Source organism: Silene latifolia, chromosome 6 (genome assembly GCF_048544455.1).
Source record: "Silene latifolia isolate original U9 population chromosome 6, ASM4854445v1, whole genome shotgun sequence".
Classification (NCBI taxonomy): Eukaryota; Viridiplantae; Streptophyta; class Magnoliopsida; order Caryophyllales; family Caryophyllaceae; genus Silene; species Silene latifolia.
Window position 1 is genome coordinate 9034106 of NC_133531.1, and position 72089 is coordinate 9106194.

The 72089-nt window shown below is 34.3% G+C and overlaps 6 protein-coding genes across 6 annotated transcripts in view; 2 read left to right on the plus strand and 4 right to left on the minus strand.

The window, feature by feature from the left end:
- Positions 1-6933: 6933 nt before the first annotated feature.
- On the plus strand, positions 6934-8574 carry LOC141587485 (uncharacterized). The gene has a single exon (XM_074408967.1). The coding sequence runs from the start codon at positions 6934-6936 to the stop codon at positions 8572-8574; it is 1641 nt and encodes a 546-aa protein (XP_074265068.1).
- A 13077-nt stretch (positions 8575-21651) lies between these two features.
- Positions 21652-23566, minus strand: LOC141658550 (putative F-box protein At1g53370). The gene is made up of 2 exons (XM_074465479.1): positions 23491-23566; positions 21652-23028 (listed from the first exon to the last, which is right to left on the minus strand). The coding sequence occupies exons 1-2, from the start codon at positions 23525-23527 to the stop codon at positions 21719-21721; spliced, it is 1347 nt and encodes a 448-aa protein (XP_074321580.1). The 5' UTR covers positions 23528-23566; the 3' UTR covers positions 21652-21718.
- Positions 23567-31196: 7630 nt separating this feature from the next.
- LOC141587486 (putative F-box protein At4g38870) lies at positions 31197-33334 on the minus strand. The gene is made up of 2 exons (XM_074408968.1): positions 33265-33334; positions 31197-32548 (listed from the first exon to the last, which is right to left on the minus strand). Exons 1-2 carry the CDS (start codon positions 33332-33334, stop codon positions 31197-31199), a joined length of 1422 nt encoding a protein of 473 aa, XP_074265069.1.
- Positions 33335-40939: 7605 nt separating this feature from the next.
- Positions 40940-42178, minus strand: LOC141587487 (F-box/kelch-repeat protein At3g23880-like). The gene has a single exon (XM_074408970.1). It carries the CDS (start codon positions 42176-42178, stop codon positions 40940-40942), a length of 1239 nt encoding a protein of 412 aa, XP_074265071.1.
- Positions 42179-43501: 1323 nt separating this feature from the next.
- LOC141586248 (uncharacterized) lies at positions 43502-45943 on the minus strand. Its single transcript, XM_074407419.1, has 6 exons — positions 45843-45943; positions 45704-45745; positions 45103-45186; positions 44873-44996; positions 44548-44755; positions 43502-43812 (listed from the first exon to the last, which is right to left on the minus strand). Exons 1-6 carry the CDS (start codon positions 45866-45868, stop codon positions 43721-43723), a joined length of 576 nt encoding a protein of 191 aa, XP_074263520.1. The 5' UTR covers positions 45869-45943; the 3' UTR covers positions 43502-43720.
- A 25402-nt stretch (positions 45944-71345) lies between these two features.
- LOC141586249 (protein disulfide-isomerase 5-2-like) overlaps positions 71346-72089 on the plus strand; it is a 3358-nt gene continuing 2614 nt past the window's right edge. The window contains exon 1 of the mRNA XM_074407420.1: positions 71346-71677. Coding sequence (XP_074263521.1) covers positions 71435-71677 — 243 coding nt within the window. The 5' untranslated portion in view covers positions 71346-71434. The remainder of the gene's footprint in view (positions 71678-72089) is intronic.

The window sequence follows — 72089 nt, forward strand, 5'->3', positions numbered from 1 at the left end:
TGCATCCAAGGAGGTTTTTGTTGGGCCAACTTGTGACACCCTTGTGAATGCAAAAAGCTATTTGGCTAAGAAAATTGTACAGTATCTAATACCTGCATACAATCTTGAGATTGTTGATGCAAATTATGGAACCCGTGAATCTAAATTAGGAACTTTGTTATGTGGTCTTGAACTGGAAAGCTGCTTTGCGATAAGAGCAAGGATGAATGGGGTCCTTAATGAACCAACTTTCTCAAACCTACTTATTGAGCAAGATGAAATGTCATTTGAAAATGAAACAGGTCATATTCCTCAGATTACTCTAGCACCTGTCAAACCGGAACCTCTGCGACGTGGCTGATGCGGCTAGCCCCAAACAATGTTATTGTGTGTCAAGTGGTCGTAACCCTGTTTACTATAAAGCTCCACTACAACAAGGGTCTACCAGCAAACGCACCAGGAATGTCTAGAATATTTTCGCTCCTAGATGCACAAGTGCTATGTTATGTTTTCTAAATAAAAGGTCTGTTTTTAGGGTAGTCGTCAGTTAGCTGTAATATTGTGACCCTGCTGCGCTGCCTCGTGTATTGTGTTTGCTTGTTAGCAGCGGTCATTCTTGTTTTGTTGTGTTCTGCCTGTGTCTGGGGAAATTGTATTTTGCTTAGTATGTATCCTTTTAATTATGGGCTTTGCTTGCTTATGTTTACTTGTAATTAATGTTCTAAGCACTTGTTCTTTCTTACTCACTTTAGTAATATGTTATGTTCATGTGGACTACTATCACTATGTCATGCTTTTGTCCATGATGTGTAGTCGTTTGATAATCAGCGCTTTCAAATTTAAATGGCATTAGGTCTGATCTTTCTGCTTGTTGATTACATGTATTATTAATCGAATGTATTAATGTAGAGTACCCATGTTGCCTCTGATGGACTGTTACATATGCTTAACACTACTTTCAGAGTTACCGTGTCAATTCGTCTTCTCAGATTCACCGTTGTTTTTGTATGCTTGCTCTTTGACGACTAAACAGATCCTTAATATACGCTTTTATTTATGTCAGTCTTTACCTGTTGTCTGGAAATCTAAGCTTAAGGATTATTTTAGCAGATTACTTTTATCAGACAACGAATAAGCAAGCATCTCATCTTGTGTTTATCAGGCTTAATAGGAAAAAAAACATTATGAATGCTGAAATTTTACTTAAGATCACTACGTAAACAAGCCTATTTGTATCTAATAATACTTACAAGTCCTTATTAATATAGACTAAGATTAAACAACTTGCAAGATTGTCTAGATGAACTGATCTGTACTATGCAACCAGCTACTCATTCAGCACATGCGTCCATACTTATAATTTGATTAGACAATGGGCAATAACCAACTAACAAAGTACATATCAATCCCACCAAATCTGAAATCAACCACAAAAAAAGGCGCCAATGTAACTAACTTATTCTTATATTCATAATTTACTAACTATACTTACACCTTTGCACATATTTTCTGCAACTATGTCACCTTATCTCATCATAAGTTGAACTTTGTGGGGCTTGCAATATTATTTTACTATAAAAAAGAATTGTTTAATAACCCTACTACATGCACTACATTTTCCTGTATATAACAACAAATGTGCATTTTCAATTACACACAATCACTAATATCAGATCTTTCTCTTAACTGCTCTGATATACTTCATTCTGCTCTTCTATAACAAGCAACCACTTTTCAGAAGGTGCTTTCTTGCTTATTCACTATGCTTTATCATTGACAATTCTGTTAGTAGTTATGTGAAAAGTAGATTGAACCTGACTTTTTATTCTGGCATTTGTACTTACAGTTAAATTTGCATGCAATTATTTCTTGCAAATTCATTTAACATGCTTTGTCTTACAGTCAAATAGTTATATGTTAAGGTATATAATCTCAGTTTTTTTGTTTGTATGGAATGGAGTATAATTTAAATTAAATAGCTCAGAATTATTATGACATTTAATCACTAATTGTTTAGTGGTTCTTAAAAGAGGTCTCAGTATGCAATAATTTTAACGGCTCTTGCTAAATTGGAAATTGGGTATATGAATATGTTTGTTGTCATAGCTGTTATATTTGCTGCTCTTTTTTAGTTCATCAATTGTCGCGTCTTCTTTCGATATTGGTAGATTTTTAGAGATAATTCAAAGTTTTACTTCTTAGTGCTTTAAAACATTAAGGTGAATCTTGACAGTCTAGGCTCCAGATAACCTTAGATAGTTCTGAATTATGTAGTATAAGCTAATGGTTGAAGTTAAAGTGCTGATCTGTTGTGCTATTTGTGCAGTGCACACACAGTGCCACTGTAAGCCTGTATTTCCTGAGCATTCATAGAATCCTATTTAATGGACTGACCCTACCAGCTAATGCTGATCATTATTTGCCCTTTTATATAGGAAACATTGCTTGGAGACGATGGCTACATCGGCTATACAAATCGCAATTCCTTTTCAGCCTTTGTTAACACGAATCACTGACTGTCTTCAATTCCCAAACCCTACATATACTGTACTGGGCTTAGAACAAAACACTGTCTCAGAAGAATCACGCCCTTTGATTATGTGGTGATGAACTTATTTATATAGGAGGCCCTTGACTACTCTAGAGGAATCATATGAAAAAGTGCAAGAACTTGACTATCTCGATCTTATAGATAAGTTTGACATCTACATTGCAGACTTTACGGCTGCTAAAAAACAAGAGTATAATAGATGTGCCAATTTGTGGCGCTTGAAGCATGTAGAAATAGACCGCTTAGGAAAGGGCCTACCTAAAATATGTTTAGATGAGGAGTTTGAATTCCATGAGATATCTCATTTACATTCTGTGACCATTGACATGGTGTCTGTTCTTATGGTAATCATCAGTAAGCTTCCTATTCACAGCCCCTCTTTATATACCATAGAACATAATCCTTCAGCTTTCACTACATGGACAACTATAGATCATTATAGTGAAAGTCACCCACATGCCTCTTTCTTTAGCGATGTTGCTGCAACAGCACTCGCATCACAACAAGAAGTTGCTCACAAGGTCATAGAGTACTTAATACCTATTTACAATATTGACATCATTGATGCAAACTATGCTCCTGATGAAGTTAAGTTTGCTGCAATGGTATGCAATTACGTGAAGAAAAAATTCCATACTTTAGAAAAAAAACTTTGCGAGGTGCAGCAGGGTCTTCTTAATAGTGTTGTGCTGATTGACAATGATTGTACTACTCCTAAAGGTGAGCTGCACACAATCCATGACCTGAAATCTCCGCCTCCACCTCCTCAGAAACGAAAGATAAGTGTAGCTTCATCCATCGCTGTTGCTGAGCTACAAAACAAGAATAAGAAAGCTTTTATAATTCCTGCAGATTCTATTGATAGGCTCTTTAGAAAATCCTAAGTTCGTGTGATGACAGCATGGTTCTCCACTTATGCTCTTTTGCTTACTTGCAACCACACTTCTAGACTGATGGCGTTGCTTGTAATTTTCTTATCAAAAAACTCGGTGTAGTTGCTTTTGCTTTTTATAAGCCATGTATTATATGCGTAGTTGCTTTTGCTTTTTATTTTGTGAGAACTGGGCAGTAACATTTAGTTACTATAATAATGTCCATGTTAGCTATGTTTCTTGTCAGTAGCGCTACTTGTTCTATAGCTAGCTTGTATTTTATAAAGCAAAGTGTATTGTAAGTTCTTTAGCAGACATTAGAAGTTGTCATTATGTTTTCAATTTCTGCAATCAAAATATATGTCCATCTTTGTAATCCTCGCTACTTACTGACTATGTTAAGTAATTTGTAATGCGAGTTGAATATTTATCAAGTATTTCCTAAGATTTGTGACCCTTAATTAGTTTTAAAAGTTGCGGGTTTGTTCTAAATTAGCCTGTAAAACTACGCCTTCGGAATTGTCGTGTCTATAGTACAATTATAGATTAAATACGGTCGTTAGTAATTTACAACTTTTGATTATTTTCGGTACTACGGTGCTCTGACAATAGTTTGTTCCTCTGAATCAAAGTGACATTCCTTCAGTGGAAATTGTTCAGCGTAAGATTGGTTCTATCCACACCTAATTATTAGGTTATTGATCATTTATGCTCACAGCATATTAGATACTTTTTTTCCTGTGCGTATTCTTGCCTTGTATATTACAAGAGCAGTCCCCATTGATGTACTACTTATTAAGCAATAAAACTAACCATTTAGCATGCACAAAATTGCAGAGGACAAGGGGCTTGCATTTTTACATATGCTCTGTATATTAATTAGATGGGTAAGTTAACAAGTCAAGTTACAGTTTTCACAATTAGTTTGATAATGATGTTTATAGCTTATTTACCTTGAGTTTATATGATGTTTCATGCTTATTTGCAGATGATGACTTCCCATACTACCCAAGTACATCTGCAACTAGCCGGACAAAGAGAAAATGTAGGACACAAGGCCAATCTCTAGCTGCTGTTCCAAAGTAATGCTCTAACCACACATTAGTTTGTATTATAAGATTATATCATTAAGACATGAATTAAAGCCTTATCTCTAAACATTAGGCGCCGTCAAAGCGAGAAGTGGTCCGGAGAGATCCAACAAAAATACGCACAGCCTGACCTATAACACCAAAAAAGCAAGGTATATTTTTTATCAGTTGTAGTTTAACTATTGTCCTATATGCATATATAAGTATTTAGCTTTTTACTTCATGTTACAACTTTGCAAAGTGCATTTGCTCTTTGCTATGATTGGGCAACCGCTTCCAGTGGAAACCTCTCCAACTACGGTTGCCGGATCATGTACAAAGTGTCTAGCAAAGAGAATTGCTTCGAGTCCCGTACATTTTGTTGCGGAGATGGAACAATAGTGCTACCATCCAACAGCTATCCTGTAGCATTGTCTAGATTATACACGTCTCCAAACCCCTTTGTCTACTCATTTCGGGAAATATGCACGCCTCTACAATAACTTATTTGCTTTCGGCTCAATTGGAGGTAAAACTTACGCAGATACACAACAAGGAATCTATGTGTTTAAGCTACATGGTCAGATCTACCACAACGTTCCAGATCTTGTGCCAACAGACGGAAATCCAAAGTATTTGCAGTTATACTTTTATGATGGTCAACATGAAGCCGCTAATCGCTCCGGGTGCTTTTCGGACCTAGATCGAATGTGATTGACATGCGATGAATATAACACAATCAAACCCATATGCACGTTTCTTCCGATCATTAAAGAATGTTAACGTGAATGACAATACACAGATACGTATTCGAGAAAAAATCCTACAAGAGACCAACGTGTAAGCAATGTACCTACGTCGATGAAGTTCTTTGTCATCTGGGTGATGATACGACATTAGGTGAAACCAAGTGGACCTCATATCTTAGTAATCGGGCGATCACAAGCTTCTCATAGAATTATGCACTACTATGGTTGTTATGACCCGCTTGAGCACCCTCTTCTTTTCCCATGTGGAGAGTGTGGTTGGCACCAAGGTTTGAAAAAGCGTATTATCCAGCGGATACGACATCAACAAGTCATAGTAGTATGACCCTTGCTCCTATTACAAATACGGCGTCATCCGGCCAAGGTGAAATGCCCCTACCTTCCACATTTGAAAACGCTGAAGGATTACTAAATGCAGAAGAACAAAGTAAGCATTGATTTTTTGCTCCATTAAGTCCTGGACTCACCCCTATGCACGACCACCTAACTCAATCATAAATCCTTCTTGCGGGAAGTTCACGGAGACCGGGCTCACAAGAACGCAATGTGTCTTGCCGAGAGTACTCTTTGCTACAAGCTACGAACGAGGCCGGGGAACATCTTTGTTACGAGTGGGAGATGTTTGACAATATGTGGTTGATATGTACGTGAAATTAGAAAACACTCGCTTGGACTATTTAAAACAACCAAGATACTATAAGGTCGAATTGTATCAAGGTTTACTTGACACAATAGATGCGGGTGAGCGATCTTGTGACTAACGTTGGTAGACGAGTTATCCTTCCGGCGACTTATATTGGAGGACCTAGGGATATGAAAAGGAGGTATCTTAATGCAATGGCTCTTGTACAGCGCTATGGGAAACCAGATTTTTTCTCATCATTTCGCAATGCGGTGGCACTGAAATAAAAGAGAGCTAGCTCTGGAGAAGAAGCTCGAGAATCGTCAGGATATAGTAGCTAGGGTGTTTCGTGCAAAGTTGCTAGCATTGAAGAAAAAACTGGTTGAAGGTAAGATCTTTGGAGAAGTTCTTTGCATTTGTGTATGTAGTTGAATTTCAAAAAGGGGCCTTCCACATGCACATATCTTGCTAATAATGAAGCCTGGCGAGTAGGATGAATGTACTAGCGACTTTGATAAGTTTGTTAGTCTTTGAGATCCCCTTGATGACTAATGTAAGCTGCTGCGTCTGGTGTGTGCTAAAGCATATGATGCATGGGCCTTGTGGCCACCTAGACCCTGAGCGTCAATGCATGCAGCACAAAAGTAGCAAAGGCCGATGCAAGTATGCGTATCCGAAGCAATTTGCAGATTCAACAACTAATAGTTCAGATGGATATCCTGTTTACAGGCGGCGTAAGACAGGAGATAGTGCTAAGATAAGGGGTGAGCAACTCGACAACCGTTGGGTTATTCCATATAACCCATACCTCCTTGACCTGTTCGATTGTCACTTAAATGTCGAAGTATGCTCCACCATACAAGCGATTAAATATTTATATAAGTATGTCTACAAAGGTCACGATAAGATATCGTTCAATATAGCGACAGGAGATGCGGTCAAGTAGTTGATGAAATTCAGCGAGTGCGGTCGGACGCTGGGTTTCCTCAATAGAAGCAATGTGGCGGATTTATGGGTTTGATGCATTCGAGATCTATCCACCAGTCATGCCACTTCAATACATCTTCCAAGCATGCAGACAATACAATTAAGGCCTCATGAAAACCTAACTCGGGTAGTTTCCAATGAAAAGCGGATCAGGACACCATTAACTGAATTCTTCAAGATTAACAACAATAATGAACACAAAACAACTGAAAGGTACTTATATAGCCAATTTACTGAGCACTATAGATGGGATAAGACAGAACGGACTTGGTTCAAAAGAAGAAATAAATTACTTGTAATAGTTAGGCTTGTGTTTGTTTCGCCATCAGAAGGAGAACGGTATTTCTTGAGATTGCTACTTAATCATGTTAAATCTCCGAAATCTTTTGAAGATCTTAAGACAGTCAATGGTCATTGTTGCTCAACTTACCAAGAAGCTGCATTAGAACTCAGGTTAATTGAAGAAGATAATATGGTTGATTTGTGCCTTGCTGAAGCATGTAATGTACAGATGCCTTCTGCTCTACGGCGTCTGTTTGCAACTGTTCTCATTTTTTGCCAGCCAAAAGATCCTGTAAACCTGTGGGATAAGTACTACACTGCACTATCTGAAGACTTTAGAAGAGATCACCCAAACGATGCATACACTGTAAGAGTTCTTACAGTTCAGAAGTTTGAACAACATCTAGAAGCAATGGGCAAATCTCTACGCACATTTGGACTCTCGCACTTGAGCGAAACCCAGGATATTGTGCTCCGCAGAACCCGAGATATAATTGATGCACTTAATGCACCTATACCAAAAGAGTGTGTAAAATGTCGCAGTTCATTAAATCCAGAACAACAACAAGTTTTCGATACCATAGTTGAACATGTTAGGGAGAACAAGCCTGGTGCCTTTTTTGTGGACGGTCCTGGTGGTACTGGTAAAACGTACTTATACAATGCTTTGTACGCTGAAGTCCGGTTACTTGGTAAGATTGTATTACCTACTGCGACTTCTGGTATAGCTGCAGCAAATATACCTTCTGGGCGAACCACACATTCCAGATTTAAAATTGCTTTAGATTTGGATGTCCCATTGACCTGCGCAGTGCCAAAGCAAGGGAGCCTTGCTGCGTTAATACAAGCAACTAGCTTAATTATATGGGATGAAGCTTCAATGGCAAGGAAGGAAACAGTTGAAGCCGTGGACCACTTACTACGTGATCTATGTGACCCAGATTTGGTGTTTGGTGGAAAATTAATTGTGTTCGGAGGTGACTTTCGCCAAGTGCTTCCAGTAGTCCCTCATAGATCGTTAAGAGAAGTAGTGAACTCTAGCATGGTCTCCTCTGCAATCTGGTCTCAACTGATCAAATATCGCTTAACTGTTAATGTTCGAGCCAAAGATGATCCAGAGTTTTCCAGATTTCTTTTAGCTCTTGGTAATGGTGAGCTTCAAACTGAAGAAACTGCTCAGATTGAGCTGCCTCCTGGGATTGTAGTAGAAACACGCAGTACAGAAGAAGAGTTGATAACTACAGTTGCTGATATTGCATACCCAGAATCTGATGTTAACGCATTGGGTACTGATATATTTATCAAGCGATCAATACTGACCCCCATGAATGAAGATGTTGGTGCTATTAATACACTTCTTATAAATAGATTCCCAGGAGAAGCTGTTACATATAGAGGCTACGATTCAATCTTGATCGATAACCGCAACATTTATCCAATTTGAATTTATAAATACACTTTGTCCGGGAGGCATGAGTCCTTATGAATTAATTCGAAAGAAAATTGTCAGTCATTCTCGCTCGTAAATCTCCTTCCATCTTCTGGTCTCTGCAATGGAACTAGGTTAATTTGCAAAAGATTTACACCTAATCTAATAGAATGCATGATAGCTTGTGGACATTACAGTGGTGACCATGTGTTTATCCCACGTATTAAAATGCAACCATCAGCTTCTGATAATTTCCCATTTCAGTTCCAACGTAATCAGTTCCCTTTGAAGTTGAGTTTTGCAATGACCATCAATAAATCACAGGGGCAGACATTGGACCAAGTTGCTATCTACCTTCCAAGACCCTGTTTTTCTCATGGACAGTTGTATGTCGGTCTTTCACGAGCTAGAACATCAGACAAAGTAACAGTTGTTTCTGCATCAACAGATCATGCTTCATCACAACAATCCGTGAAAAATATTGTTTCTTACGATGTTTTGAGGCTTGCAGGCATCATCTAAGTAACCTCACAAAGGAAGTGTTCCTGCAAAGTCAGCGTACTTTTTTTAGCACCTAACTAAGACAATATATTGTCTAGATTTTGAAGACACAACTGCAAGGGTGACTCTGCTTATCAAGATGAGTCACACACTTGCGAAATCAACCTTTATTCCCATTAGTACAACCATGCTACTTAGCCCACCATTGTGCTTAACAAAGCATATGAGCCAATGGTTGGCTATATTGTATCAAGGAATGTAATGCACTTTTGGCTGCAGGAGCTTATGAATCATGTAATATAAGGACTGTTTAATAGAAATGAATTATAAAGCTTCTAGCAACCTTTTCTTGTTTTGAACACAAAAAAAAGAATACTTGATCATTAGATAATACTTTTGTACAATATAGAATATTTCTCAATTATGTTAAGTGAAACAATTTTCCATAAACCATACATACACAGACACACACACACCCTTTCCTAAAGTCAATTTTCACACAATAATTTCTAGATAAACTTCTCCAATAGCCAATAGTCAATATTAGACAAGTCATCTTATAATCAAGAAAGTAATAAAAATCTCTTGTATAAATAAATAACTATAACTATAAATACACTATACTATAGTACTCCTACAACAAACTAATAATAATATAATATTATACTTCTTCTAATACTCACAACGATCACCTAACTACCCATTACTCTAACTATAACGAAACAGTGTACTATCTTATTAGCATGTGCTAAGAAATCAGTCTAGCCTAAGAAACATAGTCTTCTACTACACTCCACCTCCTTTCTTTTCCTCTTTTACCTCACTGCCTTTCATTCACTTGCTTTTCTAATTCTATGTCAGTCATTGCTCACTTCTTCCACAAGTTTGACTAACTACTTTGCTACTTATAGTACCACCACTTTCTAATTCCTACTTCCAGTTACAGTTCTCAAAAAAATAAGAAAACAACTTTCACTATGCACTTCTAATCTCAGATACACTCATCCTTTCACTCTATATTACATTATTTCAATTTGTTGTCTTCTTGAATTATTATTTACATGATTATCATTGTCATCTACAACTGAATCAGGTCTTTATTATCATAGCTACTTTCAAGTACATACATACTATGAAGCATAAAATAGTAATGCTTCTATATTAGAAAAGTGAAGACTACAAAATCAGGAAAAAAAAATACCTTAACAATCATAACTTATTTGGTTAATTTAGTCATATGTGTTCACATAGAAAAGCTGTATTCATATGTCAATTTAGAAATAATGTGATGCGGTTTTGAATTAACCTGTTTATTCAAATTATCTAGAAAACTACATCGAATTTACAGTTCAAAAGTTTCCAATTTCAGTCTACATATTCTTCATTGAATAGTCTGCATTTCAGAACCCAGATACTAAATCTGATGTTCAAAATACATAGAAATCAATATGAAAATTATTTGATTATTCTGTGGTCTCTCTTAACAGAATGAAGCCGCAACCAGTGTACCTGGATGAACTAACAAACATCACTAAGGACTACAAGGTCAAGGTGAAAGTAATTGAAAAGAGACGCCCAAAGACATCTCCTTCAAAGGTGGTCTACCAGGGCTTCGTCGTCCAAGATGATAAGGCAAGCCCAATATTCATATAAATCTCTGTCTAAAATAAATTGTGAACGTAGATTATAATTTATCATATTTGATCTTATTTTAGGAATCTATATATAGAGTAGTTGATGAATTAGTGCATTTACTAATTAATTATCATTTAGTATATTTTATGATAATCTTCTCATATATACATATATTCGTTCATGAAACATTTCAATTTAGCTGCAACCATTAATGCATAAATGGAAAGAATGTGCTTCAATGATCATTTTCGTTATGACGTTTGGTAATCTTAGTATAACATAGTGAACTTGAAATGCTAAAAGACTTGTTTCAGATGAAACCTTTAAATACATCTCCTGTTCTTCTTGAATCAAGAATAACATTGTCTTCTACTACAAGTAGTTTTATTAAACCCTAAACTCCACCTGCCTAAGTACAGCACAACTAAGCACTGCACATTTCTTTTTAAACATTGTTCTCTTTGTACATGAACAAATCACTTGAAAGCTACTTTGCTAACAAGTGAAATATAGTCAGTACCACGCGATAAGATTTGTTGTGTGTATAATAACAATGAATATACAGCCAAATCTAAATAGTCTGTGTAATTAGGTTTCTTGATTGTGTCTTAGGATTAATCTATTTAATAAACCGTAACTAACAAACATAGTACTGTTAACAGGGATCTACGATGCGTGGGGCTCTTTTTGATGACCAAGTCGATCAATATGAAGATGCATTCAAGCACAACAGACTGTATGAGATAACCAACGCTCCAATATCTCCCTTTGAAGCCGAGTATAAGTTTAACCCCACAGATGTTGATTTCGGATGAACTTTGGAAAGCGAACTATTGTCCTACCAGTTGATATTGATGATGGCAGCAATACCATAGACTATAGACCCATTTCTCATCGCCTAGAGAACAACCGATTACACCGAGATGTTTGGTATGAATAAGTGATTAGCTATATCATCTTTTTGACTACTTTGTTGTACTACAGAAAATCGACTCGATCATAACATTACCATGTTTCTTATATATTGCGAGATATAGTTGGTGTGGTTCTCTTTGTAGAAGAACATTGTCGTAAAGTTACAACAAACAAGAACCGTGAAACAAATGTTCGTGAAATTGTGCTCATGACCACGGGTAAATCATAGTCATAGTTTCTGATTAGTTAGTGCTAAAATACTAAACAACAAATATTATATATGAAACTAATAACATCAATTTAAATGGAACAACCTATGCGGTACTCAGCCACTATCAATCTCGGTTTGGGATGACTTGGCGGAAGATGATTGCACAATCGATTCTTAACCTGGCAAATTTAGGATCGTGGGACTCACGGCTCTCGAGTATCTAATCACAAAGGTCGAGATACATTTACTTAGTTGCAATTCTAAACATACGCACTAAATGTAGTAACTGGCAATTAATAACTATACCTTACTATTTACAGGTTTCTCAATGACCACTTCTAGCTCAATGACCATCATACATTCACTGTTGGTGAGAAAGCGAAAGGCGCTTGAAAAAACTGGTACCCTCGAACTCGGTAGTCCTAATTCAAACACTACGAACACGACCTTTTCTACATGCTATTTCAGATGCTAATGTTATTCACTTTTACAGGATGGCAAGCCATCACACATCCTTGACACAACTTCAGTCTAGGCTCTTTCATGTCAAGCTACCTATGCCAAATGAAAAGACAACTAAAATTTCAGCTCTTCGTGCTAAGAAAGTAAACACAATTTACTGATGTACCTTCTAATGTACCTACTACATATGCATTTACTAATCTGCATCATACTTCCAACAGGCAAAATCAGCTTTGCAAGATGAAAAACATTGGTTAGAAGTTACTATACCAGCTGCTGAACTACATAAAGTGCATGCATACATAGGATGTTCAAAATGTGCTAAAACTTCTACCATGCCACCCGGACGTCCATACACATGCAACAATTGCTCCGCGCTTTGATTGTACCTCGGTGCCAAAGTACGTCTCTTTGCATCATTTTAGTACTACAATAACTTCAAATAAGTAAATATACATAATCCCTCTCTTACATATAGCATGGCTAATAATAGAACTCATTCAATAACCTATAATTAATAGCTAAAACACAAAGAAGGTACTAATGCTTAGACAACATCTATTTCAGAATCACATTCAACTGCGAAATATCAGATGGAACAGGAACATTGCCAATGACCGCATTTACACAGACTGCGGAAAGATTGTTCAAAATGTCAGCAGCTGATATATTCCACATGAAGCACTCTGTAAGGCTTACAACATAAAATCTCAAATAATAAACTAGCACACACATATTAATAATTATTAACCTAATTTTCAGGACCATGAGGAAGCATTCTCAGCTGTACAAGAATTACTCTGTACAACTCCTTTCAAAGTTCAAGTTGGCCCTTCTACATCCCTCTCAGTGAATAACATCTTGCAGTGGGTGGTGAAACGGGTCGTTGTTGACGACGAAGAGGACACTGTATCAAAAACTGAACCAGTGCAGGAGCCAATCCCAGAATCACAAGTTATAGACGATTCTGAAGTTCGTGCAGCTGACAAGCAAATTGTTCCTGACCAATCTGGAACCAATGTCACTACTACTCCTGCAGAAGATGCACTTGAAATATCCTCTGATCAGCCAGCATCTCCAGCACATTCTGCACAGCCAACAACGTCTAAAAAAAGGGGGACCAAAAAGAACACTGGTCCTAAATCTGCAGCTTACCCGTGAAGCTATCGAGTATGGACTACAATAGCACAGGCATAGTCGTAATAGTTAGTGGTCATGGCCTGTCATTTTGGTATTTTGTCAATCTACTGTTACTCTTGAACAATTCGCAGAAATTTGCTAAGCTTGCTGCGTGTACTCTTTTATCTTAATCTTAGCTTTTGTGTGTAATATAAACTATGGACTAGACAAATCAGCGTACTTATGAACGACTCAGTTCTGCCTTGTACTAAGGCTACTTAATCTACTATGATGATTATTAATCTTTCATAGGTTAATTAATCATTTGTTAGTTTATATATCTTCTTTGTAATTTCGTGCTTATCTTACTTCGTTCTGCAACTCTCAAATTGATATGTATTGTATATCTTATCAAGATATCAAAATAAACATTACTATCTTACATTCACAGACTTGAAGCTACTCAAAAATATGGACTAGGTTGTAGCTTGATGTACTAAGATAACATATTACTAAGCGAACTTAGAAAGATCATATGATTCTATTCTTGTCAAATTAAATGGTTATTCACTAACTATAACTGATCTGAATATTTTCAATTTAAAAACAAGGTTTAACAATGGACAGTAGCAACAATAATACAAAGTTAACATTCACAAAATTGGCGGACATTTATACATATATTAACTATGTTACGTTTACTTAAGTGTAGATTACAAATCTAGATACGGAACAATTTTTAGACTTAAAGGTTCTTATTTATCTCTTTAATATACTTATTTATTGTGTTAGGTAGATAATGTATCCAATTAAACTAATAGATTACTTAATTAAAAGTGTATCTTAGAATCATAATCTAAAAAATCATTCCCATTCATCAACATGAATCTTCAAGTGCTGAACCTAATGCCAGTTACAATTATAAGATTCATTTAAAATGTTATTATACAAATAGAACATACATTATATAATAAAAAAAAAAACAAACAAAACAAAAAAAAAAAAGGTACTGAAGTTCAAAACTAAATGGTGAAGTTAACAAATATAGTACTCCCTCTGTCCCGGTCAATTGTTGTCTTTTCGTTTTGGCACAAAGACGAAGGAAAGAGGAATAGGCGAATAACTAAATGACATGTGGAACAAATTAAATGAGAATGATCAAATTAGTCATCAAGTTCATTCTTAAAATAGAAACGACAACAAATGACTGAGACACCCCAAAATAAAAAAGGACAACAAATGACCGAGACAGAGGGAGTACGTCTTAACAGAACATATTAGTAAGCCACTTAGAGGACCATGTGATTCTATTTCCATAGAATATAATGGTTATTCACCAACTATAGCTTATCTTAATTATTACTCCCTCTGTCATGGTCATTTGTTGTCATTTGGTTCTAGCACAAAGACGAAGGAAAAAGGAGAGAGCCAATTACTAAATGACAAGTAAAATAAATTGATAGTGAATGATCAAATTGCTCATCAAGTTCATTGTTAAAATAAAAAAGACAACAAATGAGTGAGACACCCTAAAATAGAACAGACAACAAATGATCAAGACAAAGGGAGTACATTTTTTTAAAAAGGTTAATTGAATGACATGTGTGACTAATTGAATATGAATGATCAAATTATTCTTCGAATTATTTCTTAAAATAGAAAAAATAACAAATCACTAAGACACCCAAAAATAGAAAAGGACAACAAATGACCCAAATAAACAGAGTAAAAGATAACATGAATATTTGATCAGCCTAAATTACGCGCGCAGTACAATACACAAGACATACTGATATCACTTTGATGCGCCATAACTGTTCATATGAATGACTAATGAGGCTTTAAATCCCAACTAACCAAAATAAAATATAGAACTTTGCATTTTCTAGCGCATTATACAACGCAAATTCTTTGTTTCACATGCAGATTATATTGGCTTTCATCATTACTAATTAATAGCTTGTCTACCTAAACTTCTCTTGAACAAAGATCTTAAAATCACAAGTCAATCAATTCATTCTATTCCAATAAAGATAAAATAATTAGCATATTGAATTAATTTATTTTTTTTAAACATAAGAAGAATCATGCCAAAATTCAAATGCACCAGGCGTGTTTACGTAAATGAAACGGACAAGATTGAGTTTGTCAAAGATTACAAGCGATGGAAGAAGACCACGTTTGCTGCTCAAGACATCTTCACAACTAACAAAGTAGAAATGAAGATAAAGAATGGTGATGAATACGAACACGAAATCCCGAGTTTAGAGGATGTGGTCACCAATGTCTTCAACAAGCTTGACAATCCGGGAAAAAGGAACATGTCTGAGGTTTGCAAGTGTTGGGCCAAGTGGTTCATAATCGACCGACACATCAAAGGTCGGTCGTGATTATAACTCGCTTGATTGGCAAGGGAAAATGATGGGGGTATGATCTCATTTGTACGGGGAAGGCAAGTTAGTCCACAAATTCGTGGATGTAACTACCACAACAATGACAAGGAAAAGCGAGCATTTCACAAAAGATTGGAGAAAAAAGGCGGCTAATAGGAGGTACATGCTTTACATACAAGCGTCCAGGAAGTGAAGGGTATTATGACTCCGACTAAGTGCAAAGATGTTCCGTAAGGTGTCGATTTTCGGGTTTTTAATTGTCTATATAGCTTAACCTACAGTAGCCTTTTGCATGTAAGAAATATGGCGTTACGTAGGGTGATTGCAGGTACTAATGTCATGCTACGCAAATCAAACATATCGAAACCTGCTAAGGTCGCCTTTGTTTTAAACATTGGCTATTTTGTAATTAGGTTGTGATGTTTAAGAAGTGTCTATGCCTAGATTTGTATCCTAAAACAATCTTAAATAGGGGGGGTTGTATTTTCAGTGTATATAAGGCCATGAGCTGCAAACCTTTACGCAGCTGTAGTATTAGCAACTGTTCTTTGCTTTCTGCATAACATGTAGCGAGCTTTCAAGTAGACGCGAGTGATTAAATTACATTTCACAGTGTTCATTTCGTTCTAGCAATGGTGATGCACAAAATACCCACAAAAAAATGCCGTCTACTTAGCTGTAAGGCTATCAGATTATTGACCGCAGCAATCTATAACTATCAATATAGTAAGCTACAATCGGTTTTAGGTTAAATAATTGGATAATTAACTCCGCGAAAGATCAAAGCAAGCGGCTGAATCAGAATCACTTAACTGTTTCTATAGGCATGTAAACTATGATTGATTTCTAGGCAGTAATTAGATACACATAAAGAGTCAATTTATAGACAAGGTAAGGTTCATAACACAATATAAACAGGAATTTAGGACCTGAATTCAGATCACAGTTCAGTAACAGCAAAGCTGTAGTTCGACTGCAGGACATTAACTTTGCTAACTTACAACGCTTAGAATTATAAAGCTGAATTCAGAGTGTTATACTAACTAATTCAGACAAGATCATCATTACTTATCATAGTTACTTCCAGTATTCAGATCTGATAAGTTGTATGTTAACATAAAAAAAATTCTAATTATGGGATTAAGAGTTCGTCTATTTAGCTCATTTTAATTGATACTTGAAGTATAGTATGTAGACAAACAAGGCTACATTGTTCAGTAGTCTCTACTAATTTCTTGGCAGCTGGAAAAGGATGATAGTATAGTATGGTTGACGCCAAACAGTGATGTCAAAATTGATAAGTTCAGAGAGACTTACTATAAAGAAGTCTTTGTTACTCATATGAATTTAGAGACTTTAAGGTTGTATTGAGTACTTCAAATGATTGTATAACAATGTCATTCACATGCCTTCATCAGACTGCATTCTTAGAAAACTACTTTCATTGCCATTTACATTTTATTTAAGTACTATGCTTGCAATTCTTCGAAATCAGAACGTGCCTCGCATTTGAAAGATCAAAACTATCGTCAGTAACAGTTTATGTGCACTAAATCGTTCAAGACATTTTATGCGCAAGTTACCTTTTTATTAGCAATACGTACTATTATTATAAATTACTTACACGGACATAATAAATACTATGACAATCATAAGAAGCTCTTCAGATTTGGTTTACCATTCAACAAAGCTTTACAAATTACAACCAAAAATAGGCCTTATGCTTACAGATATTTAAGAAATAACAGTGAACTTAAAAAGAAACGTGCAACTACTAATAATAAAATCGCATATACGAAATCAGAAAAACAGAAAATATATCAAGCAACATGGAAATAAATTACGGGCAATGAATCAGTATCTAAATGAAACAGTTTTCAATAGCCAATAAATAGGACTGTATAAATATTATAAATATTGATTAATAAAGAATAGTAACAGTCAACCAAACCAACAGATACAACTAATACTGCTAGAAGTGGAAAAGATACTGTGTGAACATAAAAGTACAATGAATTGTGCGAAAAAATTGGCTGTCTAGATTTCAGACCTAATAATATATATAAGATACAGATTAACCACAAACAAAAGGAATAAACGTAAGGTAAACAACCAGAAACTAGATAACAAATATATAGAAAATGGGAGATCAATTTGTATCGCCATACACATGCATTCTCGCTAATGTGCCAGGGAAAATGGAGGGGGGACGATATGTACCAAGAAATGTAGAAGCATTACCAAACATTCTCAACAGCCATGGATATACTATAGAAGTATTAAGCATTACCAATTGCACAAAAGCAGAACATTTCAGTGGTATAGTTCGCGTTGAATTTGGAGATGACGATGAATCATGCAGATTAGCATTCAAATTGCAAGAGAAATTTGAATCGTAGGGGCATGTGACAAGATTACTTTCTTTGAGTACAAACCAAGACATGGACCATATCTATGGGTGGCAACAAAAAGGATGCGAGTACTTTCCCCGCACACCAATGTGTAAGAAGGTCCCTTACATATTGCGGCAACAAGGAAGGCAACTAGGCGATAAGGACCAAGTTTGCATCTACTGGTTGCATTAATCTCCAACTTTAAGATATTAATTCGTACTATTGTTGTCATCACATTTAAACTATGCATTTCGCGTCACTAAACATGTCATCCGTCAATAAGTGCGAGTTAATAGCCTGCTATAATTATGTTTCGCAGTTCAGAATTGCTTGCGCATTAGATCTGCTGTCTGTAGCAGTAATTCTTCTTTATCATTTCGCGTACCTTTAACATATTATTCGTAACATCCTTATCCTATCCGTAATTTAGTTGTACTGCTGTTTCAGAATGTAGTTCGACTCTCTAACAGACGGAACTACTTAAGCGTAAGCGAATTTAGTAAGACTCCAACATTCAGAATACTCGTGCTTATAAGATATCTATTAATTTCTGGTAATTATGCTGGTCTGATTAGGACAACTACATTTAACATGCAACTACATTTAAAAAGGAAAGCTTCTACTCTAGAACAAAATGCAACTACAGCAACATACATTCAGTAATTCCCGCAAAGTCTACGCAATAAACAGATTTACTGCTACAAAAAAAGAAACGCGTCTTGGATCTCCGCGCGCACCGCGCGCGGAGAAACAACTAGTTAACTTAAAAGTCCAGACTTTATGAAGAGAGCGATGGACGACGGCCTTGTTTTTTTTTTTTTTTTTAAAATTGTCATCTCATTAATAATCAACTAGGCGTAGGTTACAATGAAGATAACAAATAGACAAAGGAAAATCAAGATTGCTAACGTAAAAAATACATTCAAAATAACTATCTAAATACTGGTAATGGCGCTGCCGCTCCAAAATCATAAATTTCTTGAATCTATGAATAATCGATGTCTTTGCATCCTTCTTGATGGAGGGAAACAGTGTAGCCGTCTTGATGTATTCATCCACGAAACAAATCTATAATCTCCCCGTCGATTAAAACTTATTATATTGATAACAATCCCACGAAAAAATGGAAAACCCCGAAAGAAGGGACGGAACAACGGATCTCACCAAAAGGGAGACTATTATTAAAAATAAGATAGATCTGCATAATATTAGTTGTTTAAGAAAGCTTTTGTGGGGCTTACCATCGATGGATGATCGATGGAAGCCCCCGAAAAATAATGGAGGCTAGGTTTTTAGAGAGGGTTTTTTTTACGACGGCCTTGTTGAGCATTCGTTAATTCCCATTCCCGTGGCCTATGGTTTCGTACCGTTTTGATAAATTTAAGCTGGGCCCAAATTATATCATTGGTGGACGACCTAGTTACAACATGCGTTGGTTCCTACTCCAATGCGTTCCCTTAATTTCGCCAATTACTAAAATTAGAGATTGCTCTCGCTGTCGGTAGGAAATACTCATGATCAACACCCACAAAAAAAAAAAAAATTTGTCCAATTACGTTTTTAATTGCCTTTTTATCCATTAGATCGAGATTGACACCAAATTAAATCTTTCATTATTATTTTTTATTCTTCAAAAAAAAAAATCTTTCATTATTATTTTTTAAATCCTTCTTTTTATTTTTAAAACGGGTGGTATCTAATTTCGGCACAACTGGATGACACCCAATCATTTTACGTTTATTAATTTGACACACCTTAGTCATTGCTCTCTATGTGCTTTTTCTAATGTTCTATGGGATATAGGTGCTGTTTGGCCAAGTTTAAAAAATGCTTTTGCAATTGAAAAAGTAATAGATTGGCCAAACATGGTAAATTAGAGGGTTTTAAAAGTGCTTTTGAAAAATCAAAAACTGATTATTCACCCCCAAAAGGAGAAGTAGATAATTACTACTTCTACTTCTACTTTTCACATAAAGAACCAAATAAGCAAACAAAAGTTGTACTCCCTCCTATTCATTTTAATTCTCCCCCTTTCCTTTTTCATCTATTCATATAACTCTTCCCCTTTCCTTATTTAGTAAAGTTTTATACTTATTTTAATCACCTTACCCCACAACAATACCCCACAATACTCATATTTTATCTTATTTTAATCACCTTACCCCACAACAATACTTATTTTAATCATCTTACCCCACAATAATACCTTCCCTCTCTCCAATTACCTTACACCACCACAATACTTTACAATAAAATAATCTTACCCTTAATTTGCGTGCCCTTTTGAAAGGGGAGAGTTAAAATGAATAGGAGGGAGTATTTAAAGTAGTTAGGCCAAACATATAAATTTTGTAAGAAACCACTTTTACAAAAGTATGGCCAAACAAAAAAAAACTTTTCCGAAAAGTAACTTATGAATAAACTTCTTTTGAAAAGGAAAAACCATTTTCCATAATCAAGGTCAAACAGCACCATAGTAATATGAGTAAGTCTTGCTTAAGATGAAATATTCGTCTCAAATACGAGTATTAAACGGATCCCATATACCATACTAACATTGTGGATTTTTAGCAAGGCTGGTATGTTTTTGACATTCGCTAAAATCATGAGTAATTACTTTCCTATCAACCTATATTAAATTTGGAGAGACGACTAACGTCTTAGTGTTAAAATGATTAGTGGTGACTATCAGTGGCGTATCCAGGATTTGAGTAAAGGGGGGGCACAGTAAGAAAAAAAAATTTTGCGGACAACATTTATACATTAAAATTCAAATATCGTCTTTTTTTTTTTTTTTTTTTTTTTTTTTTTTTTTTTTGTCACGTGTGGGCACGTGCCCTCACTTTCCCCCCCCCCCCCCCCCCCAAATCCGCCCCTGGTGACTATGGCCCCGTTTGGTAAACAGTTGATTGTTAGCTTATTCAAGACTTGTAGTATATTTGGCTCATCAACCTACTAATTTAACTATTTACTAAATGACATATTGAAAAGTACGTAGATTGAGTTCCAACCAACTGTTTTCCAAAATGCTGCTTCATCCCGTATATTCACTTTAGTAGATTATAAAAAATGAATCTGTCAAGTGTCAACCTTTTACACAAAGATGCAATAATTTATTAACTTAAACCCGCTAATTATCAAACATTTTTACTAAATTTGCTAATTGAAATATATATACTAGTCAAACATATCAAACTAATCCATCATTTATTTATAATCTGTTTGACCAATCTATTATTTCTAATTATCTAATAATAATTTGCCGAGTATCAAACATGACCTATATGAATTGTCATTTGAAAATGTTTAGGCATCTATTCAATAATTTTGTTAAAATGTTATGATAAAGAACAAAAAGTAAATATAGCAAGACGCAAGTGAAAGAATGCACAGTAATACTCTATAAAATCGAAAACAAAATCCAAAACTAAACTACTGGTTTTCCTAATTCCTAATATTTTTTCTCTCACACAAATACACAATAATACTCTGCATAAAATCATGAAATTTTTCTGGAGTCTCCGCCTTTATCATCTTTTTCGAAATTGTCTAGAGTTAGAATAACGTACACCCTCATTATGAGTCTTGGCTTTATCATGTTTTTCATATGCTTGCAAAAATTCATACATTTTGTTGACAAGATCATCTTCAGTAGCATCATAATCCAACTTCAATGTCTCTATTACCCTTTTTCTCTTGTGATTTATTAACTTGTTTTCCATTTTCACGATTCTAACAGGAGACACTAAACTTCTAACATGAGGTGCGACATACTCATCCAGTGGGTCATCATCTTCGCTCCCATACTCGTCCAATTTATTCTCCATGACCTTGAAGCCTGTACATCCCATGTCATGGCTGAAGAATATGTTTGGATAATTATTGTAGCCAAACAAATTCCCATTCTCCGAGGCACCAATAAGCTTAGAGCCTCGGTATAATCGAGGGATTGAAAAATCGTACCTGTTTATCCATATGCCCTTTCTTTTGTCTTCCAATACCCATAGTCTGTTATTATGTACATATCCTACTTTGTCACCCATGCTTATAAGACGATTCGTCATCATAATATTTGCATACGCACCCATATAATGCGTCACATGAACACGATCAAGCACTGGACCAGGAATAGCATGAAATTTTTCAGAAACAAGATCAAAATAATGTAAATCGGACTGTTTCATCCAAAACGGATTCCCTTGACATTTAATATACCCATTAATATCCCAACTGGGAGCATTTTGTATTTTCCTCCAAATGTTGGAACCAAGTGTGCAAATCTCAGCAGTGGCTGGTTCTCCAAAAACCCCTGTTTGTTCCTTCTCTTTTGATTCTCCCAACTTAAGAATCTTATATTTTTTGATGGACGGTGAATAACAGAAGAAAAAACGTCGAAAGCGACATCTTTTAAATTTGGGATCACAAGGAACTTGAACTTCCTCTCCTATATGGGGATTGAAAATACGAAAGCAATATGGTTGGTTCCTATAGGCACACATCAAACCTCCGCTTGATTGAAAGGTAGCCCCCATTTTACGTTCAAAGTCGTCGAATGAGTACTCAAACATCTTGGAGGTATTAACATGACCCCTTGATTGTTCCACAAAATAACATACGGGTTCATGAGTAAAAAGATAGCCAGGTAGCTTCTCAAGTGCATGAGTTAAATGCAAATCTACAAATTTCGGGTCTGTTAGAAGGTTGTACCAAAAATTACTTGAGCGCCTCAGCTGTATGATTGAGGCGAATGGTAGCATTAGTGCAATGTTGTGCAGGATTTCACATGGAAGGCGATTAAAATACCCTCCAATACTCCTCGAGCGACTACGACCTAATTTGGCTGATCATACAGAGTATAAGACATAAGTTAGATAGTGGTGTCGCACCAGGACATAAACGTATATTATTGGACATTAAATTAAAATATAACAAATTTTGATCGCTCCTGTCTGTTATTGGTAGTCGTGTATACGTCTTTTAATACATAGACGAAGGGTGAAACAAATCGGATTTCGGACCAATTCCTCAAGTTATTAAGACATCGGTACACATGAGGGCCAACACTGGTGAACCATCATCCTTGCTACGGAGTAGTTTGTACCGGGTACTCTCTCCGTCACAATTTAAATATCACTCACAAAGAATTAAAAATCAAACAATTGATTGGGACGAATGCGCATTATTTACATCGAGATAAATATTACCATAAACAAGAAATTATAAACAGGGGCTCTCATCAATTTAAAATAGGTTGGGTATTATACAATTAAACGTTATTAAAATCAAATTGAATTGAATTTACCTGAATTTGGGGCATGATTTTCCAGTACTTTCATCATAAGACTTCTCTGTTGAACGGCACCAATTAACACTTAGGGCGCACTTTGGTTTTCAGTAGATCACCAATTGAATAAATCCGTCTTGTTTTATAGACCGTCTTATTTACATACAAATATTTAATTAATAAAGGTGCCCTATTTACCTAATACTTATGGGTTGTGGCCTGGGCTACACCCAATGACCCAATTGAATAGATTGTGAAAATTTTCAGCTTAAAAATCCAGACTTAACGACGAGAGCGATTCAGTTACACTGAGTATAAAACTTTAGAGTTTGTTTTAACGGCACGCGTCAATAATCCCCCTAAAACTAAAAGATAATCCCCCTAAAACTAAAAGAATAAGAAAACTACAACTTTTTCCCGCCTAAATGCTCATATCTATAAGTGGGCCTTTTTTTTACATATTACTATGCTGGGCTTAGTGTATGCTGTCAAATAATCTATAACATATACAAGTCCACTAAAATCTATAACATTAGTACACGCCGAGATACACGCCAACTATGCTACTAAAAATATAAAAATTTTACATATCTTTGTAATAAAGGTTAATTAATGGTTTACATATCCTGGGGATAATTGTTAATTAAGATATGCACCAAAATTGTGGATATACAGCAAAATTATTACGATTTATATATCCTTCTAATAAAGGTTAATTAACATACGCACCAAAATTAGGGATATACATATCATTATAATATACTAATATCATAAAAAGATCTTATTTCAAATCATTTATGTACTAACGCACCAAAACTAGGGATATACATATCATTATAATATACTGATATCATAAAAAGATTTTATTTCAAATCATTTATGTACTATTACATCTTCCATAAAATAGGTTGGGGTAATGTTATACTCTCATTTGGGCCGGGTTATTGTTTGTAAGAATATGGAGAAAATAGCAGTTTTAATTGTTTATGAATCGTCCGTTTAGATGTGTCGTATTATTTTTATATTTGTTTCCGTTTATAAAGTTAATATGCGATTTACTTACATTTTATTTTTAACTCAATGATCATATCCCTATTAGTAGTGAAGTAGGTAATATTAGAGTATATTTTTGAATAATAATCGGTTTTCATTATTTGTAATAATAAAAAAAGGCCCGTACACAAATAATTTAATCTAAAAGTCCTTTAAATAGTACACTTTTTTTTTGTGCGTATCATTAACATTATAACGAACATTAGAACTTATTATAAGTACAACTCATTTATATAAATATCTTATCTCCACTATACAAGTCAAGCTCACAAATATCTCGCTTTAGCTCTCTAATGTCGTGCTTTAGCACGGGATCTCAACTAGTACAATAATAACGTACAAATATTAAGTCTTACAACCTTTTTTTTTCCATTAACACAATGTTTTATCTTTTATGTTTTTTTTTCCATTAACAGTGTTTTATCTTTTATTTTAGGGTTTTTTACGAAAATTACCTTATATTTTTAAAAAGACAACCTTGTATTATTTTTCTTGTATTATACTACCCAGGGGCGGACCTAGTAGGTGATAGAGGGTAGCCGCCGCTACCCCAAAAAAAAAAATCCGTCCTGAAGTTGGTTTCCTGCTACACCTTATCTGGCTGTTAATAGTTAAGTATAAGTAATATAAAAGCACATAACATGCAAGATAAGTCTGGTGTTCTAGCCGTGAAGGGCTGAAGGCAATACTACTTAGGTATGAAGTCTAGTGTTCAAATCCCAATAAGAATCATTTGCATTTTTATTTTTTACTTTTTTCAAGGTCCTCATTACTTCTTCAAATGGGTGAAGAATCCTTACAAAACTCCATTAATTTAATCACTAACTTTTTTTCTTCAATTAATTTATTATTTTCACAAAATTTTAAATTGTTAATGTTCATTATGTTTGAGTATTAGAGGATTTGTTTTGCCTTAGTAATGATGTTCGATAATATTGTTTATTTCTTTTGTGAATGACGGAATGTAAAGCACGAATTAAAATTAGGGTTATTTCATGGTAATAATCCATCCTATACTCACTCTTCTCATATTAATCCATCCTCGTATTTAACTGGGAAAAATCCAGCTTTTGACGTCATTTAACTTATATTGAACTGATCACGTAATTTACCTGATATCACCCATTTCCCAACAGGTCATCACGTAGGGTCCATTTCTTTTCTATTTTTCTGGTTCCTTCTTCATATCTTCTTCTTCCTTTTTCATTTCTTGTTCTGCCGTCTCCATTTCTTCCCCTTCTTTATTTTATTTTCTTCTTTAATTCTCCCCATTTTCGCGTTATTTATTTCCTTAATTTATTCCTCTCATTAAATTTAACACAAAATTAGACTGATTTGATGACATCACTAATACCAATTACCATCTAAATCTAACATAAAATATCCCCAAAAACCCAGATGGGTAATCTAATAAAGAAATAATGAAAATTAAGTTTACCATAGTGATTGTTAAAAGAGTACTAGGAAATCAAAACTCTTCATCCTCTTCCATCTTCGGGGCATAATCTGGTTCAGAGAAGAGGAATTAACCCTAATTTGATCAAAAAAGGGAAAATTTGTAGATTTTATGTGGTTTTAAGACGGTTCAGCTGAATAATTTCTGGGTTTTATTTGGTTTTTGTTTGTTTTGGTTATTGTTTAATAGATTGTAATAATCAAACTCTTCATCCTCTTCAATCTTCGGGTATTTTGTTTGAAATTTGTGTGTGTTTCTGGCGACGATTTATGTTAATTATGAAATTTTGTAAATTTGGTGCTTTATGTGAAGGTTATATCTTGTGATTTGGTTGATTTGAGCTTTGAGTTGTGAACGAATATAGCTGAGATTTTTGTTTGTAATTTGGTTGGTCTTATGTGATCTTCATTGTTTATCTCCTGCACCATAGATTTTAATTGTTAAATCAAACTTTCTAGTTTGGGAGTTATGATTTTTGGTGTTTGGTGATTGATGGAGTAAAGGGATGTAGATTGAAGAGGATGAAGTTCAGGTTGCCTAATTAGGGTTCTAGTCAAGGGAAACCGGTTGTTCAGGTTTCCCTTCCACGAGTTCATTGTAAGTTAAATGATGTAATAGGTAGGATTATTCTCAGTTAAACACGTGGATGGATTAATATGAGAAGAGGGGGCATAGGATAGATTATTCTCATGAAATAACCCTTAAAATTATTATCGAAAAATAAAAGAAATACAAGTTATTGAGTTATAAAGAATAATATTTTTGAAAAAATTTATAAAATTAATCTGGATTATAAAACAAGAATCAAAATTATTTCCGAAAAGTTTTATTTTTATTTTTTCGATTTTCAGTTTCTTGAATAAACATAAGTCTAAAATATACGCTACCCCAAATATAAATTTTTGGGTCCGCCCCTGATACTACCTTTGATTTCTCCTTTTTTTGGTCAAAAACTACTTAGGGTGAAACTATGACGAGATTTGATCCATTTAGCGTCATTAACCTATCTCACATGAGTCATGACTCTTCTAACAACAATAATCAACTTCGTCCAAAGCACAATTTAACTTCATGTAAGCAAAATTTATATTTTCACATTTCAATAATTACTACGAATATCTACTAAAGCTAAGCATAAATACATCATGACTTCCCAAAATCGGGCCTAAGCTAGGCATAAAAGAGTCATGTAAGATAGGTTACAGCGAGTCAGTCAGGAATTAGAACAAAGTTGTCTAGACATAAAAACGGATAAATATAAGGTAGTTTTCCACAAAAAAAACCTTTATTTTATCTGTCATTTTAATCATATTTAAACAAAAATTTAGACATAAAATGTTAATATTATAATTAAGTTAATTAATTAACCCGTTGCAACGCACAGGTGTCAAACTAGTAACTTAATATGTTATAGACTTTTCGGACTCTCTTCGCCTCCATGCTCGTCAAAGTTAATCTCAATATGACCCCAAAACCTGTATATCCCTTGTTGACGTTGTGGCTAAAGACATTGGTTGAATTTTCGATGAAGCCAAACAAACAGCCGCTCTCTGAGACACCTTTAAGACGAAGGTTTATGTATGGATTGAGTATTGAAAACTCGTACCGGTTTATCCATACACACTTGATTGAAATTTTTCAGAAACAAGATCAAATGATACTAAATTGGAATATCTCATCGAAAACAGGATCCCATTAAGTTCAGCAAATGAACATAAAAACGGACTAATATTCGGAACATTCTGTATTTGCCTCCAACTGTTGGAACCTAGAGTGCAAATGGCAGCCACCCTAAGAATCTACTCCGTATATACTTTATCGTCCTAATGTAGTGGCGGAACGAAGAAAGACTAGCAAGGTCCCTCGCCCCAAATAATGAAAATCCTGAACAAGAAGTCTAACAAGACAATAATTACAACAATGCCTTGGTTCCAAAATGATTTAGAGCCGACTAAAATGAATCATTATTCAAAAACGCCGAGGCACAAATCCTATCCTTCATATTTAATTTAACAATAAGAAAATAAAATAAAAATCAATTCCCTCCATCTCTGTAACATAATTAATACCTTTGAAATTCTCTCTGCAAAACTATTAGTTGAAATTTATAGATTTGTGCTAAAATAATTTCCAGACTATCCCGTTGTTATAAGTCTCCGCCTTTTCGGTTTTAGTACGGTCGTCGTATATCGCATGAATTCATACACTTCGTTAAAAAGAATTAAAAATCAAACATGTGAATGGGAGGAATGCAGTATAGAATTGTGCGCATTGTTTACATCGAGATTCTATTATGCATATAATCAATATTTCTTAAAAGTAAAATTAAGTACGGAGTAACTAATTAAAATTTGTTAAATTAAAATTTAATTGAAGTTACCTGAATTTGGGGAATGTTTTTCCGATACTTTCACCATAATAGTTGTTGGCAATTCCTGGCAGTTTACAAAAACGTAAACACCAATTAACGTTAAAATTTAACAATTGGATTTATCAATTTTAGACTCCCTTCATCTCAATTTCGAGTTTCGACCAATATTTTCTCGCAATATACAATACAGCAATCACTCTAAGAAAACATGCAGCAGAAATCACCACGACTTTATTTATATACGGGTTTTTCTAACATATACCCACTAAGAAACTAAAATAAGAAAGAATTTAATGCTATTTTTATGGAAAATTGCAATATCTCATCACTTTTACTTCTATTTACAAGAAACACATTTAGTTTTTTTTTTTTTTTTTTGATTTCTTATCCTATGCCTAGTGGGCATAGGTTAGAAAAATCGTATATATATTTATGTAAACACGCCGTCATGCTCTTCGGGTTATTTTGGAACAACAACAACTATTATAAAGTTATTTATGGATAATAATTAGTTTGGAATACTAAACATCTGGATCGGGTTATATTGGATCGGGTTAAGCTCGGGCAGACCTGGCAAAATGGACCTGACCTGAATAACCTGATCCATACTCGACCCGACAACCGAACTCAATACCATATTTTGACATGAATACGAATTGACCCGGCACCATATACCTCGTTCCAAATGTATATTGTTGCAAACTGATTATTATCCATAAATATCTTAATAATCGTTGTCAAATGACCCGACCCGACCAGACCCCGAAATTGACGGAAGACGACCCTAACCCGACCTGTTTTCCAAGTCTAAGCTTGGGTCTTGAGTTTGGGTGTCAAGTCGGTGCAGGTCGAATTATTTGGGTCGAGACTACCTAAAATAACGGGTCACTTCGGGTTGGGGTCAAACAGGTCACGGGTCGAGTAATTTGGGTTTTGACCCTAGAAAAAATAGACCGTGGGATCAGAATTTGCCAGGTCTAGTTTCAGGTCGTATACAACCTAAATTCATCTTAACAATTACTTTTCGAACAGGAGTAAATTCCTAAATAAAAAGGCCTTACACAATAATTTGTGTTAAACGGTATTTTTGGTAGACGTTTTATTTATTTATTTATTTATTTATTTATTTGGAGATCAGTTTCACTTTATTAGTGTAAAATCGCCCTGCATAAGATGATCGAAAATTTAACAATAGAAAAGCTAAAATTTTAGAAGTTTGTGTATTTAAACAAGATTCTTTGATAAGTTTAGGCCTAATCGATAACACTTATATTTCTAAAAAAATAAGGGGTATAGGAAAAGTCATGTGTTATCCCTGAACTTTGTAATTTTGTAAATAGTACCTAACTTTTAGAGTTTCTGCACATGATACTCTTAGATAAGGGTGTTAAAGAGATGAGACATATCGCGAGCTACTCGAGATCGGCTCGGTCAAAGCTCGGCTCGTGTGAGCTCGACTCGGGCTCGGGCTCGACTCGAGAGCTTAACGAGTCAAGCCGAGCAAAGGCTGGCTCGACTCGAAAAGCTCGCGAGCGGCGCGAACTTGTGTGATTACCTAAGATATTGCTATTATTTTATAAAAATATGTTATCATGATTATATTTTTGTATAACACATATCAAATGTCTCAATGATTTGCTAAATATTTTTATATATAACCTTCGAGCCTTGTTATTAAAAATATCGAAAGGAAAAAAATAAAAAAATAAACAGTTTTATATAGGCTCGATTTGGGCTCGAGTTTGGCTCGAGCTCGCGTTAAAGCTCGCAAGCTTTATAACGAGCACATTTTTTTCAAGCTCGGATAAGCTCGAGATCGGTTCGAGCTCGAGTTTTGGTTCTTGAGCACAAGTCGAGCAAGGCCAAGCTCGCGCTCGGCTCGGCTCGTTAACACTCCTATTCTTAGAGCTTGATTTTCAAGTACGATGTGCCTTTTTTATCATACGAAAAATAAAACATCAATTGAACATAAATTATAGACCCCGTACAAAAATTTGCCAAAAAAAGATTCCTAAATAAATTATAGAACCGTTTATGGGTAACGCACACCTAAAAATGCAAAAATATAGAAAAGAAAAAGTGAAAAATAAAAATCGAATCAAAACATTAAAAAAATATATAAATAAAAACTTTAATTTGACAAATCTAAAAAAATTGAACTCATGACCTTTAATTCAAAAATAATACACGCGAAGCACAAACCACTAGATCAACTCAATTATCATGCTTCTTTAGTACACAAAATTTTATACATTTCTTGAGTATAAGGGGTTAAGATGCACCGACTTAACTCCCTTTGAGACGCAACTAAAGAGGGTTAAATGAATAACATATGTATGCGAAAGAGTAAAATGTATATGTATGACAATACCCTCATTTCTTCAATTTCCTATGAGCAAGATGATGATTAGCACAAAGAAACTAGGTTCGTATTAAACATACAATATAATATGAGCTTAGAATTCAAGTTATAAACATTATTCATTGGCCACTTTTGTCAACTAATTGACTAATACAACCCGATCCTCAGTGATTACCCTCTAATCTAGCTGACAATTGTTCGTATGTTTTACTAATAGAACTATCATGCTCGCAATAAAACTTTATAATTTTAACTTTCATATCAGATCGAGTGCGAGCATAATAATTCTACTGATCGTCCTAATGCAATGGCGGAACCAAGAAAGGCTAGCAAAGTTGCGCGCACTAGAAAATAAAAATTTGAACGATAAGAAAACAGTCAACAACTACAACAAAGCCTTGGTTCCGAAAAATATTTGGAGCCGACAAAAATAAATCATTATTCAAAAACACTGAGGCACAAGCCACAAATTCGATCATAAGTTATCGCCTTTTCAGTCTTGGTTGGTCATCATATTCTCGCATGAATGTGTACATGTTGTTGAAAAGATCGTCTTCAGAAGCATCATAATCCAACTTCAAGGTCTCTAATACCCATTTTCTCTTGAGACTAATGTCCATGAGATTAGAATGATCATATATTTGTTGACCACTCCCTGTTTTTAGTTTATTTCCCATTTCCAGGACTCGAACAGGAGAAACTAAACTTCTTACATGTGGAGCGGAAAAATATATCGTTCTTGGATCATTTTCACCTATATACTTGTCCAATTCAATTTCGATGGCTTTGAAATGTGTACTTCTCATGTTTTGTCTAAACACGCTGGTTGAATTTTCAATGAAGCCAAACAAACCGCCACTCCCTGAGATACATTTAAGCCCGCGAGCATATATTTGCAACGGGGGACTTGAAAAATCATACTTGTTTGTCCATATGCCCTTTGTTTTATCTTCCAACACCCATAATCTGCAGTCCTTTAAATATCCTACAGTGTGACCCATGCTTATAAGCTTATTTATCACCCTTAAAACTCCACCACTTTTACGTATCAGAAGATAAGGTTTGCTTGGAGGGCCATGAATTTCATGAAATTTTTCGGAAACAATATCAAATAATGTTAAACCGGACCTCGTTATCCAAAACAATGTCCCTTGACATTCTGTGAAAGATATACTAGACAAATCAGGGGGAACATTCTGTATTTCCCACCAAATGTTGGAACCAAGTGTGGTAATCGCAGCCAATAACTTGATTATTCTGCAACCCCTATTTCTGTTAGTCTCGTCTTCGGGTCTTAATACCCCGATCTTAAGAATCTTATACTCTTTGGTGGACGGTGAATAACTAAAGAACCACCAACCGAAGTGAATGCATTCTTTAAATTTAGGAACATCAAGAACTTGTACTTCCTGTCCTATATGGGGATTGAAAATACGAAAGCTCTTCGATTTACTCGAGAAGACACATATCAAACCTCCACTTGATTGACAATCCCGAAACCTATACCTTTCGGTTGAGTAATTAGAGATCTTAGAGGTAGTCAGATGATCTCCTGATTGTTCCACAGTATACATTTCATAATTCATACAATTTTTGTCGGCTGCAGTAAAAAGACAGCCACGAGATTTCTGAAGTGCATGAGTTAATTGCAAATCAACAAACTTAGGGTCTCTCAGGCAGTTGTACCAAAACTTACTCGAGCGCCTTAGTTGTATGATTGAGTCGAACGGTAGCATAAGTGCAATATTATGCAGTATATCACATGGCAGCCTATCAAAATACCCTCCAACCAATTTCTTTGGCTCCTCTATCGAGCATGTCCGACCAAAATTGGCTGATCATGATTTCATACACAAGATTAATTAGACAGTTTTGGATACAGAACATACTCCGTATAATGTAAAATTTTGAGATCTAATATTGTAATATACGAAATAGTATTAAACTCGGCAATGTTCCAACTATATTAGGAGCCTAAACATATGAGGTCGGACATGGATCTCTTCTGATTATTACTCCTTCCGTCCAATTGTTTACCTTTGTTATTGACACAGGAAGTAGTACTTCGTTTAGTATATGAAATTATGAATAATATGAATCGAATCGAATCGATACTCCACTATAACTCTATAAGGTAGTATCGATACTCCAATATAAGCAATTAGTAGATTATACAACCAGTTGTATGCAGTTGTACGGTGTAGAATTCGAGCTGTGTATTAAAGTTTTCGAGTTTTGTTTAAAAGAATCTGAGTTATGCTGTAAAGTTTTTGAACTCACACACTTAAACATAAAAAAAATACTCTTATAAAACTCAGAAAAATTACACATAAGCTCGGATTAATGACAATGCTTATTATACAATGCTTATTATACAACTGGTTGTATAGTAGTATTTATGCAATATAAGGTGGTACCATACTACCATGTACGTGATACATATATATAGGCAACATAGCCGGATTATGAAAACAAACAAAAACGACTATTTCCGGATGATCCATAAATCGTGTTACGAACAACAAAAATCAACACAAAAATTAAATTTACCTGAATTTGGAGCATGATTTTCCCCTAGTTTCACCATGGAAGGCTTACTGGTAAATCCTGGATTTTCCATCACCCTTAGAAAACATGCAGTTTTCAAGTTCTTGTATAATAAAAGAGGGATTACACAATGGAAGGCTCGCTGGTAATTAGGAAAAGAAATTGCTTTAGGTAAATTTAATTTTTGTGTTGATTTTTGTATAATAATTACAAAAATTGCTTTAGGAAAAAAAAATTGCTTTAGGTAAGTTCTTGAAGCATGATTTTCCCCTAGTTTCGAGTTCTTATACAACCAAAACACGTCTTAATAATTACGAATCGGGCCAACGGGGCCGGACCACATGTTTTTGTATAATATATAAAGGAATTACACAAGAATTTTAGTAACTAGACTAAACAACACTAGGTTTGATGCCTGCCCGGACAACTTTTATTTACCACTTAATTTTATTTTTTTGTAAAATATGATTTTTTAAATTTATTTAACATATACATGTACAATTTATATCTTGAAATTATGATGAGGTGTAAAATTAATCAACAATTTGTGAGGCACGTTCACCACTTCCGCGGTTGATATTACTACTTCACTACATCCCCGGTTAATACTATTACGTTCACTATTTCTTCGGTTACTGGTGTTTCTTTAACAACTCCTGCTATTTTTACGGTTAACTCGTTAGTTTTCTCAAACTCATATATTTAAATAAATTAATATTTTCCTAAAATCAAATTGTTAGTTAATTTTTCATAGTCTACTGTTACTTTCATAACATGTATTGTAACTACTATTAATTTCACTTTTCCTGTCATCATTATTTTTTCTTTTACTACTCTCACATTCATTATTGTTATTATTTCTCCTGTTGCTATCAGTATGACTTTCACTACTCTCGTTTCTATAATTGTTGCTTTTACTACTCACATGAGTAGTACTATCATATTAGTTGATTATCTAGTTGTATTAGAGTTATATATATTTAAATAAATCTGAAATATTGGATTAAAATATTATTTAAGAGGAATCATTATTATTTATCAATTAAATTCCCCTACTACGAAGAGAATAAAAACTATCTTAGTTTTCCCTCCAAAAAACATCTAGCTAAATAAGGTAATAAATAAAATCCTCTTTCATTACATTATTTTCTTTTCAATGAATATATTCTTATAAATAAACTCTAATTTTTTAAATAAATTTATAATTATGATTTTTTTATTAAAATAAAATAAAATTGATATTAAACTATAAAGTATAAGTTGCTAAATTTTTCAGTAATGCAATAATTATTATTACTATAGAGAATAACTTGACACATGCTTACTATTAGCTTCGTGACAAAAAACATTGACTAAAAAAAATTCACAACTTAAATAAATTTTTTTAGTAGTTTTTCATTTTATTTTTTTGTTTCATATCAAAATACAATTGAGTGAACTGATAAATATTAATGAGGTGCAAATTTAAAAAGTATATAAATCCTCCTATATACTAAAATAATACAACTTTCCTAAAGTTTTCCCTCCAAAGTGCTCAAACTTATGTATGAAAATAAATTAGATTTTCATTTATTAATCTAATTTTCCATTTAAAATCATCTATACATAAAAAATGTATCTTCTATTATTAACTTCATGACGAAAGAAGTTTTTTTTTTTAAATAATTTGATGTTTAAAATATTTTCATAACAACACAAAATTCATAGAATTATTCAATTATTTTAACTAATTTTAATATTAGTTATTTTTTATAAAACTTTGTGTGATATAAATCTAAAATCTATAACTAATACACTAAAAATTAAAAGACCTATATTTACCCTTCATTTGCGCGGGATCTACGCTAGTTACACATCATAAGAATTATGGAATATTATATTTCTTTGAAAATCTAGCTTGATTTATTTACCTTTTAATAGTTACCAATATATAACATATTTATATTATTTTCGTGTATGTTAAATAATAAACATCTTCTTTATACTAATTAATACCATAACTGTGGCATGTTATTTTAAGGAAAATCACTATATTATGGTGTTCTCTAAATTTATATTTTAACCAAAACTATATAATATTCACTTGAAATCTCTTGTTCGATCAGGTCCATCACACAGCGCTATGATTAAAAATTATATACTGTAGTATAATTAATTTGAGTATATTTATTTAATTGCATTGAAGTCCCTTGTTTTCTGGAATCAATACTATATATTAATTCCGGAAACCAAGTGACTTCAATGTAATTAAAGAAATCTATACAAATTAATTATACTATATAGTTTTAAATCGATAACACCGTGTGATGGACTTGATAAAGGGACCTCAATGTAAATATTATATAGTTTTGGTTAAAAGTATAATATAAAGATCCTTGATGAAGAATATTTATGGAAATTACATTAAATTAAAGTAATTAAATTTAGAGAATACAAGAATATAGTGATTTTCCTTAAAATTAACATGCCTCACTTATGTAATTAATTAGTATCATTATAGAATTATACATTAAATTAAATATAGTAAAAGTAATAGTAGCAGCAACGAGACATTAAATAAAATGTAGTGAAAGTAATAGTAGCAGCAACGAGATTAATAAAATTAACGGTATTAATGTGGGAGTAGTGACAGTTATAATAATGGTAGTGGGAGTAGTGAAAGTAATTACGAATATAGTGGAAGTAACAGTGGTAACAATGAGAAAAAGTATGAACAATTAAATAACCAATCGACTCAAGAAAATATTTTATTTATTTAAATATAGGCCGGATAAAATGAAAATATTTTATTTATTTAAATATAGGCCGGATAAAATTAACGGGAATAATGAATTTAACAGAAAACAAAATAGAGGAATTAGTAAAAGAAACAATAGTAACCACGAGAGTAGTGAACGTAATGATATTAAGAAAGAATGCCGTAAAAGTAATAATATTAATAGCGGGATAGTGGACGTGTCTCATAATTTGAAAATAAATTTTACATTTCATCATAATTACAAGATACTTCTATACCGTAGAAAAATATATTACAAATTGTAAACGTGTGAGTTAGACAACTCCAACATAGTTTATTTCATTGAAAATAAAATTTAACGGTAAATAAAGGTAGCCCGGGCGAAGCCGGGCACCAAACCTAGTTAATATATATTATTGATGTTAAACTGGCTCTATAGAAAAAAAACCGAGTTTTATGATGTGTTTATTTGAGCTTAGGCCTATATATTACAAGCGAGCTTTGTTTGAAATGATCCAAGCTCTATTATAAAAATACCGAACTTAAACAATTATAATGAAACTCAAAAGTAATATATATGAGCTCATTTAGATTTAATTTTTGACATTAAAAATTTAATTTTTTTTTTACCCACTGGGGGTCTAGATCATATTAATAAAATCCATTTTCACACAATCGGCAGTGTTGTGAGGTAGGACTTCGTCCCAGACCCTTCTACCTAGCTGCCATGCCCACGCATGAGCTAACTCATGAGCCACTGTATTAAAAATACTCCTAGTAAACAAGAAATTAACATACTCACCTATATACTTGTCCAATTCAATTTCGATGGCTTTGAAATGTGTACTTCTCATGTTTTGTCTAAACACGCTGGTTGAATTTTCAATTTTCAATGAAGCCAAACAAACCGCCACTCCCTGAGATACATTTAAGCCCGCGAGCATATATTTGCAACGGGGGACTTGAAAAATCATACTTGTTTGTCCATATGCCCTTTGTTTTATCTTCCAACACCCATAGTCTGCAATCCTTTAAATATCCTACCGTGTGACCCATGTTTATAACCTTATTTATCACCAGTACACATCGACCACGATTACGTATCAGAAGAACAGGTTTGCTTGGAGGGCCAGGAATTTCATGAAATTTTTCGGAAACAATATCAAATAATGTTAAACCGGACCTCGTTATCCAAAACAATGTCCCTTGACATTCTGTGAAAGATGAATTAGACAAATTAGGGGGAACATTCTGTATTTCCCACCAAATGTTGGAACCAAGTGTGGTAATCGCAGCCAATAACTTGATTATTCTGCAACCCCTACTACTTTCGCTAGTCTCGTCTTCTCTTGATACCCCGATCTTAAGAATCTTATACTCTTTGATGGACGGTGAATAACTAAAGAACCACCAACCGAAGTGAATGCATTCTTTAAATTTAGGAACATCAAGAACTTCTACTTGTTGTCCTATATGGGGATTGAAAATACGAAAGCTCTTCGATTTACTCGAGAAGACACATATCAAACCTCCACTTGATTGACAACCCCGAAACCCATACCTTTCGGTTGAGTAATTAGAGATATTAGAGGTAGTCAGATGAGATCCTGATTGTTCCAGAGTATACATTTCATAATTCATACGATTTTTGTCGGCTGCAGTAAAAAGACAGCCACGAGAATTCTGAAGTGCATGAGTTAATTGCAAATCAACAAACTTAGGGTCTCTCAGGCAGTTGTACCAAAACTTACTCGAGCGCCTTAGTTGTATGATTGAGTCGAACGGTAGCATCAGTGCAATATTATGCAGTATATCACATGGCAGCCTATCAAAATACCCTCCAACCATCCTCTTTCGCTCCTTCTTCGAGCATGTTTGACCAAATTTGGCTAATCAGGATTTCATACACAAGAGATTAATTAGACAGTTTCGTAGACAATTTAAAATTTTGAGATCTAATATTCTAATATACGAAGTAGTATTAAACTCGGCAATGTTTCAACATATACTTGCGATATAATTGTATACCTTTTACTTTTATATTGACAGAGGAAGTACCTCTTTAGTATATGAATAATATGAATCGAATCGATAATCCAATATAAGGTGGTACCATACTACCATGTACGTGATACATATATATAGGCAACATCGCCGGATTATAAAAACACACAAAAACGACTATTTCCGGATGATCCATAAATCGTGTTACAAACAACAAAAATCAACACAAAAATTGAATTTACCTGAATTTGGAGCATGATTTTTCTGTAGTTTCACCATGGAAGGCTTGCTGGTAAATCCTGGATTTTCCATCACCCTTAGAAAACATGCAGTTTTCAAGTTTTGTATAATAAAGAGGGATTACACAATGGAAGGCTTGCTGGTAATTAGGAAAAAAAATTGCTTTAGGTAATATTTTCAATAGGTTTCAAGTTCTTATTCAACCTAAACACGTCTTAATAATTACGAAACGGGCCGGACCACAAGTTTTTGTATAATATAATTTACACAAGAATTTTAGTAAGTAGATTAAACAACACTAGATTTGATGTCCGGCTGGTGTAAAATTAATCAACAATTTATGAGACACGTTCCCCACTTCCGCGGTTAATATTACTCCTTTCACTACATCCCGGTTAATACTATTACGTTCACTACTTCTTTGGTTACTGTTGTTTCTTTAACTACTCCTGCTATTTTTACGGTTAACCCGTTAGTTTTCTCAAACTCATATATTTAAATAAATTAATACTCCCTCCGTCCCGGTCATTTGTTGTCCTTTGGTTTTGGCACAAAGACCAAGGAAAGGGGAGGGGGCCAATTACTAAATGACAAGTGGAATAAATTGAGTGTGAATGATCAAATTACTCATCAAATTCATTCTTAAAATAGAAAGGACAACAAATGACTGAGACACCCCAAAATGAAAAAGGACAACAAATGACCGGGACAGATGGAGTATTTTCCTAAAATCAAATTGTTAGCTAATTTTTCATAGTCTCCCCGTTGTTTCTATAATTCTATTGTTACTTTCATTACATGTATTGTAACTACTATTACTTTCACTTCCCCGCCATCATTATTTTTTCTTTCACTACTCTCACATTCATTATTGTTATTACTACTCCCGTTGTTGTTACTATGACTTTCACTACTCCTGTTTCTATAATTGTTGCTTTTACTACTCATATGGGTAGTTACTATCATATTAGTTGATTATCTAGTTGTATTAGAGTTATATATTAAAATAAATCTGAAATATTAGATTAAAATATTATTTAAGAGGAATCATTATTATTTATCATTTAAATTACACATCAAGATATTTATGGAATATTATATTTTTTTTGGAAATCTAGTTTGATTTATTTACCTTTTAATAGTTACCAAAATATAACATACTTATATTATAACAAACATCTTCTTTATATTAATTAATACCATAAGTGTGACATGTTATTTTAAGGAAAATCACCATATTATGGTGTTCTCTTAATTTTTCTAATGAATGGTATTATTTTGAAAAAAAAGTGAGAAAAATAAAAACCAGGAGAACATAAGCGAGCATAAACTCAAACATCAATAAACGTTCATTGATTCCCGATCAATAATGACATATATAGAATAATGTCAAAATACAACATCAACTACTCCGTAATTGATAAGATTAAAAATCCATTCATATACTAACATGCGAGATGCAAAATTCGGTTTTTTTTTTTTGAAGTTTTCATAAGGAGTTTGATCAAATACATTGCTTTTTTGTAAACGAAGTCTATGGCGGCTTCCTGGTCCGAGTGCGTGGAAAGTTTTACTATGGAAGATTTTGGCGAAATCCCTGCCAGTGGGGGAGGAGTTTGCAAGAAGAAACTTGTCAGGGGTGGCTACATGTTTTTTATGCTCTACAAATGAGGTGGAATCCCTGGAACATCTCTTTAGAGATTGTTATGTCACAAATAGGATTTGGACTGGAACTACACTTGGAATTAATGCTGATCAAGGTTTGATTGTGGCACTTGATGGATGGATTATTAACTGGATTCTCTATCTTGGAAAGCTCGAGGAAGGGGATTCAAGAATTTTACAATTCTTAGCAACTATCTGGAGCATTTGGACTCTGCGAAACAATATTATTTTCAGAGGTAATACCTTTACCCCAAATGTCTTCTTTAGGCTTTGGTCACAAACAGTGGCAACTGCCTTGAGCGCTGAGCTGAGCGCCGGAGTAAAGGGGGAGATTAACCAGGCCTCAATTATGGAGGATGAGGAAGGTAAACAGCTGCTGCGGAAGGGTAAGCCCTTTTATTTGGTTGGTGAACATGGGTCATGCCAAACGGTAGGTGTTAAGGTGGATGCGAGTTGGTCTTCATCCTATGACGCTGCGGTGGGGTGGACGGTCAGTTCTACCGAGGGGATTACTTTTTATGAAGGACGAAAAAGATTTATGGCTGAATCCCCGCTCCAAGCGGAAAGCTTGGGGGTTAAACTGGTTATGGAGTGGGCTTTGGCAGAAGGCTTGCTTCACCTGGGCATCTCTACTGACTGTCTTCAACTGGTTTGTCAAATTGCAGGCTTCGAAAAAAGGCACATCATATTACTGGAATTCTGGAGGATTACTCTCGTCTTGCATCTTCTTTTCATTGTTTAAATATTAGTTTTCTACCTATGGGTCTTAATAAGAGGGCGCATAGTCTTGCAAAAAGCGCTATGGGTCACTCTACCTTGTAAACTTTTTTGATCGGCTGCCAAAAAAAAAAAAAAAAAGATCAAATACATTGGATGCAAATGTAAGTATGAACTTCTTCGTAACTGAACTTTAGAAACAATCTGTATACCTTCCTTGAAACAATCTCCGACACTACATGATCATTTGAATGCCTATTCAAATGAAAATTTGGCATCAGGCAAAATACAAGGGGCAAGTTGATATCTGGACAATCATCTGGATGCCTGAATCAAGTTGAAGCTACGAGACCATCGAACACCTTTTCTGCTAATTTCACGCAAAACATATTTACCCGTGTCATTGTGTTTACATTCATGGTGGGGTGACATGAAATGCTTCAATGAGACTAGGCTCTCCATATAACCCCTCGTAGTGCAAAAAAAACCCTTGCTTCCAGTGCGCTTAAGTTGTTGGGTGCCAAGCTCGTAATGGAACACTTCTCTCATGTTTCCCTTTTGTATATTAACAAATAACTCGTTGTCATTTATCCAAAAGTGCGATGGTTCAATTGGCTCATGGTCCGGAAAGTTAACAACAATTGCCTTGCTCCAAATACAATCTTTGAGTACCCATACATCAATAATAAACCCACGGTTGAAATTTCTACTACGATGGAGACAGCTAAGGCAAGCTTGCCATCTGGTCGAGGATAAGAGTTGATGATCGTCGGTATGACTATGAGGATCTTCATGTTCACATTTTGGAATGGGAAACTCCTTCAAAACCTCCTCTCCCATGTCAAATGATAGCAAGGTTAGCTCGGTTTTTCCAAACTCGACTTCTTTATCAAACAACCAATTGCAGATTCTTCCATTTGCATTTGAAGCGCCATCCCCCTCTAATCCGTAACTGCAACGAGGAGAAATACTAGAATATAGTTTTCGCCAATGTCCATGGCGCAAAGAGTACAGGTTCACCGTGCAAAGATAGTTATCTTTACTCGGGAAGTCAATAGCGACAACTTTGTAGTCGTTTTGAATGGGGTCAAAGCCAAGTGCTTTTTTCCCATTATATGTCGTCTTTGTTGGGCATGGTGGCAGCAAGACGATCTCTTGAATTAACGGGTTACACAATAAGATCCCCTCTCTCCAAAAATGAAAGCAGATAATGCCATGACAGGAGTTAGATATCTCTATTGATAGATCAGGTAAACACTCGAACTTGGTTGAAAATCGAAATGATTTTGATTTGGTGAAAGAGTACAAACATGGGTTACCAGATTTGCTAACATAGGAAAACATGTAATCAACATTGTCCAACACCGTAGACGACGAGGTAGTTTGAATAAGATAATTCTTCATGGCAAATTGATGGTCATTCCTGATACAACGCAACCATGTTTTGCAGACAATTGTGAAGCGTATCAACGATTTCACTGGAAGGTAACATAAAATCTCCGAAACCAATTCTTCTGGGATATTATTAGGTCCAACAATTTCATTATCACCCATTGAACTACTAACAACCTCCGCGACAACGGCACCAAAATTAATTCTTTTCGATGGAAACCCAATTAATTATTCCTTTCAAGTGAACCAGAATTTCTGTTTTGAATTGACACACAATTAAATTTATATCGTATCGTATTTGTATTCGTATTACAAATCACAAAACGATAACCAGTTAAAAATTCCTTTGAAAGTTGAAGAAATTAACCAATATCTGAACACAAACACAACACACGCAGAAAACAAGTATCAATATACAAAACTCAATACGAGAAAATAAGATGATAAGGGAGATGCGAAGAACCTTAACGAAAGATCGACCCCAAAATCGACATTGCCCAGACACAAATACTCGTATACGCCTCTGAAATATTTTGGAGTTTTTGGGTAATCAGTTGCTACGTTTAATTGCCACTTGTATATTGTGTGAAGGACATTATTCGTCTTTAGCTTGTGACGGATAGTGTCCGTCTTCACTGAAAATTTTGTGTTGGGCAATATCCCCTATCTCATTCCTTTATATGATCATTTTGATATATGTGAGACACAAATGAGACATAAAAGTGAGATAGAGGATCTCAAGAGTGGTTCAGCCAAGTATATTGATTTGCACAAATTCTAATTATAAACGGAGATATCAGTATATAATAAGAGACGGGTCGGTTCCCTTGCTTTTTTATAAGAGGGATCCGAACCGTCATTCATTATAGACATATCCCAGTCTATAATGAGACTTCCTGTTTGATTTGATAAGTGTTGTTCACTACTCCGTATTTGTCAGGTATTAGGGATGTCAATATATCGGGTTTGGGTCGGTTGTATCTTCGTCACCCATCCGTGATCCGTTGCTTTAAAATCTCATCCTATTCGCCTGTCATCCGTGAAACTTTTTATTCGTTATTCACCCAACCACCATCCGTGGATAAAACAAGTGAATCGGGTGATAAACGGGTCGTTATATATAAAACAAGTGATCCATGCTTACAAGCTTATCACACAATTGTTTGAGCTCCTCGCAAGCTTTTCAAGCCAAGCGAATTTTTGCCCGACTTGACTCGTTAAGTTATTGAATCGAGCCTGAACTTGAACCAAGCCGGCACGAGCCAAGCTTTGACCGAGTCAAGCTTGAGTTAGTCGTGAGTCCCATGGTATGTTTTGACATTGTTCGGATGAATTATACTTCAAACTTGATGTAAGATTTATTGCAAAAAAGAAAGATGAAAAAAAAGATGAATTATAACGTAGACTTGTACTAACTTCGATGTTCAAATTTAATCCGACTATTTCGGACACAATATATAAATAAAGTTATGAAAAATGTACATAAGAGCAAACAACAAGCAGTCTCATGTTTAAAATCATCAGAATTTTAAGAAAGTCTCAACCAAACTTAATACAGTTAACACTTGACAGGTTTCACGAGGAACCAACATTAAAAGTCATAATATAATATAAGTCAGACTTTTACCCTGCTAATTAAGTCTATATAATACAAGTTCACCTCCAACCACGTCTGTTTGCAAGGAATCAAGCAGTATCACCCTCTCATTTCTCCGGAATCCAACTATTACTAACGTAGTTGACAGGATGCCACAGCAGATCTGGACATATTTTACAGCCACGGGGAAAACGGTAACCTGAACATATAAAGTTAAACAATCATGTGGGATTGATCAAAGAATAAAACTGGGAAATAAATATGAATGGTCTCGTAATCAAGTATAACTAGGGAAAACCATATATCACCAAAACTTATACTAGGCAGATTTACATGCGAGTACAATGCGTTAACACCATAATTAAATCCGGAAAACATGGATAACTGAACTGAAACATTTCGAGTCAGTTCTTTAATCATGTTTCGTATATATTGCTGTTTACCAGCCACGTGTGATGACTGATGACTGATGACTGATGACTGCTTCAAACCTCATGTATTATCTCGTAGAGAAGCACAATACATTAATACAAGCAGACACATATTTTCCATGCCATCTATCACCAAAACTTATACTCCATACTAGGCAGATTTACATGTGAGAACAACGCGTTAACAACATAATTATATCCGGAATACATAGGTAACTGAACTGAAACATTTCAAGTCAGTTCTTTAATCATGTGTCATGTATATTGCTGTTTACCAGCTACGTGTAATGAATGCAATTGCCCATTATTTCATGAGTTTAAGAAATCTAAATGATGGGAAGAAATTTTAAGCAAGATTTACTAATCCTTGGCACGTATAATCAGTCTAGCTATATACCATTAGGAGGAAGAAAAGGCATTCGCAAAAGCAGCCCTCAGCAAGAGACATAAGGTAGCACTATAGCAATAATAAAAAGCTCATAGAAAATTTCTGAGATACTTACAAGGATCAGGGTTATCCAAGATAACACAGGTCTTGACAGAATCGGCATCAAGTTGATTAAGTAACTCGGCAAAGAAGAGTTTAGGTGAGGGGCGTCTTCCAGAATTGATTACACATTCACGCTCAGCTCTGAAGTTGCAATGATAGAGAAGTCCATCAAACATTGCAGCATAGCTTCCGAGGGTTTCAACAATTATATAATTAGTGCCCTGAACAAAAAAAAAAAAGAGCTGATCAAACAATTGATAAAACAAATATGGGCCGGAAAATCCCCGGAACAAGGAGCAGCTAGAAAAAAGAATAAGCATAAAATAATACAAACATACGTGTTTCTTGTTGTAGAATTCTACTGCTGCTTTTGCACAACCAATATCCCGGTCACGAAATATCCGTTCCTTATTAGCCTCCCAATCCTTCCTATCCTTGTTCAACATCTCTCTATGGCGCTGTCTGAAAGGCATTCATTAAAAGAAAGTGATAAATATATATGCAGGGATTCCACAAGCTCCAAAAGCAAAGTAAAGGCAAGAACGCAATGGTTTAAGAATGTACGTACTTGAAAGGAGTATTATTCTTATAACGCAGCCTTGCAAGCTCCTCCTTAGAAATCTCCGTCGAACCCAACTCTATATCTTCGCATCTGTTCACAAATTATAGTATGAGTCCATCTAAAGACACGGAAATGAAACTAGATTGACTGCAACAATTATTGCCTAATATAATAACATTCTGCTCATTTTACAACATTTATCAAAATAAATGAATGAACTAGTCCCTCCCTAATTAAAATAAAGGGGAAGGCATCAATCATTCAAAATAAATGAAATACTCCCATCTCATACAGAAAGTGAAAGCAACAATCAATCAAAAGTTCAATTGATGGACTTTATAACTCCACATCTGTTCACAAATTATAGAATGAGTCCATCTAAAGACGACAGAAATAAAAATAAATTTGCTGTAACATATCATAAATGAATCGAATAATATTCCCTCCCGAATGAAAATTTAATTTAATTTGAATAACATAGTCAAATGAGTTAAAACAAACTAGTAAAAAAGCGAAAGCATCAACCAATCAAACAAAGTGTTGTAATTATCTATTTATATATACAGAAGGATCCTATCACAAAGGGAATATCAATTAGGTTAGTTACCCGGTTTTGGGCTTAGAATCTCCATAGGTGCCTTCCAACTTCCTGTGTAAGATTAATCAAACACAAACTACTCAGAACTTCAAACTGGTGTTTTATACACAAGATTCTAAATAAAAAATTACTTAATTACATAAAATACCTCTTCTTCATCTTCTTCTCCTTCATCTTTTTCGTCGGTTTTATCGATACATTGTTATATTCCCAAATCCCCAGGGTGTTTGGTTCAACTCATAAAGGTATGAGGTATGGGTTTGGACTTTGGAATGCGCCAAACCCATACCAAGTGTTTGTTTGGCAAAAATAGTGGTTTTATACCCATACCTCAAACCCATGAGGTATGAGTTTCTCATACCCAAGGGGAGAGGTGGGTATGAGATTGATACCCATGGGTATCAAGTAATAAAACCAAAAAACATGAAAAAAAACTTAAATGGAACATGTTAAATAAATTTTTTTTACATTTATTTGATTAACTCTTCATTTTCATGATTTTTTAGTATCAAAAATAATTATTTTCAATGTTGTATTTTAGATTTTTTTAACTTTGATGAAGTTCGATCTCATTCCACCCGAAATTGAAACAAACACATGGTATGAGGAATCAAGTTCCAAACCCATACCACCCGGGTATGATTCCTGATTCCAAGCCCATACCCACGCGCGAACCAAACACCCCCTAGGTTTCAGGTCTTGTACGATGTAAACACGTCCTAATAATTACGGATCGGGCTGAATCACAAATACTTGTGTAAAGATACCCTACACAAGAATTGTGTAAAACGGGTTCTTTGTAGCCATTTTCCATACTTTAGTTTTTGTAGAATTTTTATTTTTGTATTACTTAATCATGTCAAATAAACACTTTATTACTTTTTAATATTTTACGTCATTATATTTTTATATGAGAAAAAAAAATTGAATTGTAAAATTATTCAAAAAAACTGAGTAAAAATGAAGTGTAAAATAATAATGGTGTCTAATTAATTGTTCATTTTTCTAGTTATTGTATTTTTTTCCTAGAAAAAAAAAATAAATTTAAAATTAATCCAAAAGAATTGAATAATGTGCTGAAAATGTATTTTTTTTGAAAAAGTATTTTTTATACCACAAAGCTAATGATTCCAATTTATAAATTCTCTCAATTATTTTTTGTCATGAAAGTACTCAAAACGATTTATAGTTAAGGCGCTGTTTGGTAAACAGCATATTGGCCAAATTTTAGCATATTCAAGGCTTTTAGCATGTTTGACCAATCAATATGCTAATTTTAGTGTTTTAAAATGACATATTGAAACAACATATTTGGGGTCAATATTGTTTTACAATATCTTACCCCAAAGATATTGGTTAGCATATTGTAAAATAGGAAATTTTTCTCCATTTTACAAAGAAAACTAACAATCTACTAATCGTAATCTGCCAATTACCAAACACTCAAATCAATTTTTGCTAATTATAATATGCTAGTCAAACCTTCGATAAAATCGCCATTTATAACGCTTTTTGCAATCGCTTATCTTTGAAATTAATCCGCTATTAGTATGAATAGTATGAGTCAAGTCAGTTTCAGATAATAGCATGAATAAAAGGTTTAATAGTTTATAGTTTTATATTATTTATACTTTAATTAAAATAATATAGTGTAATATTTAGTGAAAATTTATATAATTTGATGAAAAGATTAATTTTAATGAAAAAAATTATATAATGACATACTTTATTATTAGAACTTTACCTTTTAGAGTGTAAATTGACAATTCATTATTTTTTAACGTTTTTCATCATTGTATTTTGATTTGAAAGGAAAAAAAAAAACAATATAAGTAATATTCATAACATGAAATGTGTATTTTAATGAAAAAAGGTTTTTACACAAATTTAATGATATTGTTTTATAATTTTTTTAATAGCATATCCTTTAGCTACAACTTATTATTATCAAAAAACATAGAAGTAAATCTTAAATAGGGAACTATATTGAAATAAAAAAAGAAATAAGAGATTATATCAAAATAAGGGAAATATTTTAGGCGGGAAACTTTGAGTTTTTCCTATTCATTTAGTATATAGAGGATTTTATTTGTAGACTAGTTTTACTGCTTATCGTAAAATTGTTTCATAGAAGACTGCTTGAATAGGGCTAGACTTTACGTATAACGATCAGCCACTTTATATGTTTGAACGGGTTGGACTCAAAAGTGAGTTTTTTTTTTTAAACAAAGTAATGTCAAATCTGCATACAAAATTGAGGGTATTTGGTTATCACTTTACAAAAATGTTTCTCAAAAAAAGTTTTTTTTCGTAATCGTATGAAAAATAAAGAAAATTATGCTTATATAAAGATGGGTCTCTATTTATAAAGAATGAAAAAATTGAATGAATATGTATTACAATAGAGGGGATGGGGGATTCGAATCTGAGGCCTATTATCCATAACACCTCCGTCTTAATCACTAGAGTAAGACAACTTTGGTAAAGCGTACTAAATGATGAAGATTAGTTACGTCTGGTATTGTTTTTGACCTTGTTCATTTGTTCACACGTTGTTGAACAATTAGAACCGTCATGCTCACAATAAATTTTAATAATCGTGAGCAAGACAGTTAAGCGTGAGCATAAATTCTCGTAACCACACAAGACAGCCAAATCTTCCTAATGCATTGGTGAAACCAAAAAGGCTAAAAAGGTCTCTCGCCCCGGATAATGAAAATTGTTAACATGACGACGACGACAACAACAACAATAATAATAATAAAGCCTTGATTTAAAATGAATCATTATTATTCAAAAACGCCGAAGCACAAATCCAATAATTTAATAAAAATGACTAAAATATAAATCAATTCTCTCGCCACAATACCCTCTCCAAGTCTCCAATAACTCTAAACACCGTAATAAAATTCTCTATAACGCCATATTACATTACGGTTTGATCATAACTTTGAAATTCTATCCCGGCTCAATTCACTCAACACAATGGTTGATCGTCATATTCCCGCATGAATTTGTACATGTTGTTGAAAAGCTCATATTCGGAAGCATCATAATCCAACTTCAAAGTCTCTAATACCCATTTTCTCTTAAGACTAAAGCCCATGAGATCAGAATGATCATAAATTTGCTTACCACTACCTCTTTTTAGCTTATTTCCCATTTCCAGGACTCGAACAGGAGAAACTAAACTTCTTACATGAGGAGCTTTAAACCATATCTGTCCCAGTCTCTTTTCCCCTGTATCACTACTACAAATACAGGCAACCACAACGGCCCTTTAACAACGATTATTCACGAAAATCACAATAGACGTTGTAGAATGTATGGCGCGAATTTTACTAAAATCAATTACAACGGGTATGGTTATAAAAACCGTTGTTAGTAGTTTTAACAACGGGTCACACATGCACAACCGTTGTTAATAATTTGGCGCAAAATTGGCGCAAAGTTAGTGAAAAGTAATCACAACGGTTATTGTTGAAACCCGTTGTTAAAACTTATTTAACAACGGGTGTTTTTTACAACCGTTGTTAAAACATATTTCACAACGGTTGTTGTTTAATAACCGTTGTCAATACCTTCCATACTATAAACCACACAAACAAGCAGTCTGCTGCTGCCCACAAAACACAACCCTTAATACACAAACACAAACACAGCAGACAAACAAACACAAAACACATACACACTCTCTTTCTCTCTTTCTCTATTTCTCTCTTTCTCATCGTCGCTTTATCTTCTCGCCGTCACTGTGATTTCATCGTCTATTACGTTCGTATTTATCGAGGTAAATCTCGCCATCCTTTCGTTAGTTTCATCGTCATTATTTTCTTTTTCTATTTATTTCTTTTGCATGTATGTGTTTTTATCGACCATTATGTTATTTGTTTAAGTATTGTTCGCATAATTAGTTAGTAAAACAATGAAGAAGCAAGATGAAGAAGTAAGATAAACATAATTAATATATATATATATATATATATATATATATATATATATATATATATTTATAAATACATAAATTAAAAAAAAATTACATATGTAAAAATGCAATTCTTATATTTTCATAGAGGATCTTATTCTGCTCTATCGTATCCGTCCTCTCCTCCTTGGCTATTTGGAGGTTCCGTTCGCGATTGCTATATCGTCATATAGCCGCAATCGCCGCCTTTGCTCCGTCAAGCCATCTTCTTTGGCGTGCTTGGTGCGGATCGAGCATCCGCAAGGTAGCTCTGAAACTTTCCTCAATATGGAGGAATCGGCGGATGAAGTTGTTGTTGTTCTCGATCATGGTAAGAGTCTTAAGGATGAAATCATTCATTTTGTTGGAGTTTTTGAGTTTGTTTTGAAAGATTAAGTAGAGTTTGTTTTTTGAGTTAGAGTTTGGAGATGAATATATGAGATAATGGAAATGTTAGTTGAGATATGCAATGTATTTATACTAAGCAATGTGTGGGTTGAGTTAATTGCTTTTTAATTAATATATATGTTAGGAAGTTGTGCCATAATAATCATCATCATATCTCTCAATAATGCTGCTTCAAATCCTATTACTAACCCTTCTCATTCTGTGGACAGCGGGCCGCCCACGGGGGCGCTTGGTGAAGGTCGGAAAAAACAAGCGTTTGCATTTTGTATGGAGTCGCCACCAATTTTTATGGGAAATTGGAACCGTTCGAATACCTCGTGTCATGTCAAGACACAAAGTAGTGACATGAACACTAAGCAATCGTTACCCTTAGCATTCTATGTCTAGAATGACTCTCGTGGATGCCAATGAACACGGGTGCTCACGGAGATCTGGAGTAAGGGGTGAGGGTACGTATTAGGAAGCTCTTTTGATCGAACACCTAATCCCACCCGCCTCGATAGCGGCCTCTACTAATGATTAGGGAAGTTATTCATACTCGATATATCGTCGGTTATATGCATGCAATGCAACATCCAAGTTTTGATCCTAGCATGTGAAGATTAATACTAAGTCGGTGAACAATTAATTAGCATACAATTAGGGTCTAAGTAGGATTTAATGCTCATTTACATATGAAAACATACAAATGATAAAAGAAATACAATAACTATAAATTACAATAACGAAAATTACAATAATTACATTGGAACAGGCGATTTATGTCGAAAATACCTTTAAAACGGATGATTTGAGAAAAAGAATAAAGAAATAAAAGAAATAAATTAACGAACAGAAATTAGCGTGATATTACGGTTAATAGTTAATTAATACGTAGACTAAATAACTAAGTCAAGGCAGAAACGGAGTTCAGAGACAGAACTCAGCCAGGAACAGGCGCAGCAGACGCTGCGTCTGTTCTTGGCTCGGTTCTGGCTGTGAAGCCGTATTTGCAAGCCGTTAATGTCAATTGATGAATTTAAAGGATGATTAAATTATTTACTCGGATGAAAGTGATTAACAGGTTATTTAACATATGAATGGGTCGTAAAAACAGTAAAACATGAATGAGACGGAATTAAGATGGATTAATTTACATGAATGAACGAATAATTAACGAATAAATAAACAAACAAACTAATTAGATTAAACATGACGAATTGATGACGAATTGATGAAAAACAGATACAAATATGTCAACGGTGAATTCCAGAGACTCAATATGAATGAATTGAATCTCTAAAACCCGAATTGAGTTAAACGACGAAAACCCGCAAATATTGATTATAAGGGATTTAAGTTGAATTTGATGAATTAAACATGTTAATGATGAAGGAATAATATACATGTGATTATTGATGACTATGACGAAGAATTAGCAAAACAAACGAAAACAAATAAAACTTTGACGAATAACAGAGGACGAAGGAAGAAGAAAAGAAGCAGGAACTGCGGCAGCCTCACGAAGAGGCGCAGCAGGAACTGCGCTCCTTCGAAGAGGCGCAGCAGTTGCTGCGTCTTTTCTCGACTGTCAGTCTTCTGAAAATTCGTAAAAAGAGGTTTTAAAGACGGTTATAGAAATCGGTTTTAATGGTATTTTCGACATAAATCTTACAATTGATTATACGATAAATAAAAGTACAATAAATAAATAAGGATTATACACCCTCAGACTTACATGTTGACGGAACGAGATTAACTAAGATATCGACTAGTGAATGCTCGACGCGAATGCAAAGAGAGTGCCCTCGTAAGAGGAAAACGATTGATTAATTAAGTTGATTATTGGTGTAGTTGGTCAAATTGGTCGGTCATGCAACGGAGAGGCTGGTACCCGGAAAGATCCGAGCTTACGTGGTCGGAAGTCCAAGCACGTAGGCGCCAATTAGTAAGAACGAAGTCTAGAATGCAAAGGGAGAAGAGAAGGGCGGACACTCGCGTGAGAAATATGAGGAACGAAAGCTCCTATTTATACTAATCACACGACGGAATTAGGGTTTCGGAGACTCTTTGGAAGTGAATCTCGGAAAGATATGAAAAAGATACGTAAAACATGCAAAGAAGGGCCTGGGAAGAGGCGCAGCAGCCACTGCGTCCCTTGTAAGAGGCGCAAAGACTGCTGCGTCTATTCCCAGGAGGTTTCTCTCTATTTGAAGAAAGATTTCGCGTTTGAGTTATGGTAGGACGGAAATAATTCGATTATCTTATGAATATTACGGGATATTATTTGCCAAAAGATAGAATTTGTGAAATATGGAATAGAAATATCCGGAACATTCCAGAACATTCCGACTCGGGATTTTAACTTGATTATCGAAAATGGAGACGGTTTTTGACCGGACTCCGAATGTACTCTAATTACTGCCAAAACGACCGTATCAGGACGTAGATGACAACTAAGAGGTCGACATTAATATTTGAGCAATCACTTGACGATAATCTTACGAACTGTCACAAATCGTTCCGCGAATCAAACATGCGGCCCAATCATCACCGGGTGGTTTGCGGGAGGTGCAGAAATGAGGTATCTACACATTCCATATTATCCGTTCATATGTACAGTGATGTCAGTAATAATGCATGCATCGGAATTCTAACAGGCCGTAATTATGCATGCATCTAGTAATATTTAATTTAATTTTTTTTTATTTTTTAAGAACAAACAACAACGGTTATTTTAAAACAACCCGTTGTCTTTAGTTATAACAACGGTTTTGTATATTAAAACCCGTTGTTATAACTTTCCCCCCAAAATTGAGTCACACTTTCCACAACGGGTTTTTATACATAAAACCGTGGTTAATAGTTTTAACAACGGTTTCCTTAAGTAAACCAACCGTTGTTAAAACCTTCTACAACGGACGCTTTAACAACGTCCGCTTTTTTATATAACAACGGTTTTTGACCGTTGTTATAGCCTGTATCTGTAGTAGTGTATACTTTTCCAATCTAATTTCATCGGCTCTGAAACGTGTATGTCTCATGTCTTGGATAAACACGTTGGTTGAATTTTTGATGAAGCCAAACAAACCGCCATTCTCTGAGATACCAGTAAGCCCTTGAGCATATTCTTCCAACGGGGGTTTTGAAAAATCGTACTTTTCTATCCATATGCCCTTTGTTTTATCTTCCAACACCCATAATCTGCAATCCTTTAAATATCCTACGGTGTGACCCATACTTATAAACTTATCTCTCACAATTACATTTCCATAAATATCACGTATCACATGAAGAGGATTGCTTGGAGGGCCAGGAATTTCTTGAAATTTTTCGGAAACAAGATCAAATGAAACTAAACCGGACTCCATTGACCAAAACAAAGTCCCTTGACATTCTGTGAAAGATAAATTAGACAAATTAGGGGGAACATTCTCTATTTCCCGCCAAATGTTGGAACCAAGTGTGGTAATCGCAGCGAATAACTTGAGTTTTCTGCAACCCCTACTTACCCCGATCTTAAGAATCTTATACTCTTTGGTGGACGGTGAATAACTAAAGAACCACCAATTGAAGTGTTTGCATTCTTTGAATTTAGGAACATCAAGAACTTCTACTTCCTGTTGATGCAGGAGCTAGTAACCAGGACAATCAACTATCCCATAGTCAAGCAACTCAGGCAACTACAGGCCACAACCACTCCTACCTGGCCACTGACCAGTCTACTTTGCAGGGTCATAAGTTCCAGCACAAGGCAAATCATCAGCTGCCACCATGGCCAGTTGATAGAACACTCATATGAGCACCAAAAAGTCCTAGGGAGCCAGGCCAAATTCTCATTGCAAAGCATTGAAAAACCAGTCTGAAAACAAGTTGCAGAAAAGGGGAGATTCCAAAAAGTAACATTGCCATTTTTGGACAAACCAAGGAAAAGTTGTGTGGGAAGCTTCTTTGGCTTAAGTTTCCATAAATCAGAGGGTACTGGGACACCAAGTCAAGACTAAGGAGACCACTCGTCCTCACATGAGTAGGAAAAGCAACAACTACCACAGAAAAGCTTGAAAGGCAACAAAGATGTCTTTCACACTGACTGTCCTCTGCAAACTCAATTTGTTTTCACTCTAGTTTACATTTATGATCTTTTTGCCGTTGTAATATATTAGTTAGACTCTTGTCCTGACTTATGGGAAAATCCTGGCCCTTAGATGAACCTTTTATTTCATGTTTAACCTAAAAGCAAGGCCTATATAAGGACCCTTGCATCAGTCTGTTAGAGGCAGCTGATTTTTATGAATGAAACCTGAGTTTTTACTCTCAATTCAAATCTCTTAATCTTATGTTAGTAACATAGGGTAGAGTCAGGCTTATTAATACTCTGTGCTTGCTGTGAGTATTGAATAAGGACCTGGTAATAGGGTGAGAACAGTCATGTGCTTGCTGTGGACTGTTTGAGCTTTATTGTCTGTTTCAACTCGAGTATTCCTGTGTTAAGATGTGGTTCTCTTGAGTTAAACAACCTAAATTGTTAAGTTAACTTCCTGTGCTTGCTGTGGAAGGTAGTTAAACAATTATATCCCAAAAACAGTCCCTTTTATTCACAATAACACCCACACTGTCATACTGTCCCATTTTCTGTCAGTCTTGGTTTAGTAGTTTGTCAATTCATTGTAAGGGTGGGTGTTTACATATCAATTTGGTATATCAGAGCTAGGCTAAACACAATTCCATCTTGTGTTTATCTTGGGAATTAAGAGAATAGTGAGTTCATCAACCTACCTACATTAAAAACACAAAAAATAACCATGAGTGAAGAGAGGCTAGCTTGCATTGAAGCCACAGTTGGAAATCTGGCCAGAAATGTGGATACACTGGTGAATGCTATGCATGCTGTCATGGAGAGAATCCCAAACCCAGACCCTAGGAGGCAACCTGCCAGAGGAAGGGGTAGAGGGAGAGGCTTTGCCATGGGAGCAGGAAGAAGATACCCACAACCAGAGGAAGAATATGGATCAGACTCTGATGAAAGCAACAGGACACAAGAAGAACATCTTGAGCAAACAGACAGGCATATAAAGGTAAAATCCCTGAATTTTCTGGTAGTTTGAACCCTGATGACCTACTAGAATGGATTAGAGATGTTGAAAAAATCTTTGAGTTTAAAAATTATAATGATGCTAAGGCTTATAAAGTTGCAGTCTTAAAATTGAAAGGTTATGCTTCACTGTGGTATGATAATCTTAAGCATCAAAGGTTAAAGGAGGGTAAGGATCCTCTTAGGTCTTGGTCCAAACTTAAAAAGAAAATGTTGGCTAAGTTTGTCACCAAAGACTATACTCAGGATTTATTCATCAAACTGTCCAACCTTAAACAAAAGGAGAAAACTGTTGAAGCCTACTTAAGAGAATTTGAGCAATTAACACTTCAATGTGAAATTAATGAAAAACCTGAACAAAGAATTGCTAGGTTCTTAGAGGGTCTTGACAAGAGTATTGCTACAGAGGTCAGAATGCAACCTTTATGGTCTTATGATGATGTGGTTAACCTATCTCTAAGAGTGGAGAAAATGGGGAAGACCAAACCCATTGCAGCCAAACCCAAACCTGTTTTCAGACCTTACTCTAGTGTCAAAATCAATGAACCACCCAAAATAACCCCCCAACCCACTGTGGATAAGGGAAAAGCACCCATGAACCCCAAAATCAACCCACCCTTATCCAGAGACAAGATTAAGTGCTTCCAGTGCCAGGGATTTGGCCATTTCAGGAAGGATTGTCCTTCTGCTAGGACACTCACTGCAATGGAAGTTGCAGAATGGGAAAGGGAAGGTTTGATAGATTATGAGGAGGATGAGGCTCTTGTTTTAGAGGAGGTGGAGTCTGAGAAAGAAGCCAGTCCAGACCAGATTGTTGCTCATCCTGACACAGGACACAGCTTGTTCCTTTGGAGGGTCATGCACTCTCAGCAAGCCCCCTTAGAGGCTGACCAGAGATCTATGATATTCAGGAGTAGATGTACTGTCCAGGGAAGAGTTTGTAACCTCATTATTGATGGGGGTAGCTGCACTAATGTTGCCTCCACCACCATGGTTAGCAAGCTGGGCTTACCAACACAAGAACACCCTAACCCTTACAAATTGAGATGGCTAAGTAAGGATTCAGGAGTGAGAGTTGACAAGCAGTGCATTATTTCCTTCTCCATTGAAAAATGTACAAAGATGAAGTGTTGTGTGATGTGGTACCCATGGATGCCTGTCACCTATTACTTGGGAGGCCTTGGGAGTATGACAGGAATACCACACACCAAGGGAAGGACAATGTATACCTATTCAAGCATCAAGGCAAGAAGGTCACCTTGACCCCATTGCCACCAAACCAGAGGGACTATGGCAGTCCTAATGTCCCAGAAGGAGTGAATGGTGTGCTGTTCTTATCTGAGGCAGCCATGATTAGGGAGATCAGGCAAGAACAACCAATTCTGATGCTGTTATCCAAGGAAGTAAACCAAGAGGAGAACATTGTTGTGCCCACAGCTGTTGCCCCTTTGATTCAAAGGTTCCAAGAAGTGTTTCCAGATGAGCTGCCTAGTGGATTACCTCCATTAAGGGGCATTGAACACCACATTGATCTTGTTCCTGGTTCAGTGCTCCCAAACAAACCAGCTTACAGGTGTGATCCAAATGCTACAAAGGAATTGCAACATCAGATTGAGGAGCTAATGACAAAGGGATTTGTGAGGGAATCTCTTAGTCCATGTGCAGTCCCTGCACTCCTAGTACCAAAAAAAGATGACACCTGGAGGATGTGCACAGATAGCAGAGCTATAAACAACATTACAGTCAAGTATAGGTTCCCAATTCCCAGATTAGATGATATGCTTGATGAGTTGAGTGGAGCCAGCATGTTTTCTAAAATTGATTTAAGGCAAGGGTACCATCAAGTGAGAATTAGGGAAGGGGATGAATGGAAGACTGCTTTCAAAACAAAACATGGCCTATATGAGTGGCTTGTAATGCCTTTTGGACTGTCAAATGCACCCAACACCTTCATGAGATTGATGATGAAGTCCGAGGCCATGTCTGGGCAAGTTTGTTGTTGTCTACTTTGATGACATACTGGTGTATAGCAGGAGCAAGGGAGAGCATCTTAAACATCTGGAAGTAGTGTTTAAAATCCTCAGAGAGCAGAAGCTGTATGGCAAGCTGGAGAAATGCACCTTTATGGTTGAGGAGGTTGCATTCCTGGGTTACCTGGTATCAGGAAGAGGCATTTCTGTTGACCAAGAAAAAATTGCAGCAATGCAATCTTGGCCAATCCCTACTACAGTCACTGAAGTGAGGAGTTTTCATGGGTTAGCATCCTTCTACAGAAGGTTCATCAAGAACTTCAGCACAGTGGTGGCACCTATCACTGAATGCATGAGGAAAGGGGAGTTTCAATGGACTGAACAAGCTGTGAGTCCTTTGAAAAAATCAAACAACTCATGTGTAACACTCTTATCCTAAAGTTACCTGATTTTGATCAGCTATTTGAAGTGGAGTGTGATGCTAGTGGTGTGGGAATTGGAGCGATCTTGATTCAAAGCCGAAGCTTTGTGGCATACTTCAGTGAGAAGTTAAATGGGGCCAAACTGAAATATTCCACCTATGATAAAGAATTTTATGCAATCATCAGAGCCTTGATGCATTGGAATCATTACCTTAAACCTAAGCCATTTGTACTACACTCTGATCATGAAGCCTTGAAGTACATCAATGGCCAACACAAGTTGAATTTCAGGCATGCCAAATGGGTGGAATTCTTGCGTCTTTACCTTTTCCAAGTAAATACAAGGAAGGCAAGAAAAATGTGGTAGCAGATGCATTGTCAAGGAGGCATTCCTTGCTTTCAGTCATGTCCAACAGGGTTCTTGGGTTTGAATTCATGAAAGAATTATATAAGGAAGATCCTGACTTCTCAGAGGAATGGATTACTCAGACTGAAGGGCATAGGAAACAAGGAAGCAAGTACCTACTACAGGAAGGTTTCCTATTCCAGGGCAACAAACTGTGTGTTCCAAGGGGGTCTTACAGGGATCTCTTGATCAGAGAAGTCCATTCAGGGGGACTAGGAGGGCACTTTGGTGTCCAAAAGACCTTGGAGATATTACAGGACCAATTCTATTGGCCAAGAATGATGGGTGATGTCCAGATTGTCCTCAGAAGATGCTCAAAATGCCAACTTTCCAAGAGTTCTTTCCAACCTGGTCCATACACTCCCCTACCAGTGCCAAGCAAGCCATGGGAAGACTTAAGCATGGACTTCATTGTGGCCCTACCAAGAACACAGAGAGGGAAAAATTCTGTAATGGTTGTGGTGGACAGGCAGGGGCGAAACTAGAGAGTAGCAAGGGGTAGCGGTTGCTACCCCAAACCCAGAAAAAAACAGAAAAATAAGAGGAGAAGATGAAGTTTTGCAACCCCAGTCGTTATGCCGATATAAGAATAATATGGACTCTAATACTAACAGCATCATGTAGTTGCTCAAGTGGTAAAGTTGACTTCTTGTTGTTTAATGGGTTTCCTCCTGTACTGCTTGGGTTCGAACCCCAATAGAATCATTTTCTCTCTTTTTTTTCCACATCTTTCTTACTTAGAGACATGTATTAAATTAGGTATGGACTAACTACTAAATTATTATTTGTTACTCCCTCCGTTTCAAAAATTATTATTTGTTATTCCCTCCGTTTCAATCATTTCTTACTTAGAGACATGTGTATTAAATTAGGTACGGACTAACTACTAAATTATTATTTGTTACTCCCTCCGTTTCAAAAATTATTATTTGTCATGTGTATTAAATTAGGTACGGACTAACTACTAAATTATTATTTGTTACTCCCTCCGTTTCAAAAATTATTATTTGTTACTCCATCCGTTTCAATCATTTATTTACGTATTTATTCTTGTGAGTGACTAAAGTCACTCACAAATGAGTTTAACGTGACTAGTGAACGATTGACACAAATGATGTATAAATATTTTGTTATTACAAGTTGTATCACATTTTGTTATTATGTATTGTTTACCGATCATGTATATAAACGGTCACTAGTCACGCTAAACTCCTTGAATTTTTGGGCCCGGCAAAAAAACCTGAGAACAATAAGGGCGAAGACAATTCGTCTTCTTAAATTAAAAAATGCGATTATTATTATAAAAAAAATTTACATTCATTTGCAATATTGTGTATATTCTAAGAGATTGAATAAATGTCACAAAAATTTCGCTACCCCATATAATAAATCCTGGCTTCGCCCCTGTGGACAGGTTCAGTAAGATGGCTCACTTTGTAGCTTGCAAAAAGACAGAGGATGCAGCAAGTGTTGCTGAGCTATTCTTAAAGGAGATTGTGAGGCTCCATGGAGTTCCAAAGACCATTGTATCAGACAGGGATACAAAATTCATGGGATATTTTTGGAAGACTCTATGGAAGCTGCTTAAAACCAAGCTCTTGTTCAGCATCTCTCACCACCCACAAACAGATGGCCAAACTGAGGTCACTAACAGGACATTGGGGAGGATTTTAAGGTGTCTTGTCAACAAGACCCTAAAAGATTGGGACCTAAAGCTAGCAGCAGCAGAGTTTGCATTCAACAGAGCACCATCATCTGCAACTGGACACAGTCCTTTTGAGATAGTCTATGGGGTCAATCCACTGATGCCACTGGATTTATCTTCTGTACCCAAGGAAAACATCAACCTGGATGCCAAGAAACGAGCTGAGCAATTGCTGAAACTACATGAGACAGTGAAAAGGCAGATTGAAAGAACAAATGAGCAATACCAGAAGCATCTTAAGGTGCCTAAGGGGAAGAAAGAGTTTGAACCAGGAGATCTGGTATGGATACATCTGAGGAAGGAAAGATTTCCAGCAAAAAGAAAAAGTAAACTCATGCCAAGATCAGATGGTCCATTTGAAGTTGTTGAAAAGATTGGGCCAAATGCATACAAGATTGACTGCCGGTGACTATGGGGTGCATGGGACTTTTAATGTGGGTGATCTCAGTCCATACTATGAAGATTCCGGAGATGAGGAGGTTACAGGCTTGAGGACAAGCCCTGTTCAACCAGGAGGGGTTGATGCATGAGCTAGTAACCAGGACAATCAACTATCCCATAGTCAAGCAACTCAGGCAACTACAGGCCACAACCACTCCTACCGGCCACACGACAGTCTACTTTGCGGGTCATAAGTTCCAAAGACAAGGCAAATCATCAGCTGCCACCATGGCCAGCTGATAGAACACTCATATGAGCACCAAAAAGTCCTAGGGAGCCAGGCCAAATTCTCATTGCAAAGCATTGAAAAACCAGTCTGAAAACAAGTTGCAGAAAAGGGGAGATTCCAAAAAGTAACATTGCCATTTTTGGACAAACCAAGGAAAAGCTGTGTGGGAAGCTTCTTTGGCTTAAGTTTCCATAAATCAGAGGGTACTGGGACACCAAGTCAAGACTAAGGAGACCACTCGTCCTCACATGAGCAGGAAAAGCAACAACTACCACAGAAAAGCTTGAAAGGCAACAAAGATGTCATCTTTGTCACTGATTGTCCTCTCCGCAAACTCAATTTGTTTTCACTCTAGTTTACATTTATGATCTTTTTGCCGTTGTAATATATTAGTTAGACTCTTGTCCTGACTTATGGGACAATCCTGGCCCTTAGATGAACCTTTTATTTCATGTTTAACCTAAAAGCAAGGCCTATATAAGGACCCTTGCATCAGTCTGTTAGAGGCAGCTGATTTTTATGAATGAAACCTGAGTTTTTACTCTCAATTCAAATCTCTTAATCTTATGTTAGTAACATAGGGTAGAGTCAGGCTTATTAATACTCGTGCTTTTTGTGAGTATTGAATAAGGACTGGTAATAGGGTGAGAAAAATCATGTGCTTGCTTGTGGAACATTTGAGCTTTATTGTCTGTTTCAACTCGAGTATTCCTGTGTTAAGTTTGTGGTTCTCTTGAGTTAAACAACCTAAATTGTTAAGTTAACTTCTGTGCTTCTTTGTGGAAGGTAGTTAAACAATTATATCCCAAAAACAGTCCCTTTTATTCACAATAACACCCACACTGTCATACTGTCCCATTTTCTGTCAGTCTTGGTTTAGTAGTTTGTCAATTCATTGTAAGGGTGGGTGTTTACATATCACCTGTCCTATATGGGGATTGAAAATACGAAAGATCTTCGATTTCCAAGAATAAATACATATCAAACCTCCACTTGATTGAAAGTTATACAAATACTCATTGAATGAGTACTTAAAGATCATAGAGGTAGTTAGATGAGCTCCTGATTGTTCTACAGTATACGCTATTTGACGATCCCTTCGATATTCCTCGTTTGCAGTAAAAATATAGGCAGGAGATTTGTGTAGTGCACGAGTTAATTGCAAATCTACAAACTTAGTGTCAGTCAGACAGTTGTACCAAAACTTACTCGATCGCCTTAGTTGTATGATTGAGTCGAACGGTAGCTTCAATGCAATGTTGTGCAGGATTTCACATGGAAGCCTATCAAAATACCCTCCAACCATCCTCTTTCGCTTGTTCTTCTGTGATGGAAAATAATTAAACACAAGATGTCTATTTATACTAAATTACACAAGATGTAATTAGGAAAGCGAGTTTAATTAGAAATCGTAATACTTTAAAAAGAAAATTCTAATGTAATTAGGAAAGCTAGTTTAATTAGGAAAAGACATTGCTTTAGCCTTGATGTTATATTCCCAATAGGTTTCAGGGAATTCAGGCCATGTACGATGTAAATTGTCCTAAAAATTGCGGATTGGACTGGATCACAAATACTTGGGTAAAAACCAAATGTGTTTGGTGTGGTGGTTGCTCACCTCATCCCTTAACCATGAGCTCAGGGGTTCGATCCCTGTCAATGGGAATGGAACAAACTCTTTGGCCAGCCGTTTACCTCTTCGTGAGAGCACGCGCGGCGAGGGGATTATACACTGTTGTCGACGGTGGACACCCCGATTTACACCAAAAAAAAAACAAATACTTGGGTAAAGATACCCTACACAAGAATTGGGTAAACGGTTTTTTTATCCATTTTTCATTCTTTCACTTTTGTAACCATATTTTTTATTTGTAGACGGGTTTCACCTTTTTAGTGTAAAACTAGTTTTCGTACCCGTGAAAATCACGCGTGTGTTTGAGATTACTTGTTTATATTTACGCATAACTGTAACCTCGTTAGTATGAAACATGTTGACATTTTTAGCCTTGTGTTCCTAACACGGACACACAAAGATATTTTACCTGAATTATAATTCATATAGTTTGGTGAGAACCATACCAACATTTTAATATCTATTTTATATAGATTACGATATTATATTATATAGGTAAATAGCCGAATTCCTGATGAAGCTAATATGGAACTACTAATTGGACATTGAGAACCGTGATACAAAATTAACCGTGTTAATTGAATAGACGATAAGTCCGTAGCTCATTTTCATTATTGTCCAATATTTTTTTACTTAATTTGTTTCTCATATATTTTCATCATTTTCATCATTAACCGTGTCAATTTCACATGAACACCACTTATCGTCGGTCGTGTTATTTTTTGCATTAATTTGTTTTTTCATTGTAATATAAGGTTTATTGTTTCATACTTTAATATGATAGGATAACATGGCTTTAAAGAGTATCTTTGGTATTTTATATGTTATTATCCTTGTACTATGATATTTTTATTAACTAAGTATATAATATGAAGTACATTATATGAAAAAAAATTATGTTATTTTATTTTCTGAACTCTTTTTTATATGTAACAAATAATTGGAATTAATAGGTACATTTATAAAACATGATATTGTATAATTAAATTAATACAATGTTTTAACAATAAAATACTAAAAACTTATTTATATGCCCGCACAAATTTGCATGTGTCATACGCTAGTAAGGGAGCGAGGGTAACATACAAACGAAGTAAAAGTTATAGTTATGTGATGTAATTTTTTTTTTTTTGCGAGATAACTTATTTTAACAATAAAATCCTAAAAATAAGAATTTAGTTTTTTTTTTTTTTTTTTTTTTTTGGTAAATGGTAAATATATATTAAGAAAACAAAATGATAGTTACAGCTCAACAACACTACAAAGAATACATATCATGAAAAGAATGGATAGCCTATACAAAATTATCTAGCAAGGGAAGATAACCATTCTAAATCACGCTGACTGACTCTACCAGTATTACGAGCCCAAAATCTTGCAAGGACATCCTTCAATACGCGCTTAACCAAAACTTCAGGCCTCATAGCAACCAGATCAACACGAACTTTGTTCCTAACATTCCAGATAGCATACACAACTCCAACAGAAATAGCACAAGTGATTTTCCTTTGGAGCTTACTCCTACCATTTCCACGCTTAAACCAACCAGCCAAATCAGTTATAGGAAGAGATAAGTTCAGAGAGTGCTGGAGACTTATAACACATTTCTTACTATAGCAACAATCAAAGAAAAGGTGAACATGAGATTCAGGAAACATTCCACACAGAAAGCAAGTAGGATCAACATGAATACCCATCCTAATCATTCTGTCCTTGGTCAATAGTCGTTTATGCATAGAGGCCCAATAGATGAAGGAGTGTTTAGGGATGTTGATGTCATTCCAGCAAACATATCTCCAAGGAACAAGAATTTAGTTTGATGTTTAATGTTTAACTACTTTTGGAGCCCGTGAAAATCACGGGATCGTTAATAATTGACTGTGTTTAAGTGTTTAATTTGTGAATAACTTATATGGAGTAGTCCCCCTCTCTCAATCATTTGTTTAATTTTAATTAAAAAACCACTCACAAATAATTAAAAAAAAAAGGTAAATAAATGAACACGACTGAGGGAGTGGTGTTTTAAAACAAAAGTTTAATACACTCCAAATTTTTGATTCGGGATGATACGCAAACCAAAATGTGAATAGCTTGGTTGTTTTAATGGACACAATCCGTCAAATTGAATTTTCGGGTACTTCTGGTCTTATGGACAATCTTGACGCCGTAGAAGTATTGGAACATGAATTTGCGCTCCATTGTTGTCCCCTATTTTCAAATGATTTCAAGATATGAGTACAAGTTTCTACCAATAAAACAAAACATTAAAAGAAGTCACCCTTCCATATATGAACAAATTGCATTGAAATTTATTTTCTACTACATATGCAGTTAAAAACCTCCTAACTTCGAAACATATAGCGTGATTACTTTTCATTCATTATCCTTTCTTTCTCTACAAAAATATAACCTTCTTATTACTTCATTTATAATAAGTACACATATAGATATAGAATTTAAATAAATACTCCCGTCAAAATCCTAAATAAAACTCGTACAATATGGATAATTATGCTAGTCTCGTAAAAATATTTCTTATTGGGTATGCAAAATAATTACGCGAAGTTCAAAGCACACCCATTTTATGATCGCATTAACATATACATACCTCCTACAATAACATCATTAATTAAATTATCAAGTTAATTAATTGAATTGGCACCTCCAATTAAGACTATTAAATATAAATACATGAACAAAAAAAGAATGAAAAAGGAGACATAAAATTCCAATAAAATACTCTAAATTACAGAGAGAACAAAAAAACTGACTTTTGTAAGGACGGGTAATGTTGGTTTGGACAACCTGGTATCAAATAAGACAATATGAATTGGTATTTTGATGAGATTTTATAGAAAGAAAATCAATGACTCTTAATTTTCTCGTTTGAGTTGCTAATGATTCTTCAATTGCCTGTTTAATTAGTGGTTCTTCAATTGTCTCTTTAATTAGTGATTCTTCAATTGTCTCTTTATTATTTAACCATTGCTTTGACCGGCTTAAGATTATAGAATATGAATGATTTTCTTCACCAACAAACATTGCATTTTGCCTCTTTATTGCTTGAATGGAGATATTGTTTTAATTGTCGTTTTGGTGCATTTTAAAGTACATGGCCCTATGTTTATCTTGTAAAGAAACGGTCGTGAACTTTTATATGAACAACTTTAAAAACTATTCCGAATAATTCCAAGGAAAGGTTACATATATTTAAAATATCATATTTTGTGTTATAATAATATACTCCGTAGTATATATATAAGATTAGATTTGGGACAAAAAGTAAGAGAGTAAAGTAAGGATCAAAACTTTATAGGTGAACTTTAATAATTATTAGTAGTAGTATAAGATGAGCAAAACTAATTACACATTTCTCTGAATCACGCAATAAATAGAGATTTATGCATATACGATTCTAAACATAGCTTATTCATATTCGATCATTCATCAAAAGTTATAATCAAAACAATACTATTATATTTCATACGAAATACTAGCCTTTCCTAATTCAGGAGAAAATAAAATATAAACAAATCATTAAAAAAAAATATTTATCCAAAAAATATTGTGAGTTACAGAATAGTATATTTGATGGAAAACAAAAAAATGATTTAAAGACGTGAAAGCATTGAAATTGGAATGATGAATTGGAGAATAAGAATCGGTTTCTAACTAATTACTATTTATGCATATTATAACACTATGATAAGATCAAATTGACATATGCGCATCGTACTTTAACAATTTGGCTAAGAAATTTGATTTGTAACTTGTTTAACAAAATAAAAATAGAACATAAGTGTTACAAAGGAGACTAAAGTGTAGGAAAGGTAGAAGGACAATAATGTAACAACATGTCAACAACTTATTTAAGATTTTCGCTACCATTCAATATTTCAAATACACCATTGTAGAAAAAAGAAAAACCGACATAAATGAAAGAGTCATCCAAACCAAGAAAAAAAATCTGTAAAGAAGATCCATAGTCATTATTTCGAATCTCGTGCATTGTCATTGATATGTTAGTATGTCATCCTCCTATAATATCAATTAATAAAAACACACACAAAAAAATAACTAATAAAATTTTAATTAATTCAAAACATAATAAAAATAAAAAGTGAAACAATTAATTTAGTTCTCATTGTATAGTTTACCTACCAATTTTTTGAATAAAGTTGAAAATTCATTCTCCTGCAATATTAATATAAACAAAAAAAATAACTAATAAAATTCTAATTAATTCAAAACATAATAAAAATAAAAAGCGAAATAATTAATTTAGTTCTTAAGATATAACTTACCTACCAATTTTTTGAATAAAGTTGGAGATTCATTCTCCTGCAATATTAATACAAACACAAAAAATAATAGCAAATTAATACAAAATATAAGAAAAAAAAATACAAAACAATTAATTTACTTTTCTATGTATACTTTAGGTGTTATTTTCTTGAATAAAAATGAAAATTAGGGTGAATATAATAGTTATATATATGAAAAATTCTATTACAAATCCTCTCAAAATTTTATGAATGAAAGAAAAATAAAAAAATAAGGTACATAAATACGGAGTATATATAGTAATGATGAAACGAAAGTTAAAAGGTCATTTCATTAAATAAAGAAAATAATGGTTAAATAAATAAGGTAAATAGATAAAAAAAATTATGAGAGGAGATCATTGGTTACAATTTTTTTTCTTTCTTTTTTGTGTTTATACCTTATATTTTTTTAAATTTTTTTACCTTATATTTTTTAATTTTCTTAAATTGGTAATCCATATCCCTTTTTTTACCATGTCACATTAAAAGTTATCACGTCACAATTAAACTTGCAATGTCACTATTATAGGTTTTATAACCATTATACAACCATAAATTCCAATATTTTAATTTTATTTTTAATTTATTTTGTGGTATTATTTAATTAGATAGTTGATTGCCAAAAAACTCAAGAGGTGATAAATAGGAAAAAATGTTAATGAAAATTATGGTTTTAACTGTTAAGTAATATAAAGAGTTTTAATCAATTTATTAACATATTATATTACAAAATTAATTAAATAGAAAAAAATTTTAATTAATTTGGTGGGCATTAAGTATTATGAAGAGTTTTAATCAATTTATTACCATGTTTAATTAAAAAAAATAAATTAAATAGGAAAAATGTTAATAAAAATGGTGGGTGGTAAGTAATATGAAGAGTTTTAATTAATAAGTTTTAATTAATTTATTAACATTTTTTATTACAAAAATTTCAATTAAAATTTTAATTTTAATTATAAATTATAAATTTTATTAACATGTTTTGTCACAAAAATTTCAATTAAAATGTCACTACTAACTATAAATTATGAAATTTTGATGTAAATTTCTAAGGGTTACATAAATTTGGGAAAACAATATATTTAATATGCAAAAATTATTTAAAAATATAGATAATATCTTTTAATATTATAGATAAGTGAATTAAATTAATTTATAGATAAATGAATTAAATTAATTTATAGATAAATGAATTAAATTAATGTCATCTAATAATAAATTAATGCCGGTTGACGAAATGAGTAGAAAAAGGGGGATTGTCGTTGTAGGTAGGAACAATGATGATAAGAGACGGGGAAATTGGGTATAAATGTGTGTGTGGCATTTGGGTTATGCGGCTGACGCGAGCTTCAAATGTCTATGTGGCTTTTTTTATCCTACGTGGCATTGTCTACGTGGACTTAATTGGTCATTTTAGGGTAGCCTTTTAATAGTATTTATAGATTGCCTCGCCGAAGACTACTTGAATGGGGCTAGGCTTTACCTATAATGATCAAAAACTTCCAGTTTATTTTGTTCTCTCTTTCCTTTTTCATGGTAGTCGGATTTTCTTCCCTCTTTTTTTTTTGGAAAGATTTGTGTGATCCAAATTCATTTGCATGTGTGGTAGAGTATTTTGTGTGATCTAAAATCATTTCCTTATTTCTTGTACAAAATGATAGGGGGGGAAGAAATGAGCGACTAAGAGGGAGTATGTTTGAACGAGTTGGGACTCAAAAGTGTGTGTTTTTTCGAAAATAAAGGGAGTGTTCGGTAAACAGTAGTTTGCAAAAAAAATTAGCATATTTGGGGCCTTTAACATATTTGACCAATCAATTTGTTGTTTGGGATGTTTGGTAAACCGCATATTAAAATAGTTTTTTTTTTCTTTTTTTTTCTTTTTTTTTTGGTACTCACCGCATATTGAAATAGCAGATTGTGGCGGAATCTACTATTTTACAATATTATAGCATATTCCATCAGCAGATTAGAAAAAAAATATGTTCACCCTTTTAGCCCTTAAAAAATATTAACTCTACCTTCATTCTAAAGTCAATAATTTATTCATGTCTATATTAGTCATTTTACAAAGGATTGAGATAATCTGTTAATTTAAATCTGCTAATTTTCAAACACCTTTAACAAAATCAGCTAATTGAATATACTAGCTAGTCAAACTTGTCAACAGTTCTGCTAATATAATTGCTTTCACAATTTGCTTTTGTCAATATTAATCAGTTGCTTACCAAACAGGGTCAAAGTATGTAATGTCAAATTGCATACACATTTAGAGCATATTTCGCCTTAAAAACTGCTTATATTGTTGAAAATGAGTATTCTAATAAGTTATTTCTCTATAAAATTGTGGGTATTTGGTTATCGCTTAACAAAACTGTTTCTCAAAAAGAGATTTTTTTTTAACCTTAGCGTATGAAAAATGAAGAAAGTTGTGACACCCCGCGATAAATCGGAAAATATAACTTATAAAATCAAGCGGAAATTAGGAAATTTTTGAAACTTTTAAAATTTAAAGCGCGGTTTTATTAAAATACCAAAACAGCCTTTACCAACAACAATTCGAGACGGAACTTTGCATATGAAGGAGAAAGGACACAAGAACCAAGCTTTACTGAATAAAAGCATATAAAACGACCCATAAGACGAAAGTTCGACATTTTGTCGAGTAACCTATCACCGTTACCTTATAACTTCTTTAATGGGCACGAATTCGATTCAAAAATCACACCGAGTTGTCAAAGCTTGCCCTAAACACGAAGACGAAAGAGATTAGTACGAGATTCGAGCCTTAAGGAGAAAGACAGTCGCGATTTTGGAAGAAAGCAGGGACCTTTCTTACCTCAAAAGATGGAGAATGAAAAGGGGAAGCTAATGGCGTAAAGATTAGTGAAAATGGTTGAGAAATAGAGTCGGGATCTGAGGTAGGAGTTGGCGGAAATGGTGTACGGGCTCTCTGTTGATGCTGCCTGTTTTGTTGCAGGAAGAAGAAGAAAGAATAAAGGGGGTGGGGGTGGGTCACGATAGAATAGTAACAATAGTATAATAATAATAATAATAATAATAATAATAATAATATATAAATATATATATTAATAATAATAATAATAAATGAATTATAGTAATATATAAAGGAGATATTTAGAGGTAGGGTGTAAGAGGGTAGGTGAGTGTTTTGTCGATATAGGATAGGTCGAGAAAAGATTAGTCTCACAAGTGGAAATGTGACAGTTTACAGTTAGACGGAATAATGTCTCGAGTCTATATTAACTTTAGACGGAACTAATATTATTATTGTCACTATTATTATCCGACCAAAAATACGTTTACATATATTCTTATATAAATTATGCCTTAAAAATATAATTTAATAATACGTATTTTTATAAAAATGAGCTTTTATATATTATACTTTTATAAAAATCGTGTTTTTACATAAAATTAATTAAATTGAATAATTCAAAAATATATAATAAAGTAATTAAACGGTTTAATAAATTTTAAATGTCAAAATGGGAAATTCGCGGGTGTTACAAAAGTTATGTTTGTAGTATATTAAGATGAGTCTTTATTTAAGAATGAAAAAATTGAATGAATAGATATTTATTTTATTTTATTGAAATGTTTACAACATACAAATTGTTATTTATGTAATATCTTAAAAGTGTAAATAAAAGCTAGAGCATCGAATTAATGCTTTGTAATTTTGGGTGCTAAAAACTAATTTTGGTCTTTATAAAAATACTATTTTCGTCCTAATCATTTATTTTGCTTTTTTATTCTCCGTAAAGGTATTTTAATTAAAGTTAAATAAATAATTAAAATCAAATACACCCTTATTTTAATTACACAAAAACTCCGAAAAAACAATCTCTCTGCATTATTGAGAAACCTTCAAATGATAGGATGAGAGACTCACTGAATTTCTTTTTATTATAATCTTCATATTTAAATTTAGGGATATTCTACATGTTACCTCTCAATTTTTCGACTTTCTACGTGGTAGCCCTACACTTTTTAAAATATACATGGTACCCCTAATTGTTGTCATTATCACTAAATGTACCCCTAAACTTTATTTTCCGTCAATTAAACTCAGTTTTAGAAGTTAAGTGATTACTTGGACGCGTAACCAAGCTTGTCATTTATCATCCCATGACATCAGGACTCTATAAGGCTCAATATCCATCTTTGGACGTGATAATTTGGCAATGAATCAATAAATTTTCCGTCAAAAAATTTTTAGCCCATATATATCAATAAATATTAGGATCGAGATGGATATTGAGCCTAATAGAGTCCTTATGTCATGAGATGGTAAATCGCGAAAGTGGTAATTAAGCCCCTTAACTTTGTTCAATTGTGAAATTAGGCCCCATAAGTTTCATTTGGAGCAATCAAGTCCCTTAAGTTTCACCAAATGTAAAATTCAACTCCATTTTCTTAATTTTCACCAAATTCTTATATTAAAATCACTTTTAATACAATTTATCAAAAATAAAATATTTTGTTTTATAATTATAGAACTTTTATATTCATATTAAATATTGAAAATTGTTTTTTTTTTTTTAATTTTATACTCCGTAGTATATAGACAATTTATTATATATATGTATGAATACTATATAAATTATAAACAATTTACTAAATATGTATGTAAAAGTGTTCGTCAATAATTAATAAATTATGTAGAATTCAAAGTTGTAATTATTAATTTTTTGTATTTAATAAATTGTTTAATACTAATATAAAATAATTTTAATTAAAATTCTTGTGAAAATTTTAGAAATGAGGCTGAATTTCACTTTTGGTGAGACTTAAGGGGCTTGATGACTCCAAATAAAACTTATGAGGCCTAATTTCACAATTGAATAAAGTTAAGGGCCTTAATTACCACTTTCGCGTATAATAAATGACAACTTTAGTTACGCGTCTAAGTCATTACTTAACGCCTAAAACCGAGTTTAATTGATGGAAAATAAAATTTAGGGATACAGTTAATGATAATGACAACAATTAGGGGGTATCATGTATATTTTAAAAAGTATAGTATACCATGTAGAAAGTCGAAATTTATAAATCCGTCTTACCAAAATATTCGCCAATTTATCCACTAGGAAGCAGAGTATAAGTCGTGCACTCGTGCAACACAGAGAAGAATTAGAAGCCATGAAAAGACGATCAGTACTAATTGACGAAGCTGCTCCCATGGCGGCGATACTCTATTTCTCTCTCTTCTTCCTCCTCCTCCTCCTTTCGATTCCTTCCGCCATTTCCACGGAATTCACCATTAATGGAGAAGTGATTGAATTAACCGATTCAAACTTTGATTCCGCGATTTCTACCTTTGATTATGTTCTCGTCGATTTCTACGCTCCTTGGTGCGGTCACTGTAAATCCCTAGCTCCCGAGGTTTAATTTCTCTCTTGATTTCTTTAATTCTCTGTTTTTTTTAGATCTATTGTTGTTATATTCACTGTTATTATTGATTTACCGCGCAAAACCTGATTTTTATCGTTGATTGGATTGATTTAGGGTTTCATTGTGATTAAGAAGTGAGATATTTTTCCGGTTCTGATGTTGATTGAATGATTGTGTTCTGTAATGATGATTTGTTCTGAGTTTTTATGATTTTGAATTGTTGTGCAGCTGAAAATTATTATTTTATAATATCAAATGTTCCGATTTACGATGCTTAATTTACTTCATTTTGTCCTAAAATTGTCCCTTGCCAGTAATTGATACCGCGAATTTTAGAAGTAAACATTGTAATGGAATTGTAAAGTTGTTGACTGTGATGCTGAGATTGATAATAGGTTGATTT

Coding starts and splice junctions, on each gene's coding strand:
- LOC141587485 (XM_074408967.1), top strand. CDS start 6,934: ATGCAGACAATACAATTAAGGCCTCATGAAAACCTAACTCGGGTAGTT.
- LOC141658550 (XM_074465479.1), bottom strand. CDS start 23,527: ATGATGAAAGTACTGGAAAATCATGCCCCAAATTCAG. Junction 23,029..23,490: donor AAATCATGCCCCAAATTCAG/GTAAATTCAATT, acceptor CTGTATGATCAG/CCAAATTAGGTCGTAGTCGC.
- LOC141587486 (XM_074408968.1), bottom strand. CDS start 33,334: ATGGAAAATCCAGGATTTACCAGTAAGCCTTCCATGGTGAAACTAGGG. Junction 32,549..33,264: donor AAATCATGCTCCAAATTCAG/GTAAATTTAATT, acceptor AATCATGATCAG/CCAATTTTGGTCGGACATGC.
- LOC141587487 (XM_074408970.1), bottom strand. CDS start 42,178: ATGGGTGATAATGAAATTGTTGGACCTAATAATATCCCAGAAGAATTG.
- LOC141586248 (XM_074407419.1), bottom strand. CDS start 45,868: ATGAAGGAGAAGAAGATGAAGAAGAG. Junction 45,746..45,842: donor GAGAAGAAGATGAAGAAGAG/GTATTTTATGTA, acceptor AATCTTACACAG/GAAGTTGGAAGGCACCTATG. Junction 45,187..45,703: donor GATTCTAAGCCCAAAACCGG/GTAACTAACCTA, acceptor ATTTGTGAACAG/ATGCGAAGATATAGAGTTGG.